Raw genomic sequence first — 72,089 nt, forward strand, 5'->3', positions numbered from 1 at the left:
ACGTAATTTTTAAAGTAAGAAATCGCGAGAACTAACTTTATCATATGGACTATATTGTGTAATAACGTCTCATATGTCGTGATTAAGGACTGTTTTCAACATACGAAACAACAGCAGCTGTGTTAATGAGCAGTGTTGCAAAGTATGTTCGCGAAAATCCGTGTGAGAAACTGTGTAATTCAAGTGCTAAAGACAGACGAAAGAAGTCAAATTTATGTCACAGACATATCAGAGAAGCATTCTCTTGCAGTTTTGTCCCCGAAATTGCTTTCTGGACAGTTAAATCAGTTGATTTTTCATGGACCCTCAAACCGTGATGCGCAGATTATTTCCGACAGTGGCAAGAAAATTGATTAGTGACAAGTCACAGGTATGCGGAGAAATTGAACCAAATAACAGGAAGTAGCAGAGTAATTCTACATACCTGCCCAACAAAATTTTGACATCAAAGGTGAACTACACCATGTCGTGCAATACTAACGTCTTTCAGCGGCAAACCAAACACTCACCTCGACGTCTAGTGGCGAATCAAACTAATCAAGCAGCAGAGTCGCCTGGTTTAACTAGATTGCACGCATTGTTAAATATGATGAGATGATAGACTATCCTAGGGTTCTGTTAGTATCTAACCCGAACGTTTTTGTTTACTTTGAATACAATGTAGCCATTGAGAGCTGCAATATTCAACAACTGAAAAAAGAGGCAGTGAGGCCACCGTCTTGTCCCTTTAGGAACAGTATGTTCACCACACGTAGCATCAACGACATCTACACCGCCCTTTATTTTGTTGTAGCACGTTACTATACTTGGTTTTTGTCTTTTCACCGCTGTAACTATCAATTTCTTCATCATGATACATTGACGAAATAAGCTGTACTGATTTGTTTCGCTTTGGTGCAAATGGAAGTAATACTTAAGTACTCTTTTTTAGATTTTTTTGGGTAAAAACTCAACTCCAATTTCAGGCTTATTTTCTTTTAACGTAAAACAACAGTAATATTCTTCGCTTGTAGTACTTTCGTGACTATTAGGTAAGAAGTAAATCAAATATCTACCGTCATATTTCTTCCAGACCATTTTACTGGGTCTACAAGGTGCAAAACAACATAGTCCGCCTTATTATTGATTTTTTACGGTCCTTGTGGTTGTGCACCTGCATAGTCTTCCAAGTCTTTTACATAGTGCGCTTTAGAGCAAGCCAGGATGGAAACCTTGCAAGATACTTGGCAGCTTCATTGGGGATGTACATTCTGAATCTGCACCTGCCTCTGTATGGAACGAGCATTTCGCCCAAAGTAACGTTTTCTGACGTAACGAAAAACACATTGCAGTTGAAGACAAATATATCAAAAATGTATATTATGGCAGCAAGAATATCTTGTGTTTTTCATTCTTCCCTCGTATGGATGTTGTCAAACCTGATACTATGAGTCAAAAATCTGAATCTTTTCAAAGACATACTTGTCCGAAAGATTTCTGTTCCGCTGCCATCTGTATTCCAGAAGCCCTCGATATTCATTCAGTGATCCAGCTAAGTAAAGAAGGCTAGAATATGCCTTCATTTCATCAAAATCTTGCAGGCCTAGCCATATTTGGGTGACTTGAATATTTGTTTCGATCTTACTGCTTTCAGGGAAATGCATGGTAGCTAGGTTGTCACGTCTTGTTCTAACAGTTTGTGGGAAACAAGTTTCTCTCCATTTAGTTGCTTCGTTCCTTCCTTAATAAAATCGCATAGGAGACGTAGCCAAGTCAGTTATAGGAGATGTACTAGAATCAACAACAGTAGGTGCATCTGTCCTGGCAAAAGCCTGCAAATCTGTCTCTTCACCACCACTTATTTTACTATTACTGTATTGATCATTGTTTATTTGGAAGTCTGTGTCGCGTCAGAATTGCCTATTTCATTCTCATCATCATATAAGGTTCCATAAATTTCACTGTATGAAAGATTTTCTCTTGCCCTTTTAAATTGTAAACTGTTGACAGTGACAATAGACAATGATAATTCGGTTTAAGGACATCACAAACAGTTCGTAAAGTAAGTCAGTGACAGACCTACACAAGAAAAATAAAGGGATCGCACTGGCGGAAATTAGCAACGTAAACGGTCGAGCTGGGTCTGACAGACCAGCGCGCTTTTCGGAAGGCTGCCAATGGCTAAACAAAAGAAACTCATTCACGACTTGAAAGCTAGAAGAGCACTCGAGTCAAATCAGCAATTATGAGAACATAAATTCACAGAACCAACACGACTGTTCTAGAGCTAAGGCTGATATTTATACACAGTGTCTTCAGTATTTTTTGAAAATTGGCTCTGAAGTATTATATGCTTAGTATACATATTTATACGACTGAGCAGTGACTGCAGCAAGCATCATCGATTTTACAGGCCCTGTTTATTGGGAATAAGATGATGATGATGATGATGTTTGGTGCACTGAAATGCGCGGTTATCAGCGCCCGTATAAATTCCCAATCTTTGCTCAGTCCAATCTCGCCACTTTCATGAACGATGATGAAATGATGAGGACAGCACAAACATTCAGTCATCTTGAGGCAGGTGAAATTCTCTGATCCCGCCGGGAATCGAACCCGGGACCCCGTGCTCGGAAGGCGAGAACGCAACCGAGAGACCACGAACTGCGGACTGGGAGTTAGAGGTTTATATGTTTATTTATTTATGATATATTTCTTACTAAAAATTTTGTGCAGAAGTGTAAATGTTGATGTCAGTGTTTGGGCTTGTGCTTACTACTGTGTTCAGTGATGATAGCTTTTCTGTTGATTTGTATTCATCTAATTAGTACAGTAACTGCTTACTTAACTGATTGTTAATTAGGAGGAGTATTTGGCTTACCAGTATTCTCTAATAATACCTTCCAGTGGATTATAAACGGTCTGAATGTCTTCTGGTTCAAAGAAAGACTTTGAAGATGTAATAACCGGGAAAATGTAGGTAGCACAGGAAGATAACGATTATTCAGGAGTCAGTGGTTGTGGATTGTCATTCAACCAGATACACTGAGACCCCAGTGAAAACACCAAAAGAGAAACCATATGTCGATGGGAACCGTTTACAATCAATGTTGGAAATGATCACAAAGGAACAAATAAAACTTGGAAAACCTATTACAAGATAGAAAGAAAACATCTAAAGAAAGCTATGAGAAATTATCTAAGGAATATAAGGAAATAAAGAGTAAAATATTCCAAGAAAGCATGGAGAAATTATCCAGACAAAAAAGGAAAACTTGAAGACAGAGATACAGCAGTGTGAAGAAAGAATAAATATATATCGTGAAGAGTGAATTGTCAGACTGCAGAAACGTTCTGATAAACTTAGAGATGATTTAAACAGCCTGAGAATGGAAACAACAGGAAAAGCTGAGAAATGAGTTAGGGAAGCTGAAATCGATCTAGAAAAGGAAATTAAAGAAGTTGAGACTTGTTATACTCAACAGATTAGAAACGTGACATAAATTCCACAAGAACGGAGCATCAGCATTAATGAACTATAAACTGAGGAAACTGAACTAGCTGGCAATTTAAGGGGAGTAACAGTATTGCAGATGCAGGGTAAGAATAAGCAAATCAGGTAAGAAGGTAGCCATTTTCTAGAAGATATATAAGAGCAGAGAGTAAAGGTAAACGAATTAATAAGAAAATTAACAGTATACCTACCAGTGAGGAACTATAATATCAATATTGTAATAAAAAGTGATAATAAGTAGATCAGGCTGATACAGGGCGAAAGTATAAACCATAAAGCGAACTGAACACTTGATATTTACCAGATGGTTAAAACGAATTTTCACTGTGCACTTTAAAAATGCAAGTAAAATCCCATTTGCAGTAGACAGTTTGGAATGCGAATATTTCACTTGGAGAGTTTAAAAGAAAGATGAGTTTAATATTTACTATAAATGTGAGGATGAATGTGTGATGAAATTGTGGCCAAAAGTTATGAAGATGCATCACTAAAAGGAGTACTACATTAGAAATTACTTAACAAATATAGCGTTAGCCCAGATGGCAGAGTAGAATCAAAGACGGCGCAAGGAGTCAACAACTTTTTTGCTTGTATGCCATTTGGAGACTGGCAGGCTCCTTCCTGTGTGAGACATTACATTGTTTCTAGTCTCACTCTTTTCCCAGCTTTCCTGTCCAATATCCGAAGTATAAGAAATCAGTAGCTGTTAACTAGACTAAGCAGTGGTATCCAAGGTATATCAATTAACAACACTTTAGTAAGGCCTGTGGTATATTCATCACAAAAATATAAAGTCGGCGTTAAAGTAGTAATTGAGAAATCAACAAATCTATAATATGTGTAATTTCTTAAAGGTAAAAATACACAAACAGTAATTCCAAAAAATAGAGTTGCTACCAGACCTGGAAAGAAACATTAGTCTAAGGAACAGGAGGAAAATATTATTGTTTAACATCCTGTCGACAATGAGGTCATTAGAAATGGAGCACAAGCTCCGACTATGGAAGCATGAGGGATGAAATCGGTCGTGTTCTTTCAGAGCAGACATCACGACATTTGCCTCAAGTAATTTAGGGAAATCACGGTAAACCTAGATTTAGATGGCCAGACACGGGTCTCAATAATCACCCTCTTAATGTGAGTCCAGTGTGCTAACCACAGTACTACCTCCCTCGGTAAATGTGTCTAAATTATGAGTGAAGATAATTAGTATCTGTAACGAGTTTTACATAACTGGAGAGATTTGTGTCAAGAGTCGTGTAAGTAGCAAAACATTAAAAAATTGGAATGAAATAACAGGTGATGGTAGTGATAAACAGGAAACTAGTAAAATGCCATCAAGATGAAAAGTTATTCGTTTTTATGAATAACATACAGTATAAGGATGATCAATGTAAGGAGGTTGATGATGGGGTGCAGGAGTTATGGAATATGGATGAATTTCTGTATATTTATTGAGGTGATTAATGGGGGAGAGTGATAGGTGTAATGGAGACTTATGTGAGATGGAAGGTACATGGAATATCAAATATTTTAAGAGATAATATTTGATTGAAGTCATTTACATTGACACATATTGTCTTATTTGTTTCTATATATATATTTATAAGTAAGTAATGATGAAAAAATGTTAACATAACAAGTAACTCGTGAAATGAAAAAGTATGACAATGGCGATGGTCTAGTTACCTGTTGACACAGGAAACGCACGTCAAGTAGTGTCAGAAATATTATCCTGTCACTGTCCAATGGAAAATGAGCACCAGCACTTCAAATTTTGGGTCATAATACGTCAGTCTAACAGAAAGGTTACACCTATTTTATTGGCAGCAATAATAACTCTACAATAAACATTCTATGGCTGAGTAAAATGGCCATTTATGGGAAATTACATTAGTTGCAATTGTTTGTAAAAATGTAAGACATGTCTAGAGCATTAAATTAGCATCTACATTTTGATTCATCTAACAGAAGGTAGAGTACTGTAAATGATATTTACAATTTCGTGTACTAGGATTTGTGTCTCGTATTTCACATTAATAGCTTCGTAGAGATGACAATGAAAAAGTTTCCAAATTGTGGAAATTCATCCCTACCTTTCATGTGTAGTGCCTGAGTATGGATGAAATGTTTTTTAAGTATGGATGGCGAAAGCACCGCTAAAACGACGGCAACAAAAGGGGTCGCGTTTCTGGTTGTTTACCTGTGCTATGAATAAAGTATCAGTGACAGTTACCTGTTTGACGCCCCACGAAGACTGCTGGAAACAAAGAGTCATAGTAATTAAATGTAAAACAAAATGTATGGAAGTATTTACTATCGTTCCGTTAAGATGTCGTGAATTTTCGTACGATGTATTTGCAAAGGCAATTTACTACCAGAGTCAGAGAGAGTTTACCAAAGATACATTGTAACCTTTATTGTTTAATATTCTTCATATTCCCTTTGTAATCTTTACATATTTTCTATTTCATTTTCCGCCTGTGGCTCCTAATAAATGTTTTAGGGATGTAATTGATGCACGGTATTTCACTGAAACATAAGTGTACTTTATTCGCACAGGTGCGCCCAGTGAGTGATTTAGTTGTAGTTATGCAGTAAGTAGAGTTGTTGGTCGTAATGGGACAGCGAGAGGAGGAATATAGAAGCAACAGATAGTGTGTCACAATCGCTGTGGGTTGATACGTAACATCCCGAATTACAATGGCATGGGACAAATTTTCTTACTAAACGGGATTACAAATACTGAGTTCCGAAACTACACTTCCGCGTTTACCGCGCCTGCCAATGGATTTCAGTGAGGATGACGCCTGCCGATTGCTATGGATTGTTATAGTAGCATGTGACGATAATTCAATACACACTGACGGAAAACGATCCCAATACAAAAAATAATTAATGTAGAGTAATGAATTTTCAGGAATACAGTTGTGTAAGTGAGTTTACAGATTAATCTAAGCCATTGCAAATGTGAAGTGCTGGTACATTAATAACCGGTGTGACCACCAAATGTTGAATGCAAGAATGTAAAAGTGCATGCACTGTGCTGTATATGTGCCGGATGTCAGTTTATGGCATGTAGTTCCATGCCAGTAGCAGCTGGTCGGTCAAAACAGAGATAGGTAATGCTGGTTGTGGATGACGATGATGTTGCCGTTCGATGATGCCCCATATACACTCCTGGAAATGGAAAAAAGAACACATTGACACCGGTGTGTCAGACCCACCATACTTGCTCCGGACACTGCGAGAGGGCTGTACAAGCAATGATCACACGCACGGCACAGCGGACACACCAGGAACCGCGGTGTTGGCCGTCGAATGGCGCTAGCTGCGCAGCATTTGTGCACCGCCGCCGTCAGTGTCGGCCAGTTTGCCGTGGCATACGGAGCTCCATCGCAGTCTTTAACACTGGTAGCATGCCGCGACAGCGTGGACGTGAACCGTATGTGCAGTTGACGGACTTTGAGCGAGGGCGTATAGTGGGCATGCGGGAGGCCGGGTGGACGTACCGCCGAATTGCTCAACACGTGGGACGTGAGGTCTCCACAGTACATCGATGTTGTCGCCAGTGGTCGGCGGAAGGTGCACGTGCCCGTCGACCTGGGACCAGACCGCAGCGACGCACGGATGCACGCCAAGACCGTAGGATCCTACGCAGTGCCGTAGGGGACCGCACCGCCACTTCCCAGCAAATTAGGGACACTGTTGCTTCTGGGGTATCGGCGAGGACCATTCGCAACCGTCTCCATGAAGCTGGGCTACGGTCCCGCACACCGTTAGGCCGTCTTCCGCTCACGCCCCAACATCGTGCAGCCCGCCTCCAGTGGTGTCGCGACAGGCGTGAATGGAGGGACGAATGGAGACGTGTCGTCTTCAGCGATGAGAGTAGCTTCTGCCTTGGTGCCAATGATGGCCGTATGCGTGTTTGGCGCCGTGCAGGTGAGCGCCACAATCAGGACTGCATACGACCGAGGCACACAGGGCCAACACCCGGCATCATGGTGTGGGGAGCGATCTCCTACACTGGCCGTACACCACTGGTGATCGTCGAGGGGACACTGAATAGTGCACGGTACATCCAAACCGTCATCGAACCCATCGTTCTACCATTCCTAGACCGGCAAGGGAACTTGCTGTTCCAACAGGACAATGCACGTCCGCATGTATCCCATGCCACCCAACGTGCTCTAGAAGGTGTAAGTCAACTACCCTGGCCAGCAAGATCTCCGGATCTGTCCCCCATTGAGCATGTTTGGGACTGGATGAAGCGTCGTCTCACGCGGTCTGCACGTCCAGCACGAACGCTGGTCCAACTGAGGCGCCAGGTGGAAATGGCATGGCAAGCCGTTCCACAGGACTACATCCAGCATCTCTACGATCGTCTCCATGGGAGAATAGCAGCCTGCATTGCTGCGAAAGGTGGATATACACTGTACTAGTGCCGACATTGTGCATGCTCTGTTGCCTGTGTCTATGTGGCTGTGGTTCTGTCGGTGTGATCATGTGATGTATCTGACCCCAGGAATGTGTCAATAAAGTTTCCCCTTCCTGGGACAATGAATTCACGGTGTTCTTATTTCAATTTCCAGCAGTGTATGTAGGATTGGAGACAGATCTGATAATCATCGAGCAGGCAACATCTGTGGAGGATATTGGGTTATAATAGCAGTATATGGAAGAGTGCTATCTGGTTGGAAAACATCCGCTGGAATGCTGTTAATGATTGGTAGCACAACAGATTGAATCACCTGATTGACATACCAATTGGCAGTCAGGGTGCGTGCGATAACCACGAAAGTCATATGACATCACAACGTAGACCATAACTCCAGATGTAGGTCCAGTGTGTCTAGCATGCAGGCTGGTTGGCTGCATGCCCTCAACTGGCCTCCTTCTAACCAACACAATGCCAACAATGGTACCAAGACAGAGCCAACTTTCATCAGAAAACGTAACAGAACTTCGCCCTGCCCTCCAATGAGCTCCCGTTCTACACCACAGAAATCGGAAACGGCAGTGGTGTTGGGTCAGTAGCAAGCATGCTACAGGTCGCCTGGCTGGGAGCTGTCCTACTTGCAACAGTTTGTTCTGTTACTGTGCTGCCATCTGGTACTGAAATTTCTGTGCAGGTGCTGCACAAAGCGCTAGAGTCATATGCCATACACTGAGTAGAACGGTCTACCCTCTTGGTTGTGCCATGTGGCCTTCCAGATCCTGTTCTTCTTGCCACTGTGCATTCAAAAAATTTCAAAAGTGTGTGAATTCCTAAGGAATGAAACTGTTGCAGTCATCGCTCCATAGACTTGCATACTATTTAAGCTAACTTATGCCAAGAACAACACACACACCCATGCTCGAAGAAGAACTCGAACATCCGGCGGGAGGGGCCGCGCTGTCCGTGACATGGCCCCTTCAACCACATGGCCACTCCTTGCGGCACAGTACTTTCGTGATCACCACCACCAGCAATCATGTACAGTGGCAGCCAAGTCTTTCTGCAATATCGTAGAAGATATATCCAGCGTTTCGTAACCAATCAGTTAGGTGCTGATAATGGTGTCTTTGTCATCTTAAAGGCATTCTTCACTAACATCAACTCACCATGTTAAACCTCTAAGTTAACGATCGCTCACGACAGTTACAGCGTGTATTTCAAGCAAACATGATATGCATCCTCACAGTCGCGCTGCTAGCGGCACTCTCTTGTGACTGACCAGGAAATCTAAATGGACAATATCTATCATATGTAAAAACATGCCTACCAAATTTTACTTATTTTACACAACTACATTTTTATGCTGCAATTGCGCGGCTGCCCCCATTGGAGGTTCGAGTTCTCCCTTGGGCATGTGTGTGTGTCGTGTAAGTTAAGTTAGATTAAGCAGTGTGTAAGCCTAGAGACCGATGACCTCAGCAGTCTGGTCCCATAGAACTTACCACAGATTTCCAATTCATGCTGTGATTCTTTTCCACCAGTGTATTTGAGAGAGGACAAGTTACTGTATCAGCTATTTCCCACATATGGAAAATTATTAAAAATTTAATTACAACGTGGCGCATCTTCAGCCAGACTATAAAATTAATGGTCTCAGCAAATGTTGGTGGAGCCAGGTAGGGTGCTAAAATCATGAGGCATTTTTGTGGTTTTTAGCTCATAGAAACGGCATGTTGGGCGTTGGAAGCAATTGGCGGCGAGCCCATCCCTCAGTAAGTCTTGCTAGACCGGCGCACAGTCGTACAGGGCAGATAGGGCAGCCGTCGTTGAGACTGATCTCCAACAGAACAATGCTGAGCTACCTGCCATGGTGCCAGCAGAGGCCTGGGCTGGGGGCGACAGTATGAAGGAATGCATCTACACAGTGAAGTCATAAAGTGGGCACTGTTTACAGAGCCACGAATAATAAAAATTCACAAGTTTTCGTGTTCACCGATACTGCAAATAGGCCTGTGAACCACTTATATCGGCCACCTTGGTTGTATAAGAAACTCCGGCGTCTGAGAAACATTTAGAGATAGAACCTTTATTACACCTCACAACCAGGACTAACAAGTTCCAAAAGGTTTAAGATTGTATGTGTTCCTTGTTGCCGTGGAAAGTGACACGACTTTGGCGAAAATCATCTTCCCCCTCTGCAAAAAGTTAAAAAAGTCAGTAATTGGCAGTTTCTTTTTTTTAGAGATGCAGATTTCTTAACACTTGCCCTGGTTAAATATGAGTTTGTGCTGTGGGAGAGGAGATTTAGCGCCTCTAGAGCCCTGTGATTGGCTCAAGATGGCGTGAAGGCAGTGTCGTTCGTGCACTTTACGGGAAAACGGATTATTTTTTTCTGAAGAGGTACGAAGCACTAGGGTCTCGTGAACACTTCAAGTCGAAGCTCTGACATGTGTGGTTGGTGCTTGGGACTTGTCCTGACTTCACTTGCAAGGAGTTTAGACTGGGGAGCCTGTGGTGGGGTTCCCACTGTACCGACAGTGTGACTTCGTAATTCGTTTGCCGAGGGCACACTTATTCGTTTTTGGTTTACCGGTATTCATATTGTGTATCTTTGTGCGCTCTGTTGTATGAGTGAGCCAAATTGGTCCTTAGTATGACCTGTGAACGGGTGCATCACACTCTGAAATCAACGGTGATTTCAGGGCTCTGGTAGAGAGTAAATTGTACTCCATCTGCCTGTTCGCTAGACCGTGAGATTTTTGCATTTCTTTGGTGGCCGCGATCGATTCACAGCTGCCGCCTCACGTCTCACCTCCACAGCACACATCTCGCCAGCTGCAAGTTACAGCGCCGCATGAAGCAAACAGGCTAGCGTACTGCCGCTCTGGGATAGTCAGGGTGTACAGTTCTCAGACGTCACTTGCTCTCAGCTGCACCTATGTAGTGAAACTATAGTAGTTTTGATCAATCGAAGTCTGCTCAGCATCATATCAATGCAGATTGCGTTATCCACATTTTTAGGGCCAGACTACTTGACTCACTTCTGTCACACAGGATCCTTGTCCAATGTACTCTTGTTTACCGTATTCAACCAATAACTTGTTTAGCATAACCGTTGTTTTGTTTAATAAGAAAAATGTTGTTAGAAAGTCATTTTTATATAGCCCCCAAAGGGTTATCTTCCATATTTGACCGTTTTCGATCTTCGCTGTGAACAGAAATCGACGACAGTAGTAATTACTGTCTCTGCACGTTTGCAATGAGAACACATGCCTTTATTTTGTGCAGTCTTTTGTGTAGATGATGACTGCAAAAATTTCTCTTCTTTGGATACAACATTATTGAGCAGTTAAAATCCAATGAAACAACACGATAAACACTTATCCATTGGGTTACGGTTATTCAAATAAAATGGTAGCCTATTACATTATTCGGCCGCTAACAATACCCTAAAATGTATCGAGGGTGTTGCATATTGATCGCAGCTGTTGAGGCTCTCTTCGTTGTTCTCGGCGCCGTCCGAGAAAGCACACATTTGCTAATCTGCTTCTTGTGTCTGGCGACTATGGAATTCTACCAGCCATTTCGTCGGATCATTATCAGCGTCTCCGAAACACAGCGATTAATCCCTGATGTGCAGCTGACTTACTCCTGTTCTTCGAATTCGTTGATTTTCAGAGAATTGGATGGATGTAGTGCTGGTGTTCTGGTTCTTGTCCATGTAGGTGACGACTTCTTCAATGCCTAATTGTAGCCACAGTGATGTAGATGTTTTGAAATAGCCCAGCGTCTTCACCAGACAATATCATGTCATAAATACAATCAAGTCCAAATATTATAGCAGGATCCTCAGTAAAGTAAAGCTCATAGTATTCAAAGCACATTTCTTACGAATAGCAACGTATAGACAGAGTAGAACAGAAGTGAACTCGTAGGCGGAAAATGCTTGTATTAATGCGAACATCGCATATTCCAGAATATACAAACATTACAAATGTACGAACTTTGGAGAACTTTCCAGAAGTGATAAATAATAATTAACAAATAACTGCGGGTGATTGGGTTTGAAGAGACGACCAGCAGCGCAGATGGCGGCAGAATATTTCCCGAAAATATGGCGGAGGTAGAATTAAAAGTAGTCGGGTTCACACAGAGGCGTAGAAACACTATTTTTTCAACAGAGCAATTAACTACTGTAGCAGGAATAATGGGAAGTGACGATAGCACAGAATACACCCTCCGAAGCGTAGATGGACATTTAGACTGTGATGAACACGCAAAGTAGGTTATCTGATGTGGTGAGGAAACGTATTAGTTTCGAAATCGACCGCATAATTTAATATTCTGTATGCATACATGTAGCTGAAGGTACGATTATGATGTGCAACCGCATTTTCCATCTTTTCCGCCAGCAAGGGTGAAAAAAGAACATGGAGAGCACTCATCAAAGCGTATTCTTGCTGCAATACACTATCACCTTCTCCCAATTTAAAACGGTGCATGTTATGTAGCAGCCGTAATTAGCTGACTGTATCGGCCTACCGCGCATAACCAGGACGTAAACACTTGTTTTGAAGTCTTGGTATTTCTGGTTTTTCTGAGGCACTGGTCATCAGATTTAGAGAACAGTGTCAACAGTGCGACCGCTGGGCCTGAATTCTCTGGCAAGAAGGATGAGCGCCAAGTTCGGCCTGAGATGGACGCCAGATTGCGGAACCTGCTTAGACCAGCATAAACAGACATGCCAACAGCCCCAGGTGCTGCCTGCGAAATATCCGGAGGGGGCAGCTGTTTGCCCTGGGCTGTTAATTGGTCTCCTGCTGTTGGCGGACCGAGAGCGAGCGGCTCGTGGCAAACGCGGCGCAGAAACCACCTTGCTCTTCCGGCATCATTATTCGGGAACTATATTATTAAACATAATAGTCATGAAAACCACTCGGATTATTTTCACAAAATCAAGAAAACTACGACGACTGGGGTACGAATAACATTTTATTGATTACGAACGGTTTCGGAAAAACGTAATTCCACCTTCTGGCACACAATAAACCGAATTCCTCTCCTGTGCCTACCTCTTCATCTCGGACTACCACTTGCACCCTATCTCGTCAGTCATTTTCTGGATATGTTCCAATATCTATCTTCCGCTACAGTTTTCAGTCTCAACTGGTTACTCTAGTACCATGGAGGTCATTCTGTGATGTCTTGACGTTATACGAACCTATCCCTTCTTCTTGCCAGTGTTTTTCGTAGGTTCCTTTCTTCCTGGATTCTGCGGAGGACCTACTCATTCATCACTTTATAAGTCCACCTAATTTTCAACATTCTTTCGTAACACTGTATCTCAAACGCTTCAGTTCTTTTCTAGTTTTTCCAACAGTAGCTGTTTCACTACCATATAATGCTGGGCTTCAAACGTACACTTTCAGAAATTTCTTCCTCAGATTAAGGCCTATGTTTGACACTAGTAGATAACTCCCGGCCAGAAATGTCATTTTTCCGAATGATAGTCTGCTTTTTATGTCCTCCTTGCTTCGTCCGTCATGGTTTATTTTGCCGCATAGGTAGCTTAATGTCTTCATTACATCTACTTAGTGACAATCACTCCTGATGTTAAGGTTCTCGCTCTTCTTATTTCTACTACTTCCAATAACTGTTGTCTGTTCGATTTATTCTCAGTCCGTATTCTGAACTCCCTTCGCCTTGAATTTTAATTATACTCTTGAACCTTTGTTTTCCTTCCATTATTGCTTCTTCGATGTATAGATTGAAGAGTAGGGGCAAAAGGTTAGATCGATGTCTTCGTTCTTGTTGTTTCACTCTTAGTGTTCCATCTCGGCTCTTGTACACACTGTATATAAAATGTCTTTCCTTGTAGCTTACCCGCATTTTTCTCAGAAATTCGAACATCTCGCACCATTTGCCATTGCTGAACGCTTTCTCCTGTCTTGATTTTTCTCTTGCCTTGCTTCCATTATCAAACGCAACGTGAGAACAGCTTGTCTATTGCCTTTACCTTTCCTAAAGTCAAACTGATCGTCATCCAGCACATCCTAATAGCTCAGTACAAATATTGCGTAAGATGGAGAACAGCAACAAGAAATTAATATCAGAAAAAAATGGTTCAAATGGCGCTGAGCACTATGGGACTTAACTGCTACGGTCATCAGTCCCCTAGAACTTAGAACTACTTAAACCTAACTAACCTAAGGACAGCACACAACACCCAGCCATCACGAGGCAGAGAAAATTCCTGACCCCGCCGGGAATCGAACCCGGGAACCTGGGCGTAGGAAGCGAGAACGCTACCGCACGACGACGAGTTGCGGGCTCATACCAGAAAAGAGTAGGTAAAGCTCAATCGACTAAAATTTTCCTAATAACCACGGATAGGAGAATCACTGTTGTGGAGCTCTGGCTGTAAAAACGTAGCTGGTTATCAACTAACGCAAGGAGATATCTGCTGTAAGAAAACGATTATGGGTGTATGTAGCAGTGTGATTGCGTCTGCATAAGCTGTTTCGACGATGTCAGTTTTGTACCTGTGTTGGAGGTAGGAATTACCCACATTAGCTGTAAAAGTTGTGATTGGAGAACAAGAGAATGTTTAAATTTTATTACTTGTCTTCTCTTTCTACGTTGTGATGATGATGACTCATAACTGCCGGCCGGAGTGGCCGTACGGTTCTAGGCACTACAATCTGGAACCGAGCGACTGCTACAGTCGCAGGTTCGAATCCTACCTCGGGTGCGGATGTGTGTGATGTCCTTAGGTTAGTTAGGTTTAATTAGTTCTAAGTTCCTCATAGGTTGCACATATTTAGTTCAATGGAAGCTAATAATAGCATTGTAATTCGTCTATGCTTTTCTTCGTGTTGTACACTCACGATTCCTACCCTCTACTGAAGTAGAACTTAGTTTTTTGCTTGTTAATGAATTAAGAGATGTGGACGTAATGTTTCATTTGTTTGTCGAGAATATAAAACTCATATTTGTAGGTTTGAATGTTTATTTCAGTGTGTTTATTTGCTTATTTGTGTGCTGAGCTAATGCACACAATTACAGGAATTTATCTGATTGATTTCAAAATACATTGCCATTCTTTGTTATTCGATGCTTCGAATTAGTGCCAGGGCATGTGTTTGTTATGTTAGCTAACAACACTACTCACATTCACTCTTATGAATAGGCAGTCTCCTGTCGAGTGGTCACTAACAATGGTTAATAATAAGTAGTTTTTCCCTGCGTGATATTTGGTTTCTGATACTGATACAGGCAGGTCGAGAGGTGCTGCTCTGTTAATTTCTGTCTGTAAGACATTGTGCCACCTAATCCCATTCACTCTTATGGTGCTACGTAAGAACGATACACAGGATTTTGATGATAATCCAGATTATAGAATTCTTTCTGCACCCAAATCTACGCTTGCGCAAAACAGCAGACAACCTCATTGCACAGCTGTACTCCATAAGGAGAAATCTACGTACAGTGCAGGCCTTAGGACGCAATTCACTCATAGTGCTATGTGCAGATATGAGATATGCAGGCCCATTTCGTTTCGTTGCGCTGGTTTATGAAAATGCGTGTGTTGTGTCACTATTTTCTATTCAGCTTACATATCAAATGGCGTTTCCGAATTGTTTTCTGTTCCAATTAAAATTATTCGTGATGCATATCCATATTGCTTGAGGATTTGAAAAGCATCTAAATATACACCTACATAGATAATCTTCGAAGTGCGTGACACAGGGTTTGAGAATCACCTTCACACTAATTCCCAATAATGTCACTCTGGAATAGCTGGCGTGGAAAACAAACATCTTTATCTTTCCGTGAGAGCTTTGATTTCCCCGGGTTTATTCGGGTTTATTATGATGATTGTTTCTCCCTGGGTAGGTCTGTGTCAACAAATATATTTTTACATTCGAAGGAGAAAGTTGGTGACTGACATTTCGTGAGAAAATCCCGCCACAATAAGAAACACCTTTATTTCAATGATGACCACCCCAAGTTCTTTATCATGTCCGTGATACTCTCCTTCCTAATTCTCGATATTACAAAACGTGCTGCCGCACTTTGAACTCTGTCGTTGCACTACGTTAACCCTATCTGGTAAAGACCCACACCGCGCAGCAGTACTCCAAAACAGGACGGACAAGTGAAGTGCAGACAGTCTTTATACAGATCTGTTGCGTCTTCGAAGTATTAACAAAACGCAGTCTTTGATTAGTCTTCCCCGCAACATTTTGTACATGTTATTTACAGTTTAAGTTGTTCGTAAATGTAATTCATAGGTATTTAGTTGAATTTATGGATTTTAGATTGGACTGATTTATCGTGTAACCGAAGTTAAACGGATTCCTTTTAGCGCTCATGTCGGTGTCCCCACACTTTCCACTATTTAGAGTCAACTGCCAATTTTCACTCCATACACATATGTTTTCTAGCCCTTTTTCGGATTTGTTTTGATCTTCTGATGACTTTACTAGGCGATAAACGACAGCGTCATCTGCAAACAACCTAAGACTGCAGTTCAGATTGTCTCCTAAATCGCTGATATAGGGAAGAAACCGCAGACAGCCTATAATACTACATTGGGAAACTCCAGGAATCACTTCTGCTTTACTCGGTGACTTCACGACAGTTAAAACTAACTGTCACCTGTGCTACAGGAAATGATGAAGGCAGTCGCATAACTGAGAAGATATTCCATAGACACGGAATTTGACTACAAGACGCTTGTGATGTACGGTGTGGAAAGTCTTCTGAAAAACTAGAAATGCTGAATTAATTTGAAATTCCTTGCCAATAGCACTCAAAACTTCGAGCGTGTAAAGAGATTGTTGTGTTTCATAAGAACGACCTTTTCTAAATGAGTTTTGAATGTGTTCCGACAGACTCTTCTCTTCGAGGAAATTCATAATGTTCGAATACAATACATGTTCCAAAACCTTACTGTGTGTTGATGTTTGTGATATGGGCCTGTAATATAGTGGATTACTCCTACTGCTTCTTGTATTTTGGTGTGACTTATGCCACTTTCCTCTCTTTGGGTACAGATATTTCGTCGAGCTAGCGGTTGTAGAAGGTTGTTAAGTATGGAGCTATTGCATCAGCATACTCTGAAAGAAACTAATTGGTATTTAGTCTGGACCCGATGACTTGCTTTGATTAAGTGATTTAGGCTGCTTCACTGGTCCGAGTATATCTACTTCTAAGTTACTCATTTTTCCAGCAGTTATCGATACGAATTCATAAATATTTAGTTCGTCTTCTTTGGTGATGGAATTTCGGAAATCTGTGTTTAATAACTGGTCTAGCAGCGCTGTCATCGATAGTATTCGATGACTATAGCGCAGAGAAAGCATTGATTGTGTCTTGCCGCTTGATTTTTGTGTTTTCTGTCAGATTTAGAGTTAGAGTTTCAACGTTGAAACTATTAAAAACTTCTAGCATTAAAATCTGCACTAAATTTCGAGCCTGTCTAAAAGATCGCCAATCTTGTGCGTTCGTTTAAATTAGGTGTGCATAATTCGTTGTTTCTGAACAGTGTTTGTGACTTGTTTTGTGTACCCTGGGGGATCAGCTCCGTCTTTTGTTAATTTATTTATATAAGTTTCTCAATCACTGTCGATATTATTTCTCTGAATTCCAGCCACAGCTAGTCTACATGCGCATTGTTAATTTGGAAGTACTGGGGATTATCTCTCAAGATGGCATGAAGCGAACTTTTATCTGTTTTTTTTTTTTTATATAGATATATTTTTCGTTTACTTCAGGAGGATTTAGAAGTTACAGAATTCAGAGTCGCTACGGCAACCGTGAGTTCAATAATCCCTGCACCCACTTTGATGCTCGTTATTAGGTCAGGAACCTCTGCTACTACGAGGCCAATAGTGTTTTTACAAACATATACTATTCAAGTGGGCTCATGACCTAAATGATGATGATGATATTTGGTTGGTGGGGCGCTAAACTGCGCGGTTATCAGCGCCCATTCAAATTCCCGACCTTTGCTCAGTCGAATCTCGCCACTTTCATGAATAATGATGAAATTATGAGGACAACACAAACACCCAGTCATCACGAGGCAGGTGAAAATTCTTAACCCTGCCCGGAATCGAATCTGGGACCCCATGTTCGGGAAGCGAGAACGCGAGCTGCCAACCATTAACTAAACGCTCCAAATAATTTTCAGAGAATGTGTTTCATACAATTTCGGATGATGTTTCATGTTTATAGCCGGCGCAAAATGCCTTGGCCGGTAGTTGCGTTGTCGGCAGGGCCACGGATGTGGAGAGCAGTAGGGGTAGGGGCCGCAGGTAGGCGCTGTAGGGGAAATGCCGAGTGCTGGAGGGGATATGTCGTTCTAAACTGAAGTCTAAGCTCACATTTTTTGTAAATATGAAGTGGAGCCTCTCCACGTTCACAGTTGCACGGTGACCACTCAAAAATATCAGTTATCCTGCTTCAATTAGCATCTAAAAAGAATTCCGCTGAAAATGCAGCTGTTTATTTTTACTTGGCTTGTTAACCATTTGCAAGTTTCAGAGAAGCGTCATAAGTGGCGAATTTTGAGTAAAATGTACACATTTCTCGGGTTGCCATGTTAAAATTTGCTTCTTTTGCCAAAACACAGCGGAGTGTACACAGTGTCATCTCTCTTACAAATTGTGCAGACAGTTCAATTGGACGCCATCTCTAATCTACCCCCCACACTCCACTTATCCAAGGGGGGAGAGGGGACCTGCAGTTTTAACATGGAATTGGAACTACGTGTTCTTTCCTGCGACTCGGCATATCGATTGTAGTTGAAGGCTAGACTAAAACAAAAACTTGGAAAATCCATGGTGTGGCCGAGATTCGAACTCCTGAGCTCTCGGTTTCCAGGTATGTGCTTCATCACTAGACAACCACCTCTACATACATAGAAATAGTTCATCTGTAGGTTTGTAACTTTCTGTCCTGGATTTTCCATTGTTTGATTTTTATCTGTACGTTTAGTTGAATGAGTTTCCGAGTATCTATAAATGGGATATACAAAGGCGAATCTTTTGCCTGGATTGGCTTACGATCTTAAATTACTTACCCCGTCCAGGGACTATATACCTTAGTATCTGACACACTTTTCAACTTGAAACCTTTACCCATTGCTGAGAAAATGGGTCTTTACAGATGGCCAAATCTTTGGATTGCGTTGAGGTACAAGCTTACACTTCTTACATCGCCAAGAGATTGTAGGCCTTAGTATTTGACATGAATTTCCACTTGATAACTTCGCCGTTTCTGACAAAAAGGGGTCTGAACAGTCGGAGAGACAGAGGGACAGGCAACAAGGTCATCCTATAATAGTTCCCCCTTTACCGATTGCACCCTTGAACCTTATCTGCCGTTATCCAGCTTAATACGCAGAAGCTTTACAACACTAACAGGAAATGAATTCCACCATTGTGCTTTCATATGTTTATGGTCATTTCATTGCCTTGATGTTGTAATAATGCACTGTGTAGAGACATAGTGTGATGAAAAATCAGTAAGGAAAATATATTATAAATTAATTATTGTAAAAATTAGGCATCTCTTACTACAACATGTCTCTAGTACTACTACGCTTTAGCTATTTGAACAAAATGTAGGGTTAGGTATTCTTCTGCTGTTCTTGGTGACTATCGAAATTAAACACAACATACATGCTTGTTTTCTTGACTAAAAACAACCAAAATTTCTACTACTTTTTCTGCCTTGCACTTCGTCCCAAGATAACAAAATGATTGTCCCCCAGTATTGGAGACCTACAGTACAAGTGTATTTGAATAATCAACAACAATAATTAACTATCACATTTCTTCAAAATCATTGCAGTACCTACGATAAAACTGTAGTAGTTCAAGCTTGATTTATAAGTGAATGCTGAGCTTTGACGCAACGGTACTGTAGTGGCACTACCCAGTATTTTAGGTGAAACTATTAAGTCTTTATTGTAAGTGAGTGAAAGTAGCATGGAGGCCCTCACGTAGTATTGCTGTAACAGGATTGGCCGCCAGGCACGCTACGTTGACATGTAAGGCACAATAACAGATACTCAAGTAAATTGCGAGGTGAGGGCACCTGGGCGCAACTGTAAACTGTCCCGTGCAGCAAAGAACGATGTAGTAGGCGGGTTGTTGCCACCACATTCGAGCGAGTCTTTTTGTTACGGCGACGTGACTAGACACGAGGTTTTAGAGAAAGAAGTGAGCTGTAACGGAGTGTAAATGAGACTATCTATCAATTCTCTCGGGATATGTTGTGTGTAATAATTGACATATTGAGTACTGAATTAATGTAATCATCGACTAATTGTACTACACAAAAAAGAAAACAAAGAAAAGGAAAAGAAATAAACAGGAAGGAGGGTAACAGTCAGTCGCATTTTAGCCTGTACTGTATTTCGGATCTAAATTTCAGTCACAGAGTAGCTATCATTAACGCAGAAAATATAAAACATACACTGGAATAAGGCGCTGAATCTAATAAAAAGTGACCAGTATCATAGTTACGCAGAACCAGAGACTTAATAGTGTGTAACGTACCACCTGAAATGAGGGATGTAGACCAAATAGGTTTATAACCACAGATTTTACGTGACCTCAGAATGTATTACGTTTGTACATAGGTAGTAGCCTTCTTCTATAGCTGTAATAAACATGACATATACACATAACAAAGAATTTGGTCACCATTAATATATTCTCCTTCACTATTTACAGCAGTCTGCCAACGCTGGGGTAACGTCTCGATTCCACAACTGTAGAAATCACGTGATTTTGAGGCGAAGAACCCATTCGAGCCCTGTTCGGAGCGCATTTTCATCCGGACAGGAAGTTCCTTCATGGTTGTTCGACAGAGGGCGGTAACAGGTGAAATTCTGAAGGCACTAAGTAAGATGAATAAGGTGGGTACGAAATGCCTTCCCAATCCAACTACCGTATAGCGTTATTCGTCAGTCTATCAGAATGCGGGCTGGCGTTCTCGTGGAGTAGGATCACTTCCCCGCAGTTCTCCTGGTCGTTGTTCTTGGATTGCTTCTGCAGGACGTCTCTGTTTTTACCAATAAATGTCGGCAGTAATAGTTAAACCTGTTGGATGCCATTTGTAGTACACCACATCGTTAAAGTTCCACCAGATGCAAAACATTATCTTTCGTGAATGAGCATAGGTCTGTGTACGGGAAGTTGCTGCTTTGTTTCGGCTCAACAATTCCTTTCTTTTCCTTATGTCAGCACAAATACACCTTTTCTCATCACCAGCAATGGTGCAAAATAGAAATGTTCGGTGTTGTTCGTAAACCAGTTGATGGCGATCAAGCAGATACGCAGGTATGTCCACGGCACGTTCCTGTGATTATGGCTCGGTGCATGCGGTACCCGTACACTCGATTTCTGAATCGTTCCCATCGCATGCAAATGTTGCGCGATAGTGGAATGATCACAGTTCATCACGTTTATCGGCCCTAGAGTACAAGGACGTATATCATTGTGGATTAACGCGTTTAAACTGTCTTCATGAAACCCCAGAGGTCTTCCCTTCCTGAAAGTGGAAAGTCACTAATGACAAAACAATCCTCCGCAAAACGAAAAAACCTTATTTTTTGCCGCATCCTGTTCAGTAATATTACCGCCATACACGGGCCAAACGTTTCTTCGCTGCTTCCACTGCTGTTACCTTTCTGTTGAATTCAAACAGAAAAATATGTCGGAAATGTTCCGATTTCATCACTTGGCACCCCTTTTTCACAGCCCCATTTACTGTTTCCAAATGGCAAAATTCCAATATGTCAGCTCAAACAGAAACAGGCAACTAAATCGATAAATAAAACCATAGAAACCGAAATAGAAACATGCAAAACAAGAACCTATAAACATATGCACCAAGCTAATACAGGGATTAATTCAAATTGTGGTTGCTGTTTACAGACATACACACCCAGTCACAGCTGTTCTGTGATTTAAAAATTTACATTGTAGCGAGTTTTACTGTGTGTCGCTCTCGCTCAATAGCCATGAGTATGAAGTTCATATGTTCTTATTACGTGGTGTGCTGGTCCGCAGAAATTTGTGATTAGCACAAGACACTGTAAAACAAAATCAAACATTATATGGTTATCTGACTAAGCTTTCAAACATGATTAAGGAAACTAAAAACAAAAACTTAAAAAAATTGTCAATAATTTAAATTCACGTTCTTCGCACCAGGATCAGTCCATCTTTCCATTAAGTTATTACATCTGATGACTTTACCTTGTAATTTATAGAATGCAAAATTGCTATTTTACTATAATAGTTGTCTGTCTACTATAATTCACAATTAAAAATTTGTTTGAACTACTAATTAAGCACACATGTCAGTGAAAAAAGGCCGCTGTTTAACCTCTATTACCGGTACGTTGTTTGCTTGTTTAGCTCTGCAAACAGTAGCCTCAGCTTGAATTAAGGTCATGTAACATGATGTGCGGTTGTAACTCTACCAAGTCAACATGACTCACTACGAATGGTATATTACTTACTGCGAAGTCTCCAGTTCCCTATATCTATGATACTGATCTTGTTCTATGGCATTCAGGTCAGACTCCTATGTATTTCGTATACTTTTATCAGTGATGATAGCTATTCTGTAGCTGAAATCTAGATCTCTAATGACGTGTAGATTGAACTGCGACTGATTGGTGTCTTCCGTCCTGTTTGTGCATTACATCACAGTTGTGGAGTACAGTGATTCTGATGGACCACAGCCTGATGATTCTACTATAACTAAATAAAATTATGTCTGATAACCTAGTTTTCCTCTGTTGTTTACAAGTGCAGTTCCTCATCCACTTGTTTGGACACTGTGATATTACGAATCGATCTTTCATCAATTCCAAAAGCGTTAATTAAGGAAATCTAGGAAACACAGAATTTCTGGCCATTCACATTCACACGAAATGAGAAGATCAGACTTACGGGTTTTATTATAAGATATTCAGCAGAAGAAAGACTTGTTTAACAGAAGAACCCTGCTAATAGCTCCGCCTTTGAAACTCACTCAATACCTAGAAGTAATTAAAAAACAGGAATCAGCAGTTCTGCAATTTTTTTAGGCATGATAATATATGTTTGTCATACACGATGAAACCAACTTTCTAGTCTTAATTTCTTTCCCTGTTCTACCTTCATAACTAAGACCAGAATTTTTCATCTCCTTTGTTTTCATTTTACCCCAGTTTTCTGGTGATAAAACTCATTTCGTACAATTTTTCTTAACAGGAGCTGAATTAAAAGTTTGACATAATCGAAAGTCATCTTTTGCAGCCCAGTTTTCTACCTACCCTTCTCAAACAAATTTTACTTCCATTTGATTCCTGCAAGATGTATTTCTTCGAAATGTTGACTTCTTCACATAAACTATATTTTCAGACTACATATCTGGTGTACGACTAGGATAAGCATTACACATGGGGTTTTCGGCGCTTAAAATGCTAAGAAGTAGGTTGAGTATTTTCCGACAGCCGGCCGTTGTGATCGAGTGATTCTAAGCGCTTCAGTCTGGAACCGCGCGACCGCTACGGTCGCAGGTTCGAATCCTGCCTCGGGGATGGATGTGTGTGATGTCCTTAGGTTAGTTAGGTTTAAGTAGTTCTATGTTGTAGGGGACTGATGACCTCAGATGTTAAGTCCCATACTGCTAAGAGCGATTTTTATTTTCCGACATCGATGGTTCATATTCGATAAGGAAACAAAATATTTTCTTGAAATTCCTTATCATTAGTCCAATAAATTCATTAGAAAAGGAATGAGTTACTCTGTTAACTCTACAAATTACTTTTCTTGTTACACTTTGTTAATGGTGAAAAAACATCATTATCTACCTGTAATCAATTTTAAAGGAAAAGCTTCATGAAAACTGATGTATCACGAAATTTCAGAAAAAGAGAGGTGAACAACTGCACAATATACAGATACAACACACTAAACACATGAAGTCTGATAAAAATACTTACGTCATTGTTCCCTTACAAAAGGTTTATATTAAAAGTTTTTATACCATCTCAATCACATTTATATCAATGTTTGTGCATCAGTAAATTACAAACATTTTAAGCATCATCGCTCTTGTCATCTGACGTTATGATTTTACTATATTACAATAACAATACACTTATCCTAGTGCAACTAATAACGAACAAAAATTCAGTAATATTTCTATCTGTCATTAAGGTTTCCCTGACAAATATGTAATGATTAACGTTATTTCGCTAAATTGGCAGTTATGTCACTGTTCCACCAGGTGAGCTATTTGATAATTATAATAGTGTTAAGAAAGTGTAGACAATGTATGGAGACGTATCGAAGGTTGGAAATTGGTGTAATGACGCAGCAGATCAGGTAAATTGGACGTAAGAGGGCGCTGCAACAGTAAATTGGCTATTGCTATCCTGCCATAATTTGATCTTGAACTATCGGTTGAAGGACGTAAAGTTGCAGTGCCCTATTCATGACGTTAGAATCCATGACCCCCTTATCTGTGTCGGACAGAACATGTACTACGCACACACACACACACACACACACACACACACACACACACACACACACACACGGCTCACTGTACTTTCCGTGCAGATTCACACTACGTCCGAGCTCCTACGGGACCGAGGCAGAATCTGCGAGCAAAGAGATTAGTGTACAGTGGACGCTATTAACATGCTACAAATTGAGAATTTGATTCGCATAGGAAAGGTGTCTGGATGACATAGACGGTTAAGGAGACTGCCCACGTAAAGCGGGAAGGAATGGGTTCGAGACCAGGCCAAGCCCAATTTTTCACAGGTCATTGAATTTACTTGCGGCCGTGTCTTCGTTTCACCTAATATCAGATATGGCTTACGTAACATGGAGAGGTAGTAATGCTGATACATATTTCCGTAAAAATGGTAATAGGAATTAAGCATCTCTGAGACCTTTACTTGGGTCTTTTTGTCACATTCAGCGCTATAGTGCCTGAGTGCAGTAACGTCTGCGTTGTTATCTTTGGGCCTATTTTTGAATATTGAAACTACATTTACAAAATTCTTAAGTTACCTCCATGAACAACTTAAATTAGAATGCTTTTTGTTACGTGACGCTCTAGATGAAATACACATTAATGCAGTTTTACAGAATTTATTATCTACCATTAGATCCATTCTTTAAATCTGTGTTGTGTTGGTGTACTTTGGACGATTCTTTTGAAGTTAGTAGAAAACAATAAAATTCCTCCCGACGACAAAGCTGCGGCTGTGAAAAAGCAGCCAGCTATGTGACAGATAATGTAAAACAGTATCAGTTTGCGCAACGCATTGTTCCTAACGGCACATCACAATGGGAATGTTTTTCATCCTTACACACTACTGTTTTTTGGATACGGAGCCACGTAACCACGCCATCAATGTTCGTATTTCTTTCTTGCTCAAAGATGGTTCTGAGCACTATGGGGCTTAACTTCTAAGGTCATCAGTCCCCTAGAACTTAGAACTAGTTAAACCTAACTAACCTAAGGACATCACACACATTCATGCCCGAGGCAGGATCTGAACCTGCGACTTTAGCGGTCGCGCTCTTCCAGACTATAGCGCCTAGAACCGCTCGGCCACTCCGACCGGCCTTCTTTCTTGTTCTTCAAGTCACTTTTATAAACGCATGTGGTCGCACTTACGAACCCATGGACTCTTTATTTTTAATCCTATCCGTAAAACACACACACACACACACACACACACATACTAACGGCACATTTGAAATCCAGGACTGCGTCTTGAAACCGCTGACGTCGACTGCAGGAAGCATAATTTTCACTCCGAAATGCGCCTTGCAAAACGTTGCCGAAGTGCTTAACGCAAATCATTTACTGGATGTAAGTCCGTCCTCGGATCTAATCCATGTGAAAAAATACTCTGTTCGAAACTATTTTACGTCTGACACTTCACCGGGAACCCTTGAAGGTGCGCAGACGAGTCGCTAGGTATCGCTCCAGGTATCGCTTCAGATATCTGTCAGTCAATGCCAAGGCGGGTGATTGCTTACATAAGGGCCAGAGGTATACCAGCGCGTTATTAACTTCTGAATTAGTGACGCTCTTTCTCTAGAATAAATCGTCCAATTTTTCAGAAATCGCGATTTGTTTGTCTGTACCTGGTCATCACATCTCCCTACTTCCGTCCCATTCCTTTAATTCCTTCTTAGAGCCTCTTCGTTTTAATCTCTTCCCTTGTCTTAGAGTGTATTGCCATCGAATTCATTTGAACACATTATGCGAAAGAAGTAGTAAGAATATAAGATGTTTTTATTCGCTCCAAAGCGGAACACTGCCAGGAATCTCTACCACGAAATAATTTCATTTAAACGCGATACTCTCCCGTTTAGTGCCGAGACGTAGTGGCGAAATGTTGCACAAAGTAATTACTGCAACCGTTCTCGCAACGACGTTCTGCGTTGACAAAAGCCATCGTCACTGCGCTCTCATTAAGGCCTGTCTTTGATATTAATAGACTTATTTTGACTAGTAAAACCCTTTTCAACAATGTTAGTCTGCCTTGCACGTCATCCTTCGTTTATCCGGCATATACACTCCTGGAAATGGAAAAAAGGACACATTGACACCGGTGTGTCAGACCCACCATACTTGCTCCGGACACTGCGAGAGGGCTGTACAAGCAATGATCACACGCACGGCACAGCGGACACACCAGGAACCGCGGTGTTGGCCGTCGAATGGCGCTAGCTGCGCAGCATTTGTGCACCGCCGCCGTCAGTGTCAGCCAGTTTGCCGTGGCATACAGAGCTCCATCGCAGTCTTTAACACTGGTAGCATGCCGCGACAGCGTGGATGTGAACTGTATGTGCAGTTGACGGACTTTGAGCGAGGTCATATAGTGGGCATGCGGGAGGCCGGGTGGACGTACCGCCGAATTGCTCAACACGTGGGGCGTGAGGTCTCCACAGTACATCGATGTTGTCGCCAGTGGTCGGCGGAAGGTGCACGTGCCCGTCGACCTGGGACCGGACTGCAGCGACGCACGGATGCACGCCAAGACCGTAGGATCCTACGCAGTGCTGTAGGGGACCGCACCGCCACTTCCCAGCAAATTAGGGACACTGTTGCTCCTGGGGTATCGGCGAGGACCATTCGATACCGTCTCCATGAAGCTGGGCTATGGTCCCGCACACCGTTAGGCCGTCTTCCGCTCACGCCCAAACATCGTGCAGCCCGTCTCTAGTGGTGTCGCGACAGGCGTGAATGGAGGGACGAATGGAGACGTGTCGTCTTCAGCGATGAGAGTCGCTTCTGCCTGGGTGCCAATGATGGTCGTATGCGTGTTTGGCGCCGTGCAGGTGAGCGCCACAATCAGGACTGCATACTACCGAGGCACACAGGGCCAACACCCGGCATCATGGTGTGGGGAGCGATCTCCTACACTGGCCGTACACCACTGGTGATCGTCGAGGGGACACTGAATAGTGCACGGTACATCCAAACCGTCATCGAACCCATCGTTCTACCGTTCCTAGACCGGCAAGTGAACTTGCTGTTCCAACAGGACAATGCACGTCCGCATGTACCCCGTGCTACCCAACGTGCTCTAGAAGGTGTAAGTCAACTACCCTGGCCAGCAAGATCTCCGGATCTGTCCCCCATTGAGCATGTTTGGGACTGGATGAAGCGTCGTCTCACGCGGTCTGCACGTCCAGCACGAACGTTGGTCCAACTGAGGCGCCAGGTGGAAATGGCATGGCAAGCCGTTCCACAGGACTACATCCAGCATCTCTACGATTGTCTCCATGGGAGAATAGCAGCCTGCATTGCTGCGAAATGTGGGTATACACTGTACTAGTGCCGACATTGTGCATGCTCTGTTGCCTGTGTCTATGTGCCTGTGGTTCTGTCAGTGTGATCATGTGATGTATCTGACCCCAGGAATGTGTCAATAAAGTTTCCCCTTCCTGTGACAATGAATTCACGGTGTTCTTATTTCAATTTCCAGGAGTGTATTTTTTGCTTCACATGTAACAGAGTTTCTGCACTTCATCTGCTTGATGCTCAAGTACATTGATGCTTTTTATCGCTAATCTAATTTCTGCTACTCCTCATTACTTTCGTCTTTCTTTCGTCCATTCTGTACTTAGTAGACTGTTTATCTCATTCGGCTCATATTGTAGTGCTTCTTCACTTTCAATGAGGATGGCAATGTCATCGGTGACTTTTATCATTGAAATCGTTGCATCCTGAATTTTAACCCCAGTTCTGAAACTTTCTTTTCTTTCCGTCATCACTTTTTCGATGTACAGATTGAACATTAGATGCGACAGTCAGACCTTTTTTAAATTGAGTATTTCGTCCTTTGTCCCCCATTCGCAGTGTAGATTTGGGGGGAGTAGAATTCGGGATGGGGGTTGTGCAGACGTTGAGTTACTTCGACAAACCAAAAATGTCTTTCTTGCCAGTCAACAGCAATAGGATGATTCGAATTTAATGTGGCCCAGTTATAGTTCCTGAACCATGGGCACTGAAACAACAAAGTAAATGGATTACAGTTCTTCCGTAAGAATAACAAAACAATTTGAAATTATCAAACTGCCCGTTGGCTTCTGTATCGTATTCTTCAGTTAAAGTTTTTTGGGCGATGTTTCTAAAGTTTTTCGAATACGAGTGCTTGCCTAGTCAAAGCTTCACCTTCTATAGCTAGTGTCGAACTGTAGTCAAGCTCATAGTCGTAGATTACATATACCTATCGCGACAACATCTGAAGACTTTTCCATGGTCATTGCCACTGTGGTTCTTACCTTGCTACCTCCAACTGTCTTTCGCCGTAGCACTGGAATCTGTAATCTGTTCACATTGAGGCTTCCACTTTCCTGTTGGAGTTATTGTCATGTACGTGGATCTCTACAGCTTCGCTGAACATGCGAGCTTGGTAGCTCTTCCCCACAGTAAGAACTGCAGTGTAGGCGAATATTATGAAGTGGTAGGTCTCACACAGGGCATGCTTCACCACAAATGATTTCTATGCCCATCTCGACCTTCAATACCTTTTATGTTTTGTAATACGGTATCAATGGATCTTGGAGTCATTCCACCATACACTTTTCTACGTGTATACGGTATGCAGTATATCCCCGACAACGCAAGTGGGTCACTTTCGTCCTTTGCCGATCCATGAAATTATTTCATCTTCTTGGTCACGTTGTAGTTAATCCTCACCCCGTTTTTCGTAATGTAGGGCCGATTCTGTCGCTCACCCTGGGAATGTTTGGAAGAAAAGCCATCACCGACATTCGTTATCCAGACGTATCACTTCGCCGACTGTTTGACTTTTTGACACTACTTATGCAGCTGATGGAGTACCTTTCGTTCCTTAGAAAGCTTTACAGGTGTTGCATATCGCGTCCGAAGTGCTGTGGCTCACAAATTGGTCTTAAGCGCGTTACGAGCATGTAAATCGTGTCTTTTTTCTGGCTAGGTGATTATTTGACACTTCGTGCTGATATCTATCCACGTGCGTCGGTTTCCGATTCCCACTGAGGTCTAGGTTCTCAGCAGACCTCGTAACCAAAAATTATAGAAATGGTAGCTTTTTGTTTTGTTTTACGGTGCAAGCCTACTACTTTCCTACGTGCCCATGTCAGAACCATTAGCACACAGAGACGAAATAGAACTTAAAAGTCCCAATCGATGGGAGGAAAGGGAGCTAAGAACAAGGATTTCCTCTTGGAGAAAGATCCACAAAACATGCCGTAGAGACAACGGAGGTCTCTAACTAAAGATTAGATGTCCTTCGCCATATTTCTAGGACGGGTAAAGAGCAAAACTCGGTCACAGCCAGCGCATCGTTCGCTAAATCGACGGCCAACATTCATTAGAACGTTAGTACTTAAAAAAAAGGGGCTTTCGATCAACAAATGGCGAACCGTCGAAGATTCCTGATAATGAGCACAAAGTGGTGGGAGATCACCACTTAAGAAATCTCGATGGCTAGAACGACAGTGACCAATACGGATCCATGTTGAATGTGGTGTTGCCATGGAGACTTCAGATGTCTAAGGGAGTCACCAATCTGTTCCTCATCATGGCTCTGCGCAACGAAGGTGTCATCAACGTACCCGAACCACAACTTACGTGTGTGCCAAGTCCAGCTCCTGTTGCATGAGGAAACTGGCCATCTCTAGACTGAATGGATTACCCATAGCGATGCTTTCCAGATGATTTTAGATATGACCATTCCACATGAAACAGCTCGTGGTACGACATACATGATAGAGCTTTGGTATGTCATGTTAGAAAATGGAACCGACGTATATCAGAAGATCAGTTTGCGGCACTTTGGTAAATAAAAAAAAAAAGTGAAAGATCTTTATTCAGTCTCAAACTGTTGGTCATCGTCTTTTTCGTCATCTTTGCCTTCCTCTAAAGTTTCGTTGCTATCATTTTCTTCTAGAGGTATAGATGGTGTGCTGCGGCCATTAGAGTAACTGCCTCTTGCGAAAATGGGACATTTTTCTTGTGATGCTTCGATCTGTTACATCTGAAGTATGAGTCTGAAATTAATAACAAAGTGCGTTATACCTCTCTGTTACAATGCACACGTGAAAAAGTTTTCGAACAAAATTTATTCTATATTGCCTTACGTTCTTGCTGCTGGGCTCAACTGCTTCCTCCGAGTATTAGCCAATAGGTGTCCGCCCCTTGTAGCTGAGTGGTTAGTGACACAGGATACCAACCATACAAATACGTATTCATGTCTGTAGTTTCAAGAGCAATAGCATCAAATGTCTCCATGTCAATTCTGTTGCGAGTCGAAATCACTTCCGGAATACTTCGAACCGTTTAACTAAATCCACATTGAGGCTTTAGAATACAGTACAAAGCTCTTGTGGTAGACGGCTTGACTGTTCCCGAGGATTGTACAGCAAATAAACGAATTACTGCTATGTTGCACTAGTTTGAATGAATAAAAAGAAAAATGGCCGATAAATGCGGACAACGCCACTGTGTGAAACAATTGTCCTCAGTCTACATTTTATGGCTGTAGAAGGAATATAGACCGATAAGACTTGAAGAACAGCTAAAAACGCTGAAATATCAAGATTTTGTAGTAAAATTGTACCCATACAAATACTTTCTATAAACGTACAATTTAATCAATAAAACAATTAAGGTATGATGTAAGATCAAGTACATACATTTCATATTCATATTCAAGAGGTATATGTGTCTAAACTGCTACGGTCGCAGGTTCGAATCCTGCCTCGGCCATGGGTGTGTGTGATGTCCTTAGGTTAGTTAGGTTTCAGTAGTTCTAAGGTCTAGGGGACTTATGACTTAAGATGTTCCCATAGTGCTCAGAGCCATTTGAACCATTTTTTGTGTCTAAACGTAAGCACAAAAAATGTTACAAATTAGACCGTACAGATGAGCACTGTTTGCGACCGACTTCGCAACGGGGTACATGAGCGTAGCGGAATGTGCTGGCTGCCGAAACACAGGCAGGTTATCGACCTTGAAGATTAACATGTTTTGAAAGGATTTTAGAGTAACTTGGTGATATCGATTTTTTACCGATTCTAGGAGCAAATACAGAAGCTCGCATGCGCAACGCAAGCTGCTGCAAAAGAATCGCCCCCTGCTCCCTCTAGCCAAACACTTGCACGAGACAAGCGCTGACGCGGCTGGCTGTGCGTGACAGGAAGGAAGATACGCCGCGAATTTCGAAATCACAGCGGTCCATCTTATTGTTTCCTATCGGAAGTTGTACTTATATTGAGTACTACTCGATTATCCCTATCATTTTACGATGTCGACCCTTTATAAGCGTCGGCAAATCACAGGAACGTGTATTTCTTAAGGCGTTGCTTCCACAACTAAGCGTAACGCCAAAGCTGTTCCTCTGGTGCCTGTACCTTTCTTAAAAACGAATTGATTGTCACCTAATAGATTCCCAATTTTCTTTTAAATTGTTCTGGTTATTATTCTTGTTTGCTACTTTGATGCATTAGCTGTTCAGCTTATTGGATGATAGTTTTCGCGTTTCCCTGCTCTTTTTATCTTGTGGGTGATATATTTTCGAAGGTCTGATGGTATGCACGTAGTTTCACACATCATACACACCAACTTAAATAGTCGTCTGGTCCTTACTTTCTCTAGTGATTTTTGAAATTCTGAAGGAATGAAATATGTGCCTTCTCCCTTATTTGATCGCAAGTCTCCCAAAGCTCTGTTTAACTCTAATTCAAGACCTCATATTTTTATCCAGCTGGAGACTTCCCTCCTCCTCCTTTTTGAACACTGAATTCGTTAGTACTTTCTAAAATTTGTTGCAGAACTAATTGTTATTTCCACTAATGATCGCATGTTCTTCCGTAACTCTGCCTTCTGTATTCTCCCTTCCAAAAGTGTTCCAGTCGGCCATGATTAATAGAGTTTCATCTACCTTTACATACTTCATATATTTCCTCTCTTTATCTTCTGCTTGAGATGTGCACATGCATACCGAAACTACTGTTGGCGGCTACGTTTACTGTCGATTCTGATGAGAATAAAGTCACTGAACAGTTCACAGTAACACTCTCTGCATTACCTTCCTAATTATGACGAATCCCACTCCCCTTACACCCTTTCCTATTACTTTTTGTATTAACTGAAACACTTATCTATTTTCACTTACTTCACAATCTCTGTATTTAGTATCAACTTTTCCATTTCCCTTTCACATTATTCTACATCCGCTACCGGATTCACCTTTTTGACATTTCACGCCACTATTCGTACAATGCCCTTTCGTATTTATTCAACTCATTTCTGATGGTCAGCCGGCCAAAGTGGTCGAGCGGTTCTAGGCGCTTCAGTCTGGAACCGCGCTACCCCTATGGTCGCAGGTTCGAGTACTGTCTCGGGCATGGCTGTGTGTGATGTCCTTAGGTTAGTTAGGTTTAAGTAGTGCTAAGTTACAGGGGACTGATGGCCACAGATGTTAAGTCCTATAGTGCTCAGAGCCATTTGAACCATTTTTTTCTGATGGTCAGCCTCCCCCTCTCCCTTCCTAGTCCCTTGTACATACATTCAAAAGGAACACTAATCCCGAACCTTTCGCCAACGGAGTAATCACCATCGCACTTTGGGGTAAGAAGATGCCCCGAATCTCTGCCCGGTCATCCATCCTATTTGACAAGGCCACTGACAGCACAGCATTGCAGCACCGGAAATATTCCGTCACCATTGCTGGTGATTTTTATTCACAAACTAGGCTGTAGCTGTGATCGAACGCGGGACACTGGAATACTATTCAGAGGCGCTGCCCCTACACTACCGTGACATTGAAATGTAAGACATTTATAATTACCATCTCCTTTATTGCTTGGACTAAGAAACAAAATTAATATTATTGCAACTCCAACAGCAATGATAAAGTCTATGCAGGAATCTAACAACATTCTGAAAGGTCAGAAGATTTAAGTGCTGGTATGAAAAACGTAGAGTGATAACAGTAAATACACCGACTTCTACTGGTTCATTGGAATTTCTGACGAAATCGGCACACACAAAAATATAAAATTCAAAACAAGACCAGGAATAACACATTACAAGTTTCTACGTAAAGAAGGAATTAAAATCTTAGAAGGTTGTCTGTTCCATCAAACAATAGCTACAATAGTTGCAGCAGCTTGCTCCTATGAGGGCTATTTGGAAAGTAAGTTCAGCTCGGTCGCGAAATAGTAACCAAAGCGAAAATCAAAAATGTGTTATCTGAAACACATGCTGCACCTTCCAACTGCTGCACACAGTAGTCGCTCTGACTGAGACAATGGTCGTAGCATTATGCTAACTTTCCAATAACCTCGTCATAGGCCGCCGCACGTGCTTCCTGCCGATTCTCTACGCTGGACTGCAGCCTGTCTGCGCCAAAATGTTGTCTTCGTAGCAAGCGATTCATGCGAGCAGAGATTAGAGGGATCCAAGTCCGGGATTTATGGTGGGAGATCCAACACTTCCCATCGAAAATAGTGCAGGATCGTCCTCATTGTCCTACCAGGGAGCGGTCGAGAATTGTCATGAAGAAGGAAATGCAAGACAGTTACGTTGTATGGGCTGCAACCTCTCATAATAACACACACAGGGTGTAAATTAGTTAGAAACTACGACGTGCACACACTTTATTCAACATGTAAACATCACTACAGATATTTGGATTTATGTTATGACATTTTCGATATGCCTGCCGTCACTGGCGATGATGTGGCGCAGACGAATATCGAAATTCTGCAAGACCCGCTGAAGTCTCATAACATCAACGCTGTCCATGACTGGCTGTTTTCAGCTCAGAGTTGGTTTTAAGGTCATTGCTGCACACCTTGTCTTGAATATAGCCTCACAAACAAGAGTCGAATGTGTTCAGATACGAAGAATGTGGCGGTGAACTGAGACTCCCCGAGGCAGAATGCGGTCCCCAAAGTGCTCCTCCAGGACATCAAACACTCTCCAGCGTCGTTGGGATCGAGCTCTGTCTTGCATCAACCACATCTTGTCGAAATCAGGGCCACTTCGGATAATGGGGATGAAATCATCTTCCAAATCCTTCACGTACCGTTCGATAGTCACCGTGCCATCAAGAAATATCGCACAGATTATTCCGTGACAGTACATTGTACCATCACAGCACTCGTTGTGGGTGAAGAGGCTTCTCGATTGCGAAATGCCGATCCTCAGTCTCCCAAATGCGCCAATTTTGCTTATTGACAAACCCATCCAAGTGGGCTTCCTCGCTAAACCAAAGCATGCAGCGTATAAGCCACCCGCTGTGGCCGAACGGTTGTAGGCGCTTCAGTCCGGAACCGCGCTGCTGCTACGCTCACAGATTCGAATCCTGCCACGCGCATTGGTGTCTGTGATGTCCTTAGGTTGGGTAGGGTTAAGTAGTCATAAGTCTAGGGGACTGATGACTTCAGAAGTTAAGTCCCATAGTGTTTAGTGCCAGTTGAACCATTTGTTGAACGTTGCATCATGATGAGGGACATCAAACAGAATAACCCCCTCAGTCCTATAAGATCGTCGTCGTCACTTTACCGTCAAAGTATGCGGCTATGAAATATTTCTTCGTAGGAGAGGAACTCTATGAATTCCTCCTTAGTTTCCGGTTCGCAGTGATGAACTCATGTTTTATCGCATGTAACGATGTTCGACAAAAAACTGTCACGATTAGCCTCGTAACGAACACGCTATTCCGCACAGATGATCCTTCGATGCTCATTGTGGTCTTCCGTTAGGTGCGACGAACCCAGCAGGCACACACCTTTGGATACCCTAACTAGTGGAAGAGTGTGGCAGCATTGCCAATAGAGACGTTCGGACCAGCAGCAAGGTGTTTGATTGTGATCTACATCTACATGGATACTCTGCAAATCACATTTAAGTGCCAGAATGAGATTTTCACTCTGCAGCGGCGTGTGCGCTGATATGAAACTTCCTGGCAGATTAAAACTGTGTGCCCGACCGAGACTCGAACTCGGGACCTTTGCTTTCGCGGGCAAGTGCTCTACCAACTGAGCTAACGAAGCACGACTCACGCCCGGTACTCACAGCTTTACTTCTGCCAGTACCTCGTCTCCTACCTTCCAAACTTTACAGAAGCTCTTCTGCGAACCTTGCAGAACTAGCACTCCTGAAAGAAAGGATATTGCGGAGACATGGCTTAGCCACAGCCTGGGGGCTGTTTCCAGAATGAGATTTTCACTCTGCAGCGGAGTGTGCGCTGATATGAAACTTCCTGGCAGATTAAAACTGTGTGCCCGACCGAGACTCGAACTCGGGACCTTTGCCTTTTGCGGGCAAGTGCTCTACCACTGAGCTACCGAAGCACGACTCACGCCCGGTACTCACAGCTTTACTTCTGCCAGTACCTCGTCTCCTACCTTCCAAACTTTACAGAAGCTCTTCTGCGAACCTTGCAGAACTAGCACTCCTGAAAGAAAGGATATTGCGGAGACATGGCTTAGCCACAGCCTGGGGGCTGTTTCCAGAATGAGATTTTCACTCTGCAGCGGAGTGTGCGCTGATATGAAACTTCCTGGCATATTAAAACTGTGTGCCCGACCGAGACTCGAACTCGGGACCTTTGCCTTTCGCGGGCAAGTGCTCTGGTAGAGCACTTGCCCGTGAAAGGCAAAGGTCCCGAGTTCGAGTCTCGGTCGGGCACACAGTTTTAATCTGCCAGGAAGTTTCACATTTAAGTGCCTGCCAGAGGGTTCATCGAACCACCTTCACTATTCTCTATTATTCCAATCTCGTACAGCGAGCGGAAAGAACTAACACCGATATTTTTCAGTACGAGCTCTCATTTTCCTTATTTTATCGTAGTGATCGCTTCTCCCTATGTAAATTGGTGTCCAAAAAATATTGTCCTATTCGGAGGAGAAAGTTGATTGGTCCCTTCCAATGAGAGTGTCCAGACGTTCCAGAATTGTAGGTGTGTGCGGCCTCCAGGCAGGCGAGAGATCGAACATGTTAGCTCAACCTTGTTTTGTGACAACGGACGCCTCGCCTAACGACCCAGCATGCTTTGTTCATTGCTAGGTCTGCGTAGATACTCTAAAAGCGTCTATGAACATTTGCTGGTATTCCGCCAAAAGAAGCTCATTGAGAGTTCTCTGTTCGGAACGAACATACGCTACAGATGTCATTTTGAAGGCTAAGTGTAGTGCCACCACCTAACGGAACTTCATGAACCTATAGGGTCTGAAGTGTAAAAATCCACGACGTCCCGAAACAAATTCCGCATTTTTTCAATCAAAGTAGGCTAAGAAAAGAGCGTTGCGTTACTTATCGAACGCCCCTCGTATTCTCTCTAGAGAGCCTACGGTCAGTCCTGTGCTAAGTGTTTGCCGTGACCCCTGGAGTGGCTTCTGGAAAACAGGTACTACTGCTGCTACTCTTTTTGTCACGTTCTATAACGCTGTGAGGTGTGATGGAAAGAAGAGTCATTATTCTCGTGTGCAGAGTAACTTAAGGTTTTTTTTTTTTTTTTTTTTTTTTTAGAAACAAATTTCGACGAGCCACAGTGATCGTCGTGATGCAACACGAGACGAAAGTACGAATAAAGACAATCCACGTCTAACCAACGTCCCTGCTGTTACTGTACTAAACGAGTTCTCCTGTTACTATTCGAAGTTGATTAAATAGACTTTAGTTAATATGCACCTGAAAAATAGTCGATGAAGAGTCGACTGCAATTCTATTGTATTAAACGAAAAAGTATCCATTTCACACCGAAAATTTCACAAAGGGTTTTGCTGAATCGTAAAAACTATTATAGCTGTTTATATGATCTGGTAAGTAAATGCTTGTGGAATTTGGGACCAGAATGTATGAATATTGATTCTTCCTTCTACTTAATTTAACAATTAAGTAGCCTTCTATCTTGTGTTACGAATAGGCACTATAAAGAATTTTGAATTTGCAACTATTCCTGGAATATTTTAGATGGCAATTATGTTATTCGATCATCGTTTTCATTAAAGATTCAGTTGCCGGCCGTAGTGGCCGAGCGGTTCTAGGCGCTACAGTCTGGGACCACACGACCGCTACGGTCGCAGGTTCGAATTCTGCCTCGGGCATGGATCTGTGTGATGTCAGTAGGTTAGTTAGGTTTAAGCAGTTCTAAGTTCTAGGGGACTGATGACCTCAGAAGTTAAGTCCCATAGTGCTCAGAGCCATTTGAACCATTTGAAAGATTCGTTTACAGCAAGTTAAGTCTACGTTCGAGTTTCTGACTGCCGCATATTGTCAATAGGACGCCAAAGACCAAAAGGGTTTATAAAAAAATTATAAGAAACGCATTTTCTTTCACCATATTCGATAAGGGATTAATATGTACTTGCACTAATCTCTTTGATCAGGGCCAAAGAACACACTGAATATTGTTTCAGAATTATACCGTAACAATCGTAAGTTTTCGTATATAGTGCGTCCTCACTAGGTGGGGTGTAGATGACAACACGCATACATCGAGGGAATTATGGGTGATACACGAGAAGACGTTAAACACGGATATGAAAAGTAATAAGATGCAATCACAGGAATGGTCAATTAGGAAACTTTCATGTGCAATTTATCTGAAATGCGATTTCAGTTTCTCAAGAGAGCGTTTCCTCCCACTTTGGCAGGTTGCTATCTTGTTGATTGTTGCAGTTAGCTGGCAATTCAGGTCGAGTGCCACTTTACTTCACACACTTTACTTCGTCACTCCAGCTACATTCCTCCGCGAATGGGTGCCAGGCACAGGAGTAAAGAGTTGTCCCTCACGCCTTCTTTATGGGACACATATATTTCTTCCCTTATTTTGCCGCTTTTATATTTTCACGACACAGCCCCTCATTCCATTCGGCGTGGGACCATGTCGGCAGCAACGAGATATTAAATTCTCGGCGTTGCCCGGCAACGCAACTGCGAACGCCTGGCCCCACGTCCCTTTGCCGCCACGCCTTGTCGCAGGGAACACACACACATACACAACATGCACTAATACTCACACACACTCCGTTGGTATTGGACTCCTGTCCGATACACAGGAAGCTGGTCGGCGGATGCATGTGACTCCAGGGGCAGAGAAAGTTGCAGGCGCTGTTTCATTCCGGACAGCCGCCTACAATGCGCTGGGAGGGGCATCAGAGAGGGTTGTCGGGCCGCGTGGTTGTGGAAGGAGGGTGGGCGGGAAGGGGGATAGGGGGATGAGGAAGGCCTGGAATAAACCTGCCATGAGCCGCTTCTGCCCTGCGGACAAATGGGCAGCAGTGCACGGTGTTCCCTTTGATGCCGCCGACAAATTATATTTGCTGCAACAGACAATTTTTTCATATTTCTTTTCACGGAAGGAGGGGGACGGGGTTAGAGAGAGAGAGAGAGGGTAGGAGGCCCTTTGATGTCTTCCTACTGACGTTGCTGTTCTTCACTCAGCGGAGCTGTAAACTGCAAATGGTGTTGCTCAACCACCCAACACCACCCAAGCAGTGCTCTCTCTGTGGGCCTCTGTTTCCCTCCACGTTAATGTGGCGAGATGATCGACGCCAGGAGGCGATGAGTCGTGGAACCCAACAGCGCTTCCTTTAGCTTTGCGGTAGCTACATCACTGGCTTAAGCTGTAGTTTGAGACAGAGATGAAGTCTCCTCTATCAGCTTAATTTATGTTGCACTAATGAAGACTAATAAAATAAGACTTAACATGTTGTGTGGTATATTTTCCATTTTACTCGGCCCTGTAAGTTATTATCTTCCATTTAAGCTATGGACGGCTAGTGCGGTTATTTACTTTGGGAATGTATTAGACGACGGCATCAATTTTCCAGCCAGGTAATTTCAAGACTTATATGGCAGATCTATATCGTTGATTTACGGACACAGTCAGTATCATCGTCCTCCATATACATGTGCACAACTGGGAATGCCAAGTCCATATCTTCTACGACTGTGGTGAATTCTTATCATATAGGTATACTACTAACGACTCCAGAGTTAGGCAATTTTTAGACTTCTCAAGAAGTTAACGCAAGAATGGAATTTGTCATCCGGCAGTTTTCAAAACTCTTCCGATAAATACTTGACTATTCCCCGTCAGTCTGCGGCATTTACCAAATAGAGTTGATAGAGAAAGTAGAAACCACCCGAGGAAATCAAATCACTTCGTAGCGGAGCAGCTAATCCAATTACATATTGAGAGACGCTAAAAGAGAGAGTTATGCAACCCGGTCGCACTATTTCCCTTTTAAATGCAAGGTTTGGGACCGCTTGAGGACTGTATGTCGCCACCCTCTGGCGTCTCTTTGACGTATCGCGGCTTCGACTGCTGTTGGGGTGAGGTTGCTATAAGCCGAGGAGTTGGGGCTGTTGACAGCGGGATGCGCTAGGCGGTGGTCGAAGCAGCGGAGGCAGTTTTCTGCCTGTCAGGCAGAGTACAGCAAGGTCATGTTGGGGCTTGTGGCTGGCCAGTGTTACAGTCTACGGATGGGGCTGAGAAGACTGATATTTTGGGATACATTATGATCAGCGACTAACGTGATTCGCATGTGCATAGGGGGGTAGATTTTGGACGAAGCACTCTAAGCTGGTCTATTGCCAAATGATCCCTCTCTTGATCTGATTTACTTCGCTGTAACTTCTTTAACGTGTTTCTTAGAGTATTTAAATTGTTTTTTTTTTATCTTTATTAAAGTCTACCTGGTGGCTCGTGGCTACTGTTTCGTGTATGATACTGCTGCCTTTGAAAGAGCTTTCCGGAAAATTGGCGACGAAAGAGACGTGAACGTTCATTGATGTTGATAACATGTAGTCGCCTTGTGTTCAATACTGGACTGTGTAACCTCCCCCTCACTTACCGACCTTAATGACAGTGAAAGATGAAACCGCGTGTACCTAATGGGAGTTTTGGAAAGCAATCGTCACCGAAGTTAAGCTGTCGGTAAAGAGGGAGGAAAGGGTTACATCTAAATGAAAGGAAATGTGCTAATGAAACTGGTGGAAATTAATTTTGAAAAGGGGTAAAGTTAATAAAGAAAGTAAATGTGCAGCCGTTACGTTAACGATTAACTAGCGGCAATTAGGTATTTGAGATTTGGGGGAAATCACGGTCGCCAGTCCTAAGGACAATTACTATAGTAACTGAAAAAGAAAGGTTATTACACATATAACTAGCACTAGAAGCGTGGCAACTGAAGGTTGACACGTGTAGTGTGAAAACTGAAAGTTTGTCAGAAGTAATAAATTTCGCTACACCCTGACTTAATTTAGCAAAAGAATTAATAAAACCGGAAAATCGAAAGTTAATTTAGTGACTGAAGTTAATAGTGAGCTTTCTTTCTGAAGCACATCGAAATTCAGTAAAATACGGTTAGTCTTGGAGTACCTCAACAATCATTTCAAAAAACTACTTGAATCTACGCAATTTGGAAATAAGAGATTTAACTTTGAACTTGAATTAAATGATTCTGAACAATTAACAATAGTAAAATTTAGTACGTACCAAGCTGAGCTGCAGTCACAGGTAAGCTAAAATACGATAACAAAACGCGCACTCTTAATTTGTGCTTGTGTAATCTGAATATTGTAGCCAGCTAACTGAACTTTGAAATTAAAGCAGTGAAGTAGAATTAGCTATATTACTTTAGTGCTGGCGTTTAAATTTCAACGACACTCGGGTTCATTTCGGAAAAGGAAGGGACCCTGCTTGGTACTGCAATTGGGACAATGAGCAACAAAGGTTCATGCTAAGTTGCTGTTATTATAGTTACGAAAATGATACAGTTTGAAAAGCTGAGGTCTGCCATACAGTTCTAAAACTTTACTTGCTTCCAGTCTTCCTTGATGGTTGATTGAAGGTTTGAAGCCGTCGATCGAGGAGGTGGCGACAGTCACTCATTGTCGGCCGTCGCTGTTGCAGAAGCTGGATGATGGCGCGCCTTCTTCTCGACACGGTCACCAGACGAAACGGGCTCTTGATGTGCGCTAGTTAATGTTTCCCGTCCGCGACACCATGTCAGGAACTATCATCGCAAGTCGAGCGCAATTACATGCTGCCAAACCCCGAAAGCGCGGCAACTCGCGGGAGCGTCACACAACACACCTGCTCCACTCGCTACTCCCGCCAGACTCCTTCTGCTCAGCTCGCGCTCCACGCGGCAGAGTTAACACTACCAAAGATCCTACACACTTTGATTCTTCACACGACCTATCGATGTAATCGTTCGACAGCAGTTTTCCCTAGGCAAGACCCAGCGTAAAAGTACAAATAATATTTACGAAACAAACCAACATAAATGCATAAATATATATATACAAACAGTAAAACAATTACAATATATAAAGAGACAGAAATGTCATATCTTGAGGTAACAAAACAAGGAAAAAATTACAGTACAATAGATGGAAATAGGAGGATATGCATTTCCGGCGTTACACGTGCCCCACATTGTCTGAGGATGTTCGTGCAACGTAAACAGACTCAGAAAATGTCCCAAAAAAAGACACAGCGGAAATGCATATGCTCAAAACATAACAAAATTTAGCATTCGTCTAATTAATCGTAAACCAATTTTGAGACGATAATAATTGAGTGGAGACACTCCTAATCTTATTCCACTCTGTCATCTTGCACAAAATAAAACAGGTTGACAACATATCAAAATTCATAGAAATCATAGAAAATGGTTTAGCTATTCCAAAATCAAAATTCGTAACACTATAAGAAATGGAATACTATTTGCAAAATTAATCAGAGTACATGGTCATAAAAAACAGGTATATCAAAATACGCAAACTAATAATTAATTACATAGAATACACATTTTTATGTAACCTTTTCATAATTAATATTCTCGTCATGTCCAATTAATGCTAAACAAGAAAATAATATACAGCAGATCGAAGAAAACATAAATATTGACAGCAGAATTCTTTCCCATCAGCTGCCCGGGTAAGAAAAGCAACTCCACATTCCGTACTCGCGAGTACAAAGAATGCCGACAGCGGAACAAGAGCCGACAGCGACACAAGAGCCGACAGCGGCTCGGTCTTTCCATTATTGTTGCGCCCGCCGGTGCGGTACGCTTGATCTCACTCCCCCTTGTAACGGCGTTTCCAGAACGTCCGTTTGACTGAATTCTTTCGGAAAAACTCACTCCCGAGTAATCTCAAGGAGTCCATAAACACTATCACAGCGGATAACTCAACACTGTCCATCATGACACGCATGTACTAGCCTGAAACTTAAAACAGCGTCTAAGTACATCGGCAATGACTAATGAAACACACATTCATGAAATCTGACAGCTAGTTACAAAAGCATATTTACTTTCCTTAATCTACTGTGACTCAGCTGAAAACTTAAACTAGCAGCTTGGATTTTTCAGATGATTACTAATCAGTTACTCTTAAATCATTTAGTCAAAATTAATTACTTATTAATTACAACTTCTTTAATGACCTCTAGGTCAGGCAAAAGCATCGTAACATGGCACATCCTTAAATCTTTCACTCTATATTTACATACTGTACAATTTACCCATTGTGTGGTATTAATCGATCCTAGGTTGGTACAATTTCAAGTCTTCAATATTCCGTATACCTAATCGTTTTCCTGAGCTTGGATACTCTAAGCAATAAGCATTTGTGTGATGTATACCAATGACTTTATATGGTCCATTATAAACAAACTTAAATTTAGAGATTTCATTGTCTATCTCGCTCGATTTCTCATGAGCTTTTACAAGTACTAAGTCTCCGATTGCAAACTTAGCAAAACGCGCTTTAGCGTCATGACGACGTGTGCGTGCGTCGGCTTTTAGTTTCATTACTTCTCGCAAACGATCTTTTTTCCCACCAATACTGATGTCAATCCGTGGAGGGAATTTGATTATCTCTTCCAATTCACTTTCTACACTTTTGTCAATGCCGAAATTCCTCACGTTACGGCAGTTCAAATTCATTCCTACATCAATGTCATCCGGCCAGTTAACAATGTGTATAGGCTGGTATTGCCTATGCACACAGTCTCCTGCCTCGTCAAAACTAACTACTATTGATTTATCTTGTGACATACATGACAAAGTTTTGCTTTCGCAATTAATCACTGCACGGTACTTTAATAGCCAATCTAACCCGATAATTACTTCCGTAGTCAAGTCTGGCACGACGACAAACTCTTGTTCAAATCGTGCCCCACATATTTCGAAGTTGACAAAAATCTGTTTTGTGACCGGTTTACTGGCCTTCCCAGTAGCACCGATAATTTTCACTCCTGCTACTGGCATAACTACGATGCCAGGTCTGTCTATCAGTAACTCAAATATTTTCCCAGATACAGCACTAAATTCTGCACCGGTGTCAATCAACACGTTTAGTTGTAGGTCATGCATATTAACAGACACTACTATCTGTCTACACTTGTCCTCGGCTGTCTCTTTATTTTCCCACAGTAAATCCTCGTCTATATCCAAGTCATTCCAGAAAAAACCATCCGGCTTTGATCCTAAATCCGGCTTATCTGGCGGCTTTTTCAGCCTCTGTTCACATACAGTTTTAATTTCAACACGTTTGTCCTGAGGCTTAGCCTGTAGCTTCGCCTCCAATACCGAAACCTTTTCCTGTAACTCGTCAACTAGTGAGTGTTGCTTTGCTATCAATTCATTAATCGTCACCTTCGTTGATTCCACTTTGGTCAGATTAATCTCATCCGCCAATCTACCTGTAGGAATGTGTCCAGTAGTTTCTGCAATTACTTCCGCTAGATCTGCGCAACCCACACTGCTATCGTCTGACCGTATAATGTCAGCTCTAACCTCATACACGTTGTAATCTATGTGCTTTTCTACCAATCGTGTCCGGCTATCACTAAAATTTTCGCAATCATTCTCCTTAATACTTTCGCAATGTTTAAACTGGAGGTTTGCGTCGGATGGGTCGGTTACTTCTACCACTGAAACTTTCGGTAAGGTCTGCCGGTTAGGGCCAGAACTTTCCGTTACTACTTCAACATCTAACTCCTGCGGGACGAAACACGACGAATCTGGCTCGTGATCCCCCTTAACATCAACTATTTCTAGTAAAGTCTGCCGATTAGGGCCAGAACTTTCTATCATTTCACAAACACTATCTTCCTGCGGGACGAGACGCGGCAAATCCTGCACGCGCTCCCCATAAACGCTTCTCCCATACAGACCCCTATAATCTCTTAGTTCGTCGTATAAGCGACCGAACTGCCTTAACCAGACCTCATCCCTCTCTGCATCCCCTCGCTCGATGACGGACGTTTTATCCGACATCTGATCTTCTCTCAACACTTGTGAATCATTATTAAACTCAATCTCCAGTTCCGCTGTGGGTATTACAGCTGCCACTTTATGATCGATTTCCGGAACACTACTTAAATTGTTCTCACTGACAGCGAATGTATTTTCTACTGCCGTGTATACAGCTGATCTACTACTTGTGGGCGCACTCCTTTCTCCTAACACTGGCACACACTCCCGCCGTTGATTATTCCACACGGAATTTTCATAATGACGATACCTGGGTTTTCTCCTGTTATTGGGCCGCCAAAATTTCTCCACGCCCGCTCGGCCCCTCACCGGCGCGGCTAATGGTTTCCCTGTCTCGTCCCAGCAGATACGCTCCCCGGATGCTGCTGAGGCGGCTGATCACACCCTCTGGCGTTATTACTATTCTGTGAAGCCCGTATCACGTTAGTATGATACTGGTTTCTGTCATTCCTGTTATTATTTGCATTGTACCGATTGTTATTACGGTCCGAACCATTATTGTTATTGCTGCGGTATGCATTATTCCCATGGTTATCGTTGTTATGGTTGGGGTGGTACCCGTTGTTGTTACCACGGCCTCTACCACTGTCGCGATTATTGCGCCAATTGTCCTCGTCCTCAACTCTTTCCAGGAAATCATTGATTGTCCTGTAATTGCTTCCTACGTAGCGTTTTGTATCATCTGGAAGCTTCTTGTAGAGTTCCCAGACTATTTCGGATTCCGTGCGGCGATCACGCAAATATTCCAACTTGCGGATCCAGCCTTCACAAAACTCCTTCATCGAACCGCGCGAACTCGCATCGAAAGGCCTCGATACGACAAATTCGCGCCAGACACTTTGCTGTTTTTGCTCTGACCAGTATTCAGCCAGAAACAAATTTTTAAACTCGTCAAAAGTCAGGTTCGTAATGTTGAGGTTTAAGCCCCAACGCTTGGCATCACCAGCCAGCACATCAATAACCGCATTAATTTTTCTCTCATTAGTCCATGATCTGGGTAAAACTCTTTCACAATTCTTAATGAAATCCGTCGCGTGTATACCGCCTTTTTTCAAGGGGTCGAACCGCTCCTCTTTCGTCAACAATTCCGAACTATGTGCACAGATTGGCACATAGCTCTGTTTTTCGTCAAGTTTCTTTTCTAATTCCGACACTCTCGTAATTACTTGGCAAGTGGTTGTCGCAAGCGTTTCCACTTCCCTCTTTTTCTCTTCGCAGGTATTAGCCTGCTCCCTCACTTTAGTGTCTACTTCGGACACTAAAGCCTTTAAAGTTTCCACCTTCTGTTGATCCTCTTTTTTCACTAATTGAATTTGTTCCGTCACCTTATTCTCGATGATCGGAGCAACTGCTTCTCCTACACTTTTCTCGATTCTGCTAATTTCGGAATCAAAACGAGTATTTATGCTCGCAATTTCCGCCTGAACGCCTATCATTTCCTGTTTAAGATTACCGATTTCGGTATTAATTACAACAATATCTTCTTTGATTTTATCAACTTTTGTATTAACAACTCCAACATTGTTGTTAACAACGTTAATAGCTTTGTTCTGATTGTCTAGCATCCGTTCAATTTTTTCAGACTGAGCTTCTTGCTTGACAGCCTGAGCTTCTTGCTTGGCAGCCTGAGCTTCTTGCTTGGCAGCCTGATCGTCTCGCTTGGCAGACAGAGCTTTAATTTTTGCCGATTGACTCTTGATTTCGTTAATCAAAACATTCAATAAATCAGTTAAATTCCCGGAAACTACCGGTTTTGCTTCCGTAGCGGCTTCCTCTTTAATTGTCCCCCCGTATTCGTCATCAAGGGATTCACATTTGATTTTCACTTCCGATTCCGAAACATTTTCTAAAGTGTGGAATTCCATTTCTGCTCTTTGTTGCGTTTCGGCGGTCGCGTCTTTCATGCTAGCCGCCTGCCCCTGAACAACGGGTACCGCGGTGCGCGTTTCCCACTGTTCGACCGATTGTTCCGTATCCAAGTCTACCAACTTTTGGCAATTGTTGCCTTCACTCATTTTAATAATTTTCAATATAAATGCCAAACCTCAAATATAATTAGGATTACTCCCACTACTTATTCTCGCTGACGTAACGGCCTGTACGTAACCAGTACTTTGTTACGAGATTTGCACAATGCAAAATTCGTGTCCAGAACAACCTCAAATCCGAAGATTGTCCTGTCACCAGGTCGCCACGTGTAACCTCCCCCTCACTTACCGACCTTAATGACAGTGAAAGATGAAACCGCGTGTACCTAATGGGAGTTTTGGAAAGCAATCGTCACCGAAGTTAAGCTGTCGGTAAAGAGGGAGGAAAGGGTTACATCTAAATGAAAGGAAATGTGCTAATGAAACTGGTGGAAATTAATTTTGAAAAGGGGTAAAGTTAATAAAGAAAGTAAATGTGCAGCCGTTACGTTAACGATTAACTAGCGGCAATTAGGTATTTGAGATATGGGGGAAATCACGGTCGCCAGTCCTAAGGACAATTACTATAGTAACTGAAAAAGAAAGGTTATTACACATATAACTAGCACTAGAAGCGTGGCAACTGAAGGTTGACACGTGTAGTGTGAAAACTGAAAGTTTGTCAGAAGTAATAAATTTCGCTACACCCTGACTTAATTTAGCAAAAGAATTAATAAAACCGGAAAATCGAAAGTTAATTTAGTGACTGAAGTTAATAGTGAGATTTCTTTCTGAAGCACATCGAAATTCAGTAAAATACGGTTAGTCTTGGAGTACCTCAACAATCATTTCAAAAAACTACTTGAATCTACGCAATTTGGAAATAAGAGATTTAACTTTGAACTTGAATTAAATGATTCTGAACAATTAACAATAGTAAAATTTAGTACGTACCAAGCTGAGCTGCAGTCACAGGTAAGCTAAAATACGATAACAAAACTCGCACTCTTAATTTGTGCTTGTGTAATCTGAATATTGTAGCCAGCTAACTGAACTTTGAAATTAAAGCAGTGAAGTAGAATTAGCTATATTACTTTAGTGCTGGCGTTTAAATTTCAACGACACTCGGGTTCATTTCGGAAAAGGAAGGGACCCTGCTTGGTACTGCAATTGGGACAATGAGCAACAAAGGTTCATGCTAAGTTGCTGTTATTATAGTTACGAAAATGATACAGTTTGAAAAGCTGAGGTCTGCCATACAGTTCTAAAACTTTACTTGCTTCCAGTCTTCCTTGATGGTTGATTGAAGGTTTGAAGCCGTCGATCGAGGAGGTGGCGACAGTCACTCATTGTCGGCCGTCGCTGTTGCAGAAGCTGGATGTTGGCGCGCCTTCTTCTCGACACGGTCACCAGACGAAACGGGCTCTTGATGTGCGCTAGTTAATGTTTCCCGTCCGCGACACCATGTCAGAAACTATCATCGCAAGTCGAGCGCAATTACATGCTGCCAAACCCCGAAAGCGCGGCAACTCGCGGGAGCGTCACACAACACACCTGCTCCACTCGCTACTCCCGCCAGACTCCTTCTGCTCAGCCCGCGCTCCACGCGGCAGAGTTAACACCACCAAAGATCCTACACTCTTTGATTCTTCACACGACCTATCGATGTAATCGTTCGACAGCAGTTTTCCCTAGGCAAGACCCAGCGTAAAAGTACAAATAATTTTTACGAAACAAACCAACATAAATGCATAAATATATATATACAAACAGTAAAACAATTACAATATATAAAGAGACAGAAGTGTCATATCTTGAGGTAACAAAACAAGGAAAAAATTACAGTACAATAGATGGAAATAGGAGGATATGCATTTCCGGCGTTACAACTGTTTCAGGTAAATCTCTGAATAATGGCTAACTTCGTGTGAAATAGGATAATTGGCTGTTCTGCCGAAATTATGATGGAACCATATGGATGATTCATAGCTGCCCAAACCCGGGACCATCGAAGTGCATTAGAAAAATGAAGATATTAGTTTTATATTTTTCAGCTTCTGTAATTATAATGATATGTTTATATTATTATTAGAATTGACTAGTTACTGCATGCTGTTAACGTTTGTTGAGTGGGTTGAGTATGATATGAGTGAACCTTGATTTTATTGTACTGTTTTAAGATAATTACTGGAACTGAAACTGTATTTGCGAAGTTGTTTTGTCATCTCAATATGTGTCAATATTTTTAATTGGTAACTAAATCCTAACCTCCTTTCCTACAGCTCAGTACCGCTGCAACGGAGTAGTTTACTGTTAAAATTCCGAAACCATACGTTCATACAAGAATCAGTACACTCCTTTCTCCGACGTATTTCTCGTGGAAAGGGCATAAAAATGAAATTTGATACATTCGACGTTATACTTAGGCATACCAATAATGTGTTCTTCCAGGCACCCATCGGGTCTGGATCAAGAAAGGAGGGAAGTGACAGAGTTACTCAGAATACCCCCTGCACACAGCGTAAGGACACTTGCGGGGTAAACATGTAGATGTTCGTGTGTTAAATTAGTCAAGTAAAAAACAGTGTACTAAGCTTAGAGAATGTACGAACGGCTTTGAAATTCAGGAGTTACCACAAACGGGGGAAGTTCAATAAGAAAGGCAACACTTTCTTTCGGCTGAAAAAATGCGTAATGTGTTGTGGGCCATCGTGGAATATTGCCACTCCAGTCCATGAAGTTCCGACAGATGGCGGCGCTAAACGTCACCTTCAAAATGGCGTCTCTAACGAAAGTGCGTTCCAAGCAAGGAGATGCCATCGAGATTCTTTCGCGGAAAACCAGAGCATCGTAGATATTCTGTGCTTGCAGAATGTCTACGGGGATCTAACAGTGAAGAAAACCATGGTGAATCGTTTGGCGAGGCGTCTACCATCACCACAACAAGGTTGCGTAAACCTATCCGATATTCCACGTGCCAATCGGCCGGACACCGCAATTCAATGTTGGAATGTGCTCACACTCTCCTACGAGGTGATCGACGGATCACAGTCAAATACTTTTTGCTCAATTGGACGTCTCTGCTGGTTGTGCCGACACAATCGTCCACTAGTTGAGGTACTGAGAGGTGTGTGCCCGCTGGGTTCCTCGCTGCGGAAAAGAAGACAAAAATGGTTCATATGGCTCTGAGCACTATGGGACTCAACATCTGAGGTCATCAGTCAATAGAACCTAGAACTACTTAAACCTAACTAACCTAAGGACATCACACACAGGATTCGAAACTGCGACCGTAGCAGCAGCGCGGTTCCGGAATGAAGCGCCTAGAACCGCTCGGCCACAAATGAAGACATAAAAAGCAACGAAGGATCATCTGTGCGAGATTGCTTGCGCGTGAAGAGGGTGATGGTGACAACCTCTATTGAAGATCGTCATAGGCAGTTAAACTAGGAATGTTCGAACCAAAAACAAAACAGCAATTCATGGAGTGGCGGCAAAGTTCTAAGCCGCACTGTCGGCTGGTAAGGTCATCGCGGCGTTTTCTGGGACTCTGAAGGGGTTGTTCTGTTCGACGTCCTCCCACCTGGTGCAACGATCAACTCTCAGGTGTATTTGTGCACCCATCAGCGAAAGGAAGAAAAGACTTGAGGGTGTTCGATGCCACCAAAATGCTAACGAACTTCTCATTCTCCACGACAACTCGAGGCTTCACGTAAGTTTGTGCACCCTAGTTGCTCGCAAAACATCATCGGACTGTTCTTTCTCATGCATCCTACAGCCCAGATCTCGCACCTTCCGACTTTCAGCTGTGTGCCCCATGAATGGTGGATGATTAGTGATTGATGCAGTAAGACGCTTCAGATTTTCACTATGCACTGGTGTAGTAATACCTTCACTGATTAGCCGGCCGGAGTGGCCGAGCGGTTAAAGGCGCTACAGTCTGGAACCGCACGACCGCTACGGTCGCAGGTTCGAATCCTGCCTCGGGCATGGATGTATGTGATGTCCTTAGGTTAGTTAGGTTTAAGTAGTTCTAAGTTCTAGGGGACTTATGACCACAGCAGTTGAGTCCCATAGTGCTCAGAGCCATTTTGAACCTTCACTGATTCTGCTGAATATTTCCAAAGTTCCGCTTAAGTATGATCTTCTCCACTTGCTTTTTAGCTTTTGAGCTCTTTAAAAGCTTTGTAGTCTTCATGCATAGCGGGTGGGTTTATACTTTCTGAGGTATTGTAATCAGGGCACTTTTGTTTATTCGCAGTAATTCTGGAATATCTTTGCTAAAATTTTGATATTTTTCTACTGCTAAGGGCCATCTTATTACTTTTAAATTTAAATAGTAAGTTAATGTTGGAGGGCAATATTTTTGTAGTTGTTTGCAAAATGTGTTAGGATAGTCCCTGAGTTATCTTTCTCGCTATTTGTTCCTAACATTTGCTGTACATCCTTTTCATATTGGCGATTAACCCTACTTACTATTTTTTAGGTTTTATTTCTTTGTTCTGTGAGTACCAGGTGTCAGTTTGCTGTTTCGTGTCTCGGATACCTTAACCAGGCTTGGTGTTTATCTACTACTATTTTATCACGCTCACCATTCCAACAATGGTGTATTTTCCTTGGATTCCTTAGTTCAGCTGTGGGTCCCTTGGTTCAGCTATTTGCTTCAACTGGAGAACTGTTTCCTGTAGATAATCTGTTATTCTTATGTTCCTTGTTTGTTCTTCGCATTCCTGTTACTTATCCATTTGTGAGGGTCGGAGGTTCTCGTGTCTTTGAGGATAGAGGGTTTTTTTTTTTTTTAGTCAGTGACGTGAATTTAATTTTTATCTTGATCATTTACTGATCTGATCCAGTGTTTGTCCCTCTCAGAACTTTCAGACGTAGATTTCCCTGTGGTAATCTTTATCCATACAGACATGTTCCAGATGCCATTCTCCTTTCTTTCAGTCTGAATGTTTCCAAGTTTTAACTTTATTTGGCATTCCATTGAAGTACTTTGACTGTGAGTTCATGTCACCGTTTCTGCAGAATTCCACTAGTTTCATGCCATTCCTGTTTGTTCTTGTTTCCGCAGGGAATTTCTCTTGTAAGTGTCTCTAAGTCTTCTCCATCAAAATCTCCAATTAAAAATTTGCTGTGCTTTTTATTTTTGTTTGTTGTCGTCAGATTCATCCATATCTTCCCTATGTCCCCCATATTATTTTTATCATTAGTTGCAGCATGGACATTTATTACTTTGTAGATTTTATTTGCAGCTTTTACAGTTAGTATTGGTAGTTTCGGAGATTGTGGTTTTAATTATCTAAGGAATAAATTATTTTGAGGTTGACCACAAATACCGCTTCCGAATTGTGGGTATTGCTTCTGAGTTAGTATCGTTGTATGGTGGAATTTATGTTGTGTGTTTCTAGGTTGCTTATATGTCCGGCCTTTAGTCTAAATTTATACCTTCTGTCAGTTTTGGGTATTTTCAGATGACCCGAAACATGTTAGCTATCTTTCAAATGACTGTCCACCGTATCCGAGTGCAATCATTCGTGACAACTGCCAAACGGTCGATTTTTCCGCAAAATATTTCCTTCCATGTTTGACTCTCAAAGGTAGTCAGCCTTGGGTGGTGCAAGCTCCGAGTTACACCTATGGTTGTTAACCATAGAGGTTGTTCAGTGTTTGGCCCGCGAGAGCTATTTTATTTCCCTCAGGTCCGCCAGCAAGCCGATGAAGTCCCCTCTATCCGCAATCTGACACGCGCCACGTCGAAGTATCACCTCCCCGAGTAAATAGGTTTGTGGTTTTCCTGTGATATAATTACAATGAAAAAAATTTCACACTTTAACTTTGCTTTTACTGTGAAACCTTGCTTTTTGTCAAATTTCATGATTCCTGGTCAACGGGATGTCCCCTATAGGATTTGATGGGCGAGTTTTCGACTATCAAAAGGCCTCATCTTTTATTGAATTGACTTAGAAGCTTAAAAAGTTTACACTGCGAAGGGACAATAGGCCTTGATCTGTTATTTAAATCTGAAATTCATGACAAAAAAGATTCTTAACAATCGGACAGACAGACAAACAGACATACAGAATCCAATAATGTGAGTTGATTTAATTGCATGTGTATTGACTACGTATGTTGAGTAGCGCAGTAATCCTACAAATAAGCAATGAAGGAACTTTGATATTGAGCCATTTTTGAATAACAGTGTAAAGCTTGGGAATAATTTACATTTAAAGGAAAGGATTTCAATTTTGGCTTTTTCTTTACCAATTAACGCGCCTTCAAAAGCATTAGTGAGCGGTCTCTTTTCAAAAGTATTATTAGGCACGTCGGAACACATATTGAAAGTCTGCGAAAAAATTTTTGTTGTATAACTCTGAAAAATAAAAAAGATGGAAACCTTTATTTCTTTCTGGGACTAATACTGAACAGTACTGAACAATGTAATTAATTCATTAAGCTGAAACTTAACATTGATGGTAACTCAAGAGTCACTATCACAACTTTCATTACACAAAATTGTCTAAAGTAATTAGTTCTGTGGCATATTTTCAATAACAGTTCAACGTAGGATACAGATTCACCGTTTAAGCTAACAAAATTACTTTGAATAACAAAATATCCTTCACTTTCACAAAAAGTATAATTGAAATTTTGGTAAATAAACAGTCTGAGTGATATACTTGAATATTACATGGCAGCACCGTCACGTAATATCTGTGGCTCATCGAATTCTTCAGTGGCCCGCGAGGAAGACAGGCCATGATGCATACGTCACAGCACCTGACACTGCAGGTCCTACGAGTGTCAGCAGTCGTCTCCGGAAGGGAGCGAGCGAGTTTAACGAATCTTGACTGCCCACTTAAATGCATGGAACCTCTCGGGGTTACCTTTCCAATTATGTACTGATTTCCCGTGGGTCCTGCACGGCGACGAGCGTTCGGGAAGTGTGGCGGACAGGCTGAGAAGTGTGACGACTTAAGTTCGTTTCAGGTGCCACATTTCTCGTACGCACCAAATTGTACGGTGTGACGTGCCATTATTTTGTGGAGCAACTAAAGCAATTCTTGCACTACGGCAACTATTTTCATTAAGTTTCAGAGGCAGTCCCTTCTCAGCTAGGCAGACAAAACGATACTGCGTAAGAAGATAGAGGAACGTCTTTGCAATTAAGAAGAACATAAAATAAAATGGAAGAAGTATCCACATGGAATGTAGTCCCGGCGATTAACGCTGTCATGCCTACCAAAATATCTAGCTCATAGATATTATCCATTTTCTAATGTCCGCCGCTCGTGGTCTCGCGGTAGCATTCTTGCTTCCCGAGCACGGGGTCCCGGGTTCGATTCCCGGCGGGGTCAGGGATTTTCACCTGCCTCGAGATGACTGGGTGTTTGTGTTGTCCTCATCATTTCATCATCATCCAGGAAAGTGGCGAAATTGGACTGATCAAAGGTTGGGAAATTGTACGGGCGCTGATATCCGCGCTGTTGAGCGCCCCACAAACCAAACATCATCATCATCATCATCATTTTCTAATACGTCCGAAGGAAGTACACAACGCTTAGTTATAGCCAAGGGAAACTGGCTCACCCCATCAACTCATTGGGACGTTGAAGATCGGAAAGTACACAGTTATCCATATACGTAAAGTAAGAGAGGATGCTGCATTATGGAGTACATCATCGCAGCTAATATCGGGATGGGACACCTCAACTCGCAGACGACGCTCATCAGAGCTAATTCACAACCGCGATTCATTGCTGGACATAATTCGACGCCTCTGATGAGCAGTCCATTCTTGTCGTCACAGAATCACTCCTAACGCAGCCATTTATATTGGTGGTAATGGCAGCCTAGGCATGCGACGGTAATTTCCTTGTCCGACTGCTTCTTGTCTCGAACCAGCGGTGCAATATGATGCAGAATGTTGTCCGGTGTTCATTACATGGTCTCGGATGGCAGTCGTAGATGGGAATGGACTGCGATGTTCTTGGTGCACGATACGGGGATCCTCCCTTATATTGGTCTTACGTGGTCAACTGGAATCCTGGTGATGGGAGTAACTGCTCTCACGTTACAATTCAATCCAATATGGGAGCACTGTCAAATCCCAATGTTCCAGAAATTTGAATATTGCACGACACTACTTGCTGGCCGAATGTCGAGCGACAATGAGGCCACTTCGAGGTTGTGCGGGATGCTGATAACGCTGCCTCATTTGAGTACGTAGCGTCTCAACAACAGACGCTGTTCACACGTCGTATATGCTCTATCTGACCTGGTAACAATACGAACAACTCTAACGCAATTTGGAGACCATTTTACCGGTCAGAGAGAGAGAGAGAGAGAATATACCCTGACCACCCAGAACATTACACCACCGACCTAGAATCGATATAATCCTATGGAGGCGATAGCAGCGTCACCTGGAGAGTAATGACTGCAACTCAGGCACACTCACTAGGTGAATGTAGTATCAATGACAGCGCTGTCCGTGTGTAGAATGATAAAGGAGCTTTATCTGTCAGAGTTTGACTTAGGGCAGATTGTGAGGGCCTCGAGGCTCGCCACGAGCATTTCGGAAACTGCACGACTTGTCGGATGTTCGAGGAGTGCTTTGGTGAGAGTCTTCAATGCATGGAGAAACTAAGATAATATCACGTCCAGACATTTTGGAGCAGGATGGACACACTTCATTACAAATGTGGCGCGTCGTAGGCTTGGTAGACTGTTAAAAAGAACAGACGGTGAATTGAGGTGGAATTAACATTAGACTTTATTGCTGGACAGAGTACAAATGTGTCTGAACACGCAATGCACCGAACGTTCCTTACGGTGAGCCTCCGCACCCGACGACCCAGGCATGTGCAAATATTAAAACCAAGACATCGGCAAATACGATAGGAATGATCATCTGACCATCGTCGCTGGACTTTGGCGCAGTGTCAGAGCTTTGCATGGTCTGATAATTCGTTCTTCATCGTGCCGATGGGAGGAAGGTAATGCGTCGTCTTCCAGGGGAACACTTCTCTCACACCTGTAATGCGGGCCCGGGACAAGCTGGTGGCGGCTCGATTATGCTCTGGGGAACATATTCACGTTGGAGTCCAGTGATCAAATGGGGTTCGCACAAGGCGCCTTGACGGCCAAGGGATATCGTAGCAGAGAACGTACATCGACTCAGGACGATTATCTTTGCCGACGGCCGTGGTACTGTTCAGCAAGATAATGCGCCATGTCAGAAGGCCAGGATTGTGATGTGGCGGTTCGTGGAACACAGTGGTGAGTTACAATGTATGTACTGGCTTCCAACTTGCCAGATCTGAACCCGATTGAATGCATCTGGGATGTGATTTAACGTGTGTGGATAGGGTCCTTGTTTTCTCCAGCGACCTAACAAGGCCTCACTGCTTCCATGCCACGACGTGTTACAGCTATTATCGGCGCCAAGGTGGACATACCAGCTATTAGGTAGGTAGTCACAATGTTCAGGTTGATCGGTGTACGAACTCGACGATGGAGTACGCGTGTTCGAAGCTATATTCACATCCGACCACGTCTTCTGAATGCTTCGTCTTCATTGTCAGTTTATATATATTATGCGTTGTCTTTATATATATATATATATATATATATATATGTGTGTGTGTGTGTGTGTGTGTGTGTGTCTGTGTGTGTATTCTTGGACGATGCTTTTACCTATAGAGGTGTTGCGAACGTAAGAAATTTTAGAGACCTGTAAGAAGACACACACAACATAAATAAATGTAACGTTAAGCGCACTAATAGGCAAAATGAATCTCTATTTTTCTATTACACAGTTTGAGACCATTCACTGGAAAGAATCAAAATCGTTAAAAGCTGTCAGTATGCTCCCGGACGACTTAAACTGAAACGAACACTTACGGCTGTTTGTAGGAATAAGAGACGTAAGAAATTCATTGTAAGAAACCTATTTTATTCTATGTTAACCGAGGACCTAGAAACGACGGTGAGGCTCCGTCCCTGCCGCAGCCGCAGGGCTAAGTCCACAACCCCACGAAGACTACCGCAGTCCACTTCACCCCTCTGCACTCAGGGTTATTGTGCGGTTCGGTCCCCGGTGGACCCCCGCCCCCCTACCCACAAGGAACGTCTCACACCAGACGAGTGTAACCTCTGTTTTTGCGTAGTAGAGTAAGGGTGGCGTACGCGTACGTAAAGAACTTGTTTGCGCAGCAATCCCCGACATACTGTACCTGTGACGGAATAAGGGGAACCAGCCCGCATTCGCCGAGGCAGCTGGAAAACCGCCTAAAAACCATCCACTGACTGTCCGGCTCACCGGACCTCGACACAAGTGCGCCGGGAGGATTCGTGCCGTCGACCAGCCGCTCCTTCCCAATCCGGAATGCCGTGCGTTAGACCGCACGGCTATCCGGGCGGGCTAGGAAACATAAGAAAATGTGAAGTTATAGCTTACAAAGTCGTTGGTGTATTGATTCTACAGCAAGATCTGTCAGTTTTCAAGACATGTCAGCTGGGATTAATAGGGGAAAATTGGATTCATCCAAGAGCAGCACTTGTTGTTGTACGTTCGTCTAGTAAACGAGAGAGCCTCGCTGATACACTATTCAAAATCCTGGTTCGCTGTCACTCACGGAAAGATTTTTTTGTTAAAATTTCTAGAGATTTCGTTCCAACAAGAGTCATGCAATTCCCTAGCTTCATCCAACACCACACCGAATGACCGTGACAGAGAAGACAAAAAATGTCGAGTCTGTCTACACGTAGGTCTACATGGATTCTTTCTCGTGGTCGTGCGGTAGCGTTCTCGCTTCCCACGCCCGGGTTCCCGGGTTCGATTCCCGGCGGGGTCAGGGATTTTCTCTGCCTCGTGATGGCTGGGTGTTGTGTGCTGTCCTTAGGTTAGTTAGGTTTAGGTAGTTCTAAGTTCTAGGGGACTTATGACCACAGCAGTTGAGTCCCATAGTGCTGAGAGCCATTTGAACCATACATGGATTCTTCGCAAGCCACTGCACGGCCCATGGCGGAGGATAACCAGTAGCAAACAGTCGCTTATACGGAGGCATGTGGTCATTTTCTCTGGACAGCTTTCATAACTGGACCAAAGAAGACTGACTACAACGACATGACACCGAAAGTAAGTTTCACACCGCTGGAAGTGAATATTATATAATTTTCGAAGTACGAATAAAGGAAGAGGTCGCTATGCATGCCAGTATAACTCTGAAGTGGGTTGGGCTGCGATGTTCGTATGGCAATGGTGGCAGGGATTCCGCACCTGGGGATGTTCGGCAGCCGAGTTGCAAGTATTTTAAGTTGGCGGCACACTGAGCGACTTGAGTGTCGACGATAATGAAAACATGATGAGGACAGCACAACACCCAGTCCCCGAGCGGAGAAAATCTCCGATCTGGTCACAAATCGAACTTCGGCCGCACTGCATGGCAATCAGCAAACGGGCGACTCTTTGGCTCTGCCGATGGGCTAACCAATGGAGGGTCTATGCGACACGGTAAAAAACACAGTTAAAGAACTTGTGTTACAAGTAGGAATTTTCACACAGCAGTGGTTTTTCTGAAACTATATGGCCAGTATTCAAATCTAGGACCACTGACTTTGGCGAGGAAATCCTCTGTGAACTGAGTAATCCAAGCACGATTCATGGCCCGTTCTCACACCTTCACTTCCACCAGTACCTTATTTCCTACCTTGGAAAGTTCAGAAACGTTCTCCTGCAGAGTGAATTATCACTCGGTTTTGTGCGACGGTTTGAAACATCCTGGCCTATTATCACTGTTTTCCGGCCCTGACTATAACCTGGGGTCTTTGAAATCCACGGAGGAATTTTCTACTAATCCCCAAGCACGATTATTACCCATCCTCGAGGCACCACTTTTGCCAATACCTCTTATCCTACCTTCCAAACTTCCGAGAATTTCTCGTGCATAGCTTGAGGGATTAGCATCGTATCGGCACTTGATACCCAGTGCGGTGCGGAAAGGCGTGCCACTGGCGAGGGGGCGGCCGCCCTTCCTCCTCACCTCTGCAGCAGCAATCTGGCCTGTCTCACTTTAATTTTTGAGCAACAGCATTCCACACACACACTTCGTTTCTTCTAATAATAAACTGAGAAATCAAACAACAGGTGAAATGCTAATTTCTCTCTAACATAGCGGCAACCACTGAAAATATATGAACTGTTAAGTCTGTCCCTGACATTGGTACAGTTTAACTGTAAAGTTCCATCACATGTAAAATGTGCTGACTGCCGTCAACAGATGACTGGGCCGTAATGTTGTAAAGTCCCTCCCTACGTGCAGTCGTATGCTTTTTCACAAATCATGCAGTCGACGTCGAGGTTGCTGATTTTTAGAGTTCTCTGCATATTGCTATATAACATTTATGTATATTCAAAGGTGTTTTGTTACAATTTATGATGTAATATGGAACGTTTTACTGCAACTTTGCTGTAAGATAAAATATTTTGTGCAAGAAGTTGTAATTCTCTCTCTCACACACACTCTGGCACTGGAACAGCTGAACTATTAAGTTCCGTATAATGCAAAAATAGAGAAGCTCTTCGACGTAGCCACAACTGTACTGTAAAGTCGTTGTCCCTCATGCCAAGTTCTGTTTCAGTATTTATGGCCGGCCGGAGTGGCCGAGCGGTTCTAGGAGCTTCAGTCTGGAACCGCGCGACCGCTACGGTCGCAGGTTCGAATCCTGCCTCGGCCATGGATGTGTGTGATGTCCTTAGGTTAGTTAGGTTTAAGTAGTTCTAAGCTCTAGGGGACTGATGACCTCAGATGTTAAGTCCCATAGTGCTCAGAGCCATTTGAACCACTATTTATGAATATATCCTATCGATGGACAGTTACATCCCCCATGAACCATGGGCCTAGCCGTTGGTGGGGAGGCTTGCGTGCCTCAGCGATGCAGATGGCCGTACCGTAGGTGCAACCACAACGGAGGGGTATCTGTTGAGAGGCCAGACAAACATGTGGTTCCTGGAGAGGGGCAGCAGCCTTTTCAGTAGCTGCAGGGGCAACAGTCTGGATGACTGACCGATCTGGCCTTGTAACATTAACCAAAACGGTCTTGCTGTGCTGGTACTGCGAACGGCTGAAAGCAAGGGGAAACTACAGCCGTACTTTTTCCCGAGGACATGCAGCTCTACTGTATGATTAAATGATGATGGCGTCCTCTTGGGTAAAATATTCCGGAGGTAAAATAGTCCCCCATTCGGATCTCCGGGCGGGGACTACTCAGGAGGACGTCGCTATCAGGAGAAAGAAAACTGCCGTTCTACGGATCGGAGCGTGGAATGTCAGATCCCTTAATCGGGCAGGTAGGTTAGAAAATTTAAAAAGGGAAATGGATAGGTTAAAGTTAGATATAGTGGGAATTAGTGAAGTTCGGTGGCAGGAGGAACAAGACTTTTGGTCAGGTGATTACAGGGTTATAAATACAAAATCAAATAGGGGTAATGCAGGAGTAGGTTTAATAATGAATAAAAAATAGGAGTGCGGGTTAGCTACTACAAACAGCATAGTGAACGCATTATTGTGGCCAAGATAGACACAAAGCCCATGCCTACTACAGTAGTACAAATTTATATGCCAACTACGTGTGCAGATGATGAAGAAATAGATGAAATGTATGACGACATAAAAGAAATTATTCAGGTAGTGAAGGGAGACGAAAATGTAATAGTCATGGGTGACTGGAATTCGTCAGTAGGAAAAGGGAGAGAAGGAAACATAGTAGGTGAATATGGATTGGGGGGAAGGAATGAAAGAGGAAGCCGCCTTGTAGAATTTTGCACAGAACATAATTTAATCATAGCCAACACTTGGTTCAAGAATCATAAAAGAAGGTTGTATACCTGGAAGAATCCTGGAGATACTAAAAGGTATCAGATTATATAATGGTAAGACAGAGATTTAGGAACCAGGTTTTAAATTGTAAGACATTTCCTGGGGCAGATGTGGATTCTGACCACAATCTATTGGTTATGAACTGCAGATTGAAATTGAAGAAACTGCAAAAAGGTGGGAATTTAAGGAGATGGGACCTGGATAAACTGAAAGAACCAGAGGTTGTAGAGAGTTTCAGGGAGAGCATAAGGGAACAATTTACAGGAATGGGGGAAATAAATACAGTAGAAGACGAATGGGTAGCTCTGAGGGATGAAGTAGTGAAGGCAGCAGAGGATCAAGTTGGTAAAAAGACGAGGGCTAATAGAAATCCTTGGGTAACAGAAGAAATATTGAATTTAACTGATGAAAGGAGAAAATATAAAAATGCAGTAAATGAAGCAGGCAAAAAGGAATACAAACGTCTCAAAAATGATATCGACAGGAAGTGCAAAATGGCTAAGCAGGGATGGCTAGAGGACAAATGTAACGATGTAGAGGCTTGTCTCACTAGGGGTAAGATAGATACTGCCTACAGGAAAATTAAAGAGACCTTTGGAGAGAAGAGAACCACTTGTATGAATATCAAGAGCTCAGATGGCAACCCAGTTCTAAGAAAAGAAGGTAAGGCAGAAAGGTGGAAGGAGTATATAGAGGGTTTATACTGTACAAGTGCGATGTACTTGAGGACAATATTATGGAAATGGAAGAGGATGTAGATGAAGACGAAATGGGAGATTAGATACTGCGTGAAGAGTTTGACAGAGCACTGAAAGACCTGAGTCGAAACAAGGCCCCGGGAGTAGACAACATTCCATTTGAACTACTGATGGCCTCGGGAGAGCCAGTCATGACAAAACTCTACCATCTGGTGAGCACGATGTATGAGACAGGCGAAATACCCTCAGACTTCAAGAAGAATATAATAATTCCAATCCCAAAGAAAGCAGGTGTTGACAGATGTGAAAATTACCGAACTATCAGTTTAATAAGTCACAGCTGCAAAATACTAACGCGAATTCTTTACAGACGAATGGAAAAACTGGTGGAAGCCGACCTCGGGGAAGATCAGTTTGGATTCCGTAGAAATGATGGAACACGTGAGGCAATACTGACCTTACGACTTATCTTAGAAGAAAGATTAAGAAAAGGCAAACCTACGTTTCTAGCATTTGTAGACTTAGAGAAAGCATTTGACAATGTTGGCTGGAATACTCTCTTTCAAATTCTAAAGGTGGCAGGGGTAAAATACAGGGAGCGAAGGGCTATATACAATTTGTACAGAAACCAGATGGCTGTTATAAGAGTCGAGGGACATGAAAGGGAAGCAGTGGTTGGGAAAGGAGTAAGACAGAGTTGTAGCCTCTCCCCGATGTTATTCAATCGGTATATTGAGCAAGCAGTAAAGGAAACAAAAGAAAAATTCGGAGCAGGTATTAAAATTCATGGAGAAGAAGTAAAAACTTTGAGGTTCGCCGATGACATTGTAATTCTGTCAGAGACAGCAAAGGACTTGGAAGAGCATTTGAACGGAATGGATGGTGCCTTGAATGGAGGATATAAGATGATCATCAACACAAGCAAAACGAGGGTAATGGAATGTAGTCGAATTAAGTCGGGTGAGGTTGAGGGTATTAGATTAGGAAATGAGACACTTAAAGTAGTAAAGGAGTTTTGCTATTTGGGGAGCAAAATAACTGATGATGGTCGAAGTAGAGAGGATATAAAATGTAGACTGCCAATGGCAAGGAAAGCGTTTCTGAAGAAGAGAAATTTATTAACATCTAGTATAGATTTAAGTGTCAGGAAGTCATTTCTGAAAGTATTTGTACGGAGTGTAGCCATGTATGGAATTGAAACATGGATGGTAAATAGTTTGGACAAGAAGAGAATAGAAGCTTTCAAATGTGGTGCTACAGAAGAATGCTGAAGATTAGATGGGTAGATCACATAACTAATGAGGAAGTATTGAATAGGATTGGGGAGAAGAGAAGTTTGTGGCACAACTTGACCAGAAGAAGTGATCGGTTTTAGGACATGTTCTGAGGCATCAAGGGATTACCAATTTAGTATTGGAGGGCAGCGTGGAGGGTAAAAATCGTAGGGGGAGACAAAGAGGTGAATACACTAAGCAGATTTAGAAGGATGTAGGTTGCAGTAGGTACTGGGAGATGAAGAAGCTTGCACAGGATAGAGTAGCATGGAGAGCTGCATCAAACCAGTCTCAGGAGTGAAGACCACAACAACAACAAATTTTAAGTGAAAGTGTGCATGCTTCTCATCACCTTGCATGATTCCATCAAAAGTATGGTCTCCGAAAAGCTCTCGAATCTGTGGGCCTTCAAAGATGACATCCTTTACTTTGGCATCACTAAAGTGAGGGAGTTTTTGCCTTAAATACTTAAACGCATCACCATCATTGTTCATTCCCTCAACAAAGTATTCCATGCGACCCAACTTGATGTTCAAGCGTGAGACCAGAATTTTTTTATGGTCTATTAGATGTTCACTCTTAATGTTCTTTCCACCTCGTTTTCTGGTGGGCCATTCATGTTTACTGGAACGAGATGCACGAACTCGGCTGTCCCATTCACAGAGAAAGCAGCATTATTTAGTATATCCTAAATGCATACCTAACAGCAGTGCAACCACTTTCAAGTCAGCACAAATCTGCCATAAAATCATTACACTTGAAGGCTTCTAGTAAAATTTTCGTGTTCTGGTATGACTCTTTCATATGCACACTGTGCTCAAATGGTTCAAATGGTTCTAAGCACTATGGGACTTAACATCTGAGGTCATCAGACCACTAGACCTAGGACTACTTAAACCTAACTAACCTAACTACATCACACACATCCATGCCCGAGGCATTCGAATCTGCGACCGTAGCAGCAGCCCGGTTCGGTCCGCAGCTCGTGGTCGTGCGGTAGCGTTCTCGCTTCCCGCGCCCGGGTTCCCGGGTTCGATTCCCTGTGGGGTCAGGGATTTTCTCTGCCTCGTTATGACTGGGTGTTGTGTGCTGTCCTTAGGTTAGTTACGTTTAAGTACTTCTAAGTTCTAGGGGACTGATGACCTCAGATGTTAACTCCCATAGTGCTCAGAGCCATTTTGAACAAGCAGCGCGGTTCCGGACGGAAGCGCCTAGTACAGATCGGCCACAGTGCCCGGCCACTGTGCGCAACTGGAATAGAAGGAAGCTCACTACCAATATGTAAAAGCGCTGCTTTTAAAGTCAACTTTGTCGTATCAATTAAGAGCCTCCATTCATCAGGATTGTATATGCCACAAGACTATCTTGCATGTTAAATAAAGGAGTGAACTGTTGCTCTCTTCTGCGGTAGAATGAAACATTTACATCGCTTTCCAGGAAATTGCGCTGCTGCACTCTCGATGCTAAAATCTCAGCCTTAGCTTTAGAGAGCTGCAAATCTCTAATGAGATCACTTAATTCCCTTTGAGACAATTTTTGTGGGCCATCAGTTGATTATATATTTGGAAGAAACTCTGGATCTTGTGACGTACGTGGTTCAGGACAGAATCCCCATCAGAAGTAATCTCGGACTCGGTCGCTGGTTCAGGTATTGGCGATTACCCCCATGTAGAACTGTACGTATGGAAAATGGAATCTTAGGATAGATCACTGTCCGCTTTGTCTTCTTCTTTGATATTCCCTTCTTGATGGTAGCAGTCACTGACATAGTTAGTTGCCTCACGCCAGATCATGGGCACTACAAAGGGCGTTGAACGTCATTTCCCATGTATCCAGTTCCTGAAGTTGCAGGCACCGGTGTTGCAGATCACACGTGAAGGCCCGGCTCTATCCTGATCACCTATGTATTTGGCACCCAAAAATAACAACTGTAAGATTTTTTAATCAATGCAGTTATTTGCTGCTTTTGTGAAGCAAATGTCACTTCTCCACACACATATCAAAATGTGTCAGTACTGTTAACACAAACTCTTGACATTTTTGTTCACTTCAGTAGTAGTCAACTTGAACAACTGATTTTTAATCTGCAGATAAATGTGCAAAAATTGTTACATGCATTAATAAAGTCACTGAAGTTGAAGAGGAGGGAGACAAACAGGTCTCTAAAATTGGTACCAAAAAGTTTATATCCAAAATCTTGCATACAAGTAAGACCAGGGACATTAACATAATCCAGTGTTACTAATTATATTGACTTTGACAAACCATTATAATATTTGATTTTAAACTTAACATGTAAATCCGTATATAATTATCTCACGGTAATAAAACACTGTAAAATGAAAACCAGATCTACTGTCGATTTGGCTTTGTGATATTCGCGATCAGCACATTAGAACTGATACGAATTGGCTATTTTCCTTCGATTTAGATTTTCATTGTTGCACAGAGTAATTTATCAAGGGAGTCGTTTAAAATTTACACTGCTAGCCTGAACATTGGGTTGCTTCCTGTTTGTAGGAGGTATGACTGGACTTTAGCGTACAGCTTAACATGTGAATTTTGTAGTATTATTCCAAGATAAGGACGTTCACGCTTCTTCTGCTAAGCCACAAAACTCAGAAATGCGACTAAGTATATGTTGAAAGTCTTCACACAGTACATAGTGTAATGTATCTTATATGTCTCTCAAATGGAGAGATGAGGGTACGATTACGTTATTTTTTCGTACGTTCATTGTCGTTTGTCAGATAGCTTTGTCTTTGGTGTAAGAAAAAAGCCTGGTATCTACACTGTGCTTATAATATGCCTCCAACGAACTAGCGCTGTATCTCTCCACTGATTTTTTCTTTAAAATATGTACCTAAGATCTTCTGGTTGGTATTAAAACACCAATAACGCGCATTGCGAGTTTTGCATTCTCGTCTTGTAAACACACATCGAATTAAGAGGAAAAGTTACACCTTAACATATTTTGATGAATGATATACTAGTTTAAAAATCAAACGTTTCAATTCTTTTTAAACGTACTAAGCGCTTTTCCACTCAACGTGCAATACAATCTACATAGTGTTGTGCGAAAAAAATGGTCATCACTCTATTAAACAGCCATGCTCTGGATCATCTTAAGGCTGTCTTCTAGCTCAATGGATATACCGAACACAAAATCGTGCTTTTCAATTTGAACCATCAAGTGAACCAGCGCCGGATGCTAGTAATCAGTTGCTTTTCTAACCTTCGATGGAAGTATTTCTTCAAAAATTTCTAGAATTCTCAGGAAATATTATAAGTGATGTTTCTCCTTTGGCCACGACTAAAACCCTGTTTCGATCTGTTAAAGATGATTTGGTCTGGACGGCCGGTTCTAGGCGCTTCAGTCTGGAACCGTGTGACCGCTACGGTCGCGGGTTCGAATCCTTCCTCGGGCATGGATGTGTGTGATGTCCTTAGGCTAGTTAGGTTGAATTAGTTCTAAGTTCTAGGCGACTGATGACCTAAGAACTTAAGTCGCATAGTACTCAGAGCCATTTGAACCATTTTTTTTTTGATTTGGCCTGGAGTTTACAAAATTCCGTGTCATTGTGGAAAGGCCTAAATTGGACAGACTATTCACACTCTGCATGACCGATGTGTGGATCATCAGCATCACATACGTTTGCTATAGCCCAAAAATCTGCCACCTCCGAACATTGTCTCAGTGAAGGGCATAACATGTCATTTTAAAGAGACGCAAAATATTGCTCCAGCTTCTCGTTACTGGGATTGCGTGCTAAAGGAATCCACCGAAATACGATTATCGGATGACATTATTAATAGAGATAAAGGTTTTCCTTTAAGCAAGACATGGAAACCTATTTTATCTTATATAAAACAACAACGGTCTGGTTTTCGACCCGCTACATCTTAATTTGCGATTTACCACCTTCGCCCGTTTCTACCGTCGGCGGCGCTGGAATTCTTCGCTTCGCGGTTGACACCTCATCCGCTTCTCTCACAGGCGCAGTGGCTAGGTCCCAGGGTATAAAGGAGCAGCCACTTCTGACGTTCATTCAGTTCTGGCGTGATTGTGTACTCAGCGATTGCACCCCAAGATGGGGCCAGATGGATCGCCGAAATATCGTGCAGTGAAGACGATCATATCCGCCAGCATACTCGCGAAGAGCAGAAACATATAAGACGCCGGGAAAATCTATGTAATTACAAAAGGTTAAGGCGTTTTGTAGCTTTTATTGCTTCTCTCTCTCTCTCTCTCTCTCTCTCTCTCTCTCTCTCTCTCATATTTCGCTGCATGAATTTTAGTTTCTAAACACATGTTACGGTGAAACTTCCTGACAGAGCAAAGCTGTGTGCCGGGCCGAGACTCGAACTCAGGACCTTTGCCTTTCGCGGGCAAGTGCTCTACCAACTGGCAGAATTGAATCTGTGTGGACGTCTCGTGAGTCGTGCTTGGGTAGCTCAGTTGGTAGAGCCCTTGCCCGCGAAAGGCAAAGGTCTCGAGTTCGACTTTCGGTCTGGCACACAGTTTTAATCTCTCAGGAAGTTTCATATCAGCGCACAGTCCGCTGCAGAGTGAAAATCTCATTCTGGAAACATGTTTTCGTATTTTATCATTGTTGTTTAACATCGGAAAGAGTTTTTGTTTATACGTGAATTCTGTTTCCTTTCAGTCTTTTTATAATAACTGTGCCCCCCTTCCCTCCCCCACACCAAAAAACAGCCAGCTGGTTCAAATCTACTGCCAGAAACTGCTGCAAAATATTCATAATCTACGGATGGTTGCACTGTGCAGCAGCCGGAAGTCGGTTAAGAAAATCTACATGACGCAGTGGCAGATGCGGTGGGTTTACTTTGTCAGATACGCAATATGTATGTAAACGAGGTTTACTATTCCACGGAGACCGAAATTTCATCCGCAATGCTCGATTACAGCGCATAATTATATCTGTGTGATAGGCAGCGGTTGAACAGCATGGTTATATGCCCGATGGCTCGCGCCGCAGCCGTTCTTTATGGCAGCCGCGTGGCGTTAACAGACGGCGGCGCCGGGCGCACACTTAGCATTTATTGGCACATGTGGCTGCTATCAGCGTTCGTCGGCAACGGGACGCGCGCGCGCGACCGCCGGCGGCAGCGGCCGGTGTCATTTGCAGCGAGCGGCCTTTGAAAGCACTCAGTGAGCATGAGCCGGGCGCGGCGAAATGAGAGCGCGCGCGGGGACCCCGTTTAACACGTTCGCTGCATGCTGCAGCCGCGCGGCAACATCAGAGACTGGCAGGCGCGCCGGCTGCGGCGCTGTGCACTGGGCACGGGGTAGTGGGGGTGGGAATGAATGCGAGGTCGTTCGACTGTTGCCTTCACAGGGAAACGAGAAGTGCTGAAAGGAAAATTGTGAAACACCCACGCAGGCGCAAGAACGTGCTCCAGCCAAGCGCGTACGAACACACGTGGACGCGCACGCACACACACACACACACACACACACATTCAAATGTGGTCTTGTAACCATCAAATCTAGTAAAACAATGCCTCCAATACGTGAAACTACGCTTGTGTGTGTGTGTGTGTGTGTGTGTGTGTGTGTGTGTGTGTGTGTGTGTTTGAGCTCTGTGAACATTCAACGCTGAGGTTATCAGCGCCAGTTGAAAAGTTTGTACGAATCAATGTGGTTAAATGTCTAAAACATCACAAAACAAGTGAGTCTGACGCAGTGACACTCACTCACTCCCACACATTGGTACCTGAACAATCACACTGTCTCACAAAGCTGTTTTACGAAACATAAAATTGGTAAAATGTACTAAAACTGCAAAACACGTGTGATACAAATAAAATATAAAATAATGAAACAGGGAAAAGTGACTGGTTGAGCACTTACGATATAGAATAAAATATAACAACATAAAAAATGAAACGTAAAAATTATTGGTGAAACAGCCACACTGTTAACACCTTAAGGGGGGTAGGACGTCAAACGTGCCGACTTGGAGCAGGAGAGGCACCACAGGACATTTTAATTTCCACTGTCTATACTTTTACAAATAAATTCATAAAACTTTGTCAGCATGATCAGGAAAGATTCAGAATTCACACTCATAGAGGTGGAAGTTCGAAAGCAAAACGAAATGATTTTTTTTTTTACATCTGAAATTTCATCATGTTTCTCACTTACTAATGGCAGTATTTGTTGCTATAGGCCGCCGGCCGGTGTGGCCGTGCGGTTAAAGGCGCTTCAGTCTGGAACCGCGTGACCGCTACGGTCGCAGGTTCGAATCCTGCCTCGGGCATGGATGTGTGTGATGTCCTTCGGTTAGTTAGGTTTAATTAGTTCTAAGTTCTAGGCGACTGATGACCTCAGAAGTTAAGTCGCATAGTGCTGAGAGCCATTTGAACCATTTTTTTTTTTTTTTTTTGTTGCTATAGGTACACTTTTCTTCATAAGTAAGAGAGATTCTTCGAAGAATTTTGCACAGCATACAAACCATACTTAAAGGTGTATGAAACTCTAGAATTTTCCAAATCTATTAAAAACTGTGGTAAAAATGGAGGTAATTAACTATAAAATTTGTGTTTTTTTCTAAACATGAAGTTTAAAATATAACAGTTCATTCGTTTTTTCATAAATTAAATAAATTCTAGAGTTTCATATATCTGTGAGTATGGTATGTATGGTGTGCAAAATTCATCGAAGAATCTCTCTAACTTATGAAGAAAAGTGTACCTATAGCAACAAATGCATCCATTAGTAAGTGAAAAAATGATGAAATTTGGCACGTAAATAAATTTATTTTGCTATGTTTTCGAACTTCCACTGCAATGAGTGTGAATTCTGAATCCTTCCTGGTGTTGCTGACAAAGTTCTATGAATTTATTTGTAAAATTATAGGCAGTGGAAATTAAAATGTCCTGTGATGCCTCTCCTGTTCCAAGTCGGCCGTTTGACGTCCTACCCCACTTTAAGATTCTCCCTAAAAATAAAGGATACAAGTCGGATATTACACAAAACCTTAAAGGCGTAGGTATCACATTCCTGATTTTATTTATACTTGTAGTTCGTCAGCTGTAGAATATTTAGACAAAGATAAAAGTCATTCGTAAGTAGCACAAGAATACTTTTATTTGGTTCACTCTAAGCCCCGCGGAGTGGCGGCAGGGTTAGAGGCGCCATGTCACTAATCGTGAGGTCCCTCTCGCCGGAGGTTCGAGTCCTCCCTCGGGCGTGGGTGTGAGTGTTGTCCTTAGCATTAAGTTAGTTGAAGTTGTGTGTAAGTCTAGGGACCGATGACCTCAGCAGTTTTGGTCCCTTAGGAATTCACACACACATTGGTTCACTCTACCGGTTTCAACAATTTAAATTATGACAAACGGCCTATTTGCTTCTGTCTCGTGTTCTTCATCCGGCGTTCGTCTGATGATTTTACTGACATTTCGCCAGCACGAGTGGCTGACATTATCAAAGTTTCACCCTCCATTGCCGGTGGTGAACTGGAGACGAGCTCGGATGTCTTACGACGTCCGCCCCGAGCAGATGCAACGAACAGAATGAGATTTTTTTTTTTTTTTTTAAGTGGTCAGCGCTACAGAATGTCAATCCTAAGGGCCCGTGTTCGATTCCCGGCTGGGTCGGAGATTTTCTCCGCTGAATGACTGGGTGTTGTGTTGTCCTGATCATCATCATTTCATCCCCATCGACGCAAAAGTCGCCACAATGGCGTCAAATCGAAAGACTTGCACCCGACGCACGGTCTATCCGACGGGAGGCCCTAGTCACACGGTATTTATTTTTATTGCAAATATCATATATATTTTTCGCAATATCACCTTATTTTATTGGCAGGGTGGCAAAGGACACAGCCGGCGAATTCTTATTTTGACGCTGGCTTACCAATGATTTGAGCCTATTTCACTTCTGAAGATGACAGTTTCTACTTCTGAAACCAGCAACGTGAATCAAATAAAGGTTTTCTTGTGCAGCTGACGACTGTCTTTTTATTTTTGTTGAGCAACTACATCCTTTTGATTGTCATTCATAATGAGGGGCAACTCTGTCGGTTTATCAGTTTCAGCCCTCTTGTCTGAATACAAAATACGGTCATAGGGCTGTGTATGCGAAGATGAGAAAGACCTCATTCCGTCTTCGTGGTAGAAAGGATGTACGCCACAGCAGATTTGTTGATTTTACCGGCACAGCATATTAGCTGCCACATCCCCTCACTCCTCTTTCCACTCATTCATAACTCTACATCTACAGTGAGGTTATTGCAAATAGGGGACAGCACACTCATGTCTCTGAGTATTGTGACATGCATCCTGGCTGCTACATCCGCCATTTAGTTTCCCTCAATCCCACGTGTTTTGGCATCTTAGTGGAATGATATTTCCTTACTCAGCCTCTTTAAGTGGAGCAGGGCGTTCTGTATATCCTGGACTGGCTGGTATGCTGAGTACCAATGAGGAAGACTAAGGGAGTAGGAACAGGCAAAGAATTTAGCAGCCGTAACACATCTGATCTTCTGCTCCGTCCACGAAATCGCATATAATCTTGCGTAGAAGATAGTCAAGGCTAGAGCAATTGGATGTTGAGTACACAGTCGAGGATACAACAAAGCAGTCAAAGGAGTCCGTTTTTGTAAATTAATCCTTGAATACAGCCTAGAGTTGAGGTGCCCACTTAATATGTCACAAAACATTGTATGAAAGAGCCAAAGAAACTCGTATACCTGCCTAATATCGTGCAGGTGCCCCCCCCCCCTTACCCGATCACGCATAAGTGTCGCAACACCATGTGCCTGTGCCATGACCTCGACTAATGTTTGAAGTAGTTCTGGAGGGAATTGACTAAAATATCCCTACGCAGCAGTCCATAAATCCGTAAGAGAGATCTCTTCTGAACAGCATGTTGCAGTGCATCCCAGATATGCTCAATAACGTTTATGTCTGGAGAGTTTGGTGGCCAGCGGAAGTGTTTAACCTAAGAAGAGTGTTCCTGGAGCCACTATGTAGCAATTCTGGACCTGTAGGGTGTCTCATTGTCCTGCTGGGATGGCTCAAGTCCGTCGGAATGGACAATGGACATGAATGGAAGCAGGTGATCAACAGGATGCTTACATACGTGTCGCCTGTCAGAGTCGTGTCTAGACGTATCAGGGGTGCCATTTCACTCCAAATGCATTGCCCCACACCTTTATAGAGCCTCTACCACCTTGACCATGGATTCATCAGGTTGTCACTACACCGCACGCGTCCATGCGCTCGATACAATTTGAAATGAGACTCGTCCGATCTGCCAACATGTTTCCAGTCATCAACAGTCCAAAGTCGGCGTTGACGGGCCCAGGCGAGGTATAAAGCTTTTTGTCATGCAGCGGTGGTGGTGATAAGCCCATAACGATGATGTTTCATTGAATGGTTCGCACGCTGACACTTGTTGATGGCCCACCATTGACATCCGCAGCAATTTGCGGAAGGGTTCCACTTCTGTCACGTAGAACGATTCTCTTCAGTCGTCATTGCTCTCGTTCTTGCAGGCTCTTTTTCCGGCCGCAGCGATG

General features: G+C 42.7%; 1 non-coding gene across 1 annotated transcript; it reads right to left on the minus strand.

Moving 5' to 3' along the window:
- Positions 1-35,760: 35,760 nt before the first annotated feature.
- Positions 35,761-35,834, minus strand: Trnal-caa (transfer RNA leucine (anticodon CAA)). The gene has a single exon. It is a non-coding gene; the product is annotated as a tRNA-Leu (tRNA).
- Positions 35,835-72,089: the final 36,255 nt, after the last annotated feature.

Source organism: Schistocerca cancellata, chromosome 7 (assembly GCF_023864275.1).
Source record: "Schistocerca cancellata isolate TAMUIC-IGC-003103 chromosome 7, iqSchCanc2.1, whole genome shotgun sequence".
NCBI classification, from domain to species: domain Eukaryota; kingdom Metazoa; phylum Arthropoda; class Insecta; order Orthoptera; family Acrididae; genus Schistocerca; species Schistocerca cancellata.